The sequence below is a fragment of the Petromyzon marinus genome, chromosome 79, assembly GCF_048934315.1.
Source record: "Petromyzon marinus isolate PM22_M1 ecotype Great Lakes invasive population chromosome 79, UKy_Petmar_22M1.pri1.0, whole genome shotgun sequence".
In the NCBI taxonomy this organism is placed as follows: Eukaryota; Metazoa; Chordata; class Hyperoartia; order Petromyzontiformes; family Petromyzontidae; genus Petromyzon; species Petromyzon marinus.
This window is the reverse complement of record NC_133745.1, coordinates 6,171,301-6,243,389: the sequence shown is the minus strand read 5'-3', so window position 1 is coordinate 6,243,389 and position 72,089 is coordinate 6,171,301.

Sequence of the window (72,089 nt, the reverse complement as noted above, 5' to 3'; positions counted from 1 at the left end):
TACTGATTGTTTCCAGGGATGCTAATGGTATCACATTTTTTTTAGTGTTGGAGTTACCAGATATGAAGGAAATTGTCCTTGGAGAAGATCACTGATGCTGCCGCTGGTGCAATGCAACAAGTCTTTGGATCAACTATTGAATTTGCTGTCGAGTATTCTCTTCTTCGTACAGATCTCGGATTGCGAAACCCAATTCTTGGATTGTTAAGTTAACCATGGCGGAGTGCAGGTTAACGAGAACCACGGTGTCTCTCTGACTTTCTCATGTTACCTCTCTGCCACCTTGTACCAAGTCATTGATAACCTGACTGACTCTTTTAGTCACGAGTGTATCATATCTCTCATGGCCAGGTATCTTAGAGTTACCGATGACCCTTCCATGCAACATCATCACATCATCGTCCCGGCTCATCGTCGTGATGGCTTTGGCCTAATGAACATGGCTCACTGGTTCGTATCGGTAATTTATTTTATCACTCCCTTTCCATGTGAGATTGTGTGGCGTGAAGTTATGCTGTGCGTAACCAGGATCAACATACACCACGAGTTTCCGTACTCGACTGTTGGGGTCATTTGTATTCTCCGCAGCCCTGTGCACATCTGCTGCCTCTGGGAGTCGATTTGACTCTGGGCCACGATTCCCTTCTGCGCTACGATTCGATTCCGTGCCACCATTCGATTCTGGGTCACGATTCGATTCCGTGCTTTTGAGTATGCTGTGTTTCAACACAATTCCCGATCCGTCACGGATATTCTTCTCCTCCACTTCAACACTCTGATCTCCATCCCTCCTTAGTGTGCCCGAGCACAATTTAACATCCAAAGGCTGATGTCTGCATTCATCTGCCTCTTCCACAGTACACTCACGCACTTCCGCGACACAAGGGATGGCATTTATATTTACCAGACAATCAGGTTTTCCTTCCCCTCCCTGCGGTTGGTTATCATCTCCTGTAGGATCACACTTTAATGCAGTTATGTTTCCCTGCTCGATAGGTGTGTCAATTACGGGAGCAACACTTGCGCTCTCCACCACATTATCAGAACTGGTGCCCGACGCATTTATTGTTTCCCAATCATTGGGACCCTCCTGGTTTACCTTGTCAACCGCAGCCTGCTTAATTTTTTAACGGGTCCATAATTTCCCTGCAGCTCCACGGACACCACTCTCACTGAAAGCTCCCTCTCAACCAATGTGATTGATTCATCACGTGCCCGTGTCATTTTTTGTGTCTCAGCCAAGCTCACGCCTGTCTCCCTATTCCTCATGCCTCTGCTCTCTCCTGGTAAAACTGGTGGGGGAATCGATCGGAAGTGGGCCGATTGTGTTTGATCCCTCGTGTGTCGTGGCATTGGGACCCGGCATGATTCTGCTCTTGGTCTACACACACCGCGATTCTCGCAAATATGCGTCCCTGCACACTGCGATCGCTCCCAGCCTGCGGGCCATTGCCTCGCTGGTGGTGCTGTGTTTCTGCTCACGTGATTTTTATTTCCCTCTGAAACGCTGGTTACATCATCCCTCTCTCTGGGTGTCGTAGAACTATTGTCTTTAGCTCTGTACAGCCAAGCTCTGTGCGCCTTATCCTCTATATGGTGTAAGGAGGCTGTTTCTGGATTCAATACCATTCCCACAATTTCTGTAATCTCTGGACTCAAAGACCCGAAAAACATAACTTTGAACCTTTTGTCACCTTCGTGATACTGATCCACATCACCCGCGTAGTACGCTCTTTTAAACCGTAGGAGGTAATCTCGCGGATCCTCGTCTGCGCACTGGGTCATAGATTTTGCAGCATTAAATCCCTCAGACCATGTTAAATATTCTCCAAACTTCCGGCTCACTGCCAGGCTCAGCTTTTTGAAATCGTTCCGAACCTTGTATGAAAGCGACTTTACCCATGGTATAGACTGCTCATGCAAGCTTCGTCTCAGTAAACTGGCTTTCTCATTCGTTTTCCTCAAACCCCTGATCACTGCTTCTGCTTCTACCGTTGCGATGTGAGCGTGTATGTCTCTGTTCCTATCGTGTGGATCAAAGTAGGGAATTCTGACGAGAGCCTTGTCCATCAATTTCAGAGTTTTACTACTGAATGAGTATTCGGACAGTTGATCATCGTCAGAGGCGTCTGTTCCTGAGGAGTGCTCACTCGAGCTGTCACCATCACGGTGGCGCTGCTTAACATAACTTTTGTAGTGCCTTTTGCACCTGTAACGTGAGTCAACTTTGCTCGGTGACTCCTGCTTATCCCATGGCTCATGCTTGTGTGATGTGCGTCTTTCTGGAAAGTAATCTCTGCCATAGGTTCCACGTCGGTCGTGCTTGCGTGGAATGTGTCTACCAAATGAGCTGTCTCTGTCATGTCGCTCGTCTTGCCCCAGCTCCGCCCTTTTTTGCTCGATCAGTACAGAATATCCTGCTGACTTAGTGTTAATATTTTTTTCCTCTCTACCCTCGAAGTTGTCAGTCCTATGTTTTCCTATTTTCATCCGTATCTCTCCCTCCCCTCTCTCGAGTCGCGAGGGGGAATCTCTGTCAAAACCACTTTGATTGGTAGCCACACCTCCTGTGTGACCTGTCTCTGGTTTACGTCCGCGTGGCTCGGAGTGTGGTAAACTGTTACTCCCGTATGTGTTATGTGTATCAACATCTGGGGGTTTCGCTGGTGCATTCAGCGCCGACTCTTTTTCTCTCACGAGGGCGTGCAGACGCTCAACCTCCTCTATTAGGGACAGTTTCTCCTTCCTTTCCCTGTCAATTTTTCCCCAGTCCATAATCTTTCTCTGTATGTCTGTGTGAGGAGATACGAGTCTAACCTTGCTATTTCTGCAATTTTTACGTCACGTTTGGCTTTGCTACATTTCATCACATCCTTAAGTAGTTTCCTCCTATGTGCCTTAACATCTTCTATATGTCTCCCCTCCCATACGTCTCTCTGCTCTGTCTGCTGTCTAGCAGTCCGTCCAGTACGTTTTAACACAAATTCACGATATTGTTTTTCCATAGATTCTATCTCCTCCTCGGAGGTCCATTCTGTATCAGTGTTATGCGTTGGGATGTCACCCTCAGAACGTTGCGGGTCATGTGCCATCTCTATTACGTAGTGTAGTTAATAGACCTAAGAGTGTATCTTAACTCTAGTCTCTTATGTGTGGCGTGAGTTACTCTGGAATTCCACTTCAGAGTACATATAAAAACATTCGTATCACAGGATGTGTTGGTTCAACTCGAGCAAATAATCTTACCCCCACTGTCTTTGTTATCCACTGCTACTCTGGTATTTTCCTTCAGAGTGCGTTTTTTTGTTTGTTTACACCGTTTACAGTCACAGGGCAATGTTAGTTCACAATACCTTGATTAATACAACAGTGATTCGTTCCTTAATTTAAGCATAAACTGTCTGCGAGAGATCCCGGATACGAGCCCCCAATTTGTTGTATATGTGGGTGTGTGAAAATTGATGAAAAATAATTAAAATTAAATGAAATTCGAAATTTGCATAATTAATCCGAAATTATGCTAATTTGTGTACTTATGCGTGTAACTATGCTAATTAGAGAGGTAATCGTATTAATTTATACGAGTGGGTGTGGTTGTGTTAATGATAGCCTTTATGATAATCAGGCCCCGTCTCGTTGACGAGGTGGGGTTATCAATCAGGATAACGCAATCAATCGTGTGCCGTTACACTAGTGTCAATTCGGCCTCGTTGTCTAACTTCGTATTATTGATCAGCATAATACAATGATTCTCGCTTTAACACTCCCCGAGTGTTCATATTTTAGGTCCCATGTTCACATCGTTCGCATTAGTTTAATGAGTGTGGATTGGTGTGTTTATAGTTTAGGTTCCCGAGTTCATATCTCGTCGCAGGATACAGATCTTATGCAAAAACTTCAGGAAAGAATCACACGACCACTTCTGTATTAATCAATTTATTTTCTAATTAAACCTTAACTATAATATGTATGTGACTCTCAATCTCGGAACTTCAACACGGTATCCACACGGTATCAAGACAGTATCATCAACGACTGTACGATTTCACTTTGATAACACATGGACCCCGCATAAAGCGATTGCTGTTAGTGAGAGAGAGAGTCAGAACATGCAAATGCTATGTTACACAAAAGCTTATACATTATAATATGAACGATCATTATGCTTGAAATGGTCAGCACATTATCACAGGCGACTGATTAACATGCAACGGTATTCATATAAAAAGACAATCAAACAGTTATTATTTCCAAAGGCATAAATGTAACAACAGATCCACCGGACAGACTATAAGATTACCGAAATGGCTTAGTGTGAGGGTATGCGGCGGAACGTGTTATCTCACGGGAGATTAATTAATTAATTCGTGAATAAGAATGTATGATCAGAAAATCGGTTTAGCACGATTCCTCCCCGGGACCGTAGCTCCGTGGCGAAGGTGCCAAGGGTTAATTCGTATTGATAGATCGGTTGGTAACTTATGCGATTAGAAGTACAGTCCAAAACAAAATATTAAAGAGGGAAATTATGAATATACTTATAAATGACGGACTGTTATCACACGATCGATGCTTCCACAGCCAGATGGTTCACGGACTTGAGTGTTCGCTTCTGGTTAAGGACCTGTGTATGTTTGAGTGATATGAATTGTTTTGAATAGTCAGTGTTTGGAATTAATTATTTGCGTTGCCATATGCTGAAGTTGGCATCGCTTGTAGGAGAAGTAGCCTCGCTCCCTTTAGAGCGGTGAGGTGTGTGGGAGTGCATCATACGAATCGCCGCCCTCCTCCACGCAGCAGCCAGCCTCTGTCCACGGGGGAGAGTTGCTTGATCGCTCTCAGTTCTGCTCAGTGGACACCTCTCTCCACTGCTGGATGAGCTGCGCGATCACGCTCGTGCTGGTTCGCTGACAGCAGTTTCTCTCCGCTGTTGGATGAGCTGCATCGGCACGCTCCCTCTCTCTGGGTGGAGAACTCGAACGTGCTCGTTGCTGGTTTGCTGAAAGCAGGTTTTTCTCCACTGCTGGATGACTCAAGTCGCACGTGCTCTTGCTCTGGTTTGCAGAAGCTCTTGCTTGGTGCGTCGGTCGCTCTGCAGCTGGACTCAATGTAGAATAATCTTTCAGCAATACTCTGTCTTTCAGCTCTTGGAAATCACACTAGGTGACGCCTCACTACCTTGCGAGTCTTGCCAACGTCAGTGGGTAGCGACGGGGCCACTTTGGCTTCTGCTCGCCGCCCCCTGCTCTGCAGCTCGCCGGCTGGCGACCTGTTGCTCTCGTTCCCGATTGGAACTGCTCCTGAGCCGGCCCACTGGTCGAACTCCCCGCGTTCCGACCTCCTCCGATTCGAACTCCCCGAGTTCCGACCCCCCTGGTAGAACTCCCCGAGTTCCGACCCCTCCGAGTCGAACTGTCTCCCGAGAGTCGACCCCCCCCGGTCGAACTCTGGTGAGCCGACCCCCCCCGGGTCGAACTCTTCCGAGTTGCTCCTCCGAGTCGAACTGTCTCCCGAGAGTCGACCCCCCGGTCGAACTCTGGTGAGCCGACCCCCCCCCCAAGTCGAACTGAGGTTTCAATGCTCAGGATCCTCTTTTTATGCCCAAAAATCCCTTCACTCGGATCCTGCCCACAAGGCGAGGTTTCTTTCGATTTTTGCTGTGTAAGGATTTGTCCGTATGTATCTGCGTCCGTGTGTGTGTGTCCGTACATGTGTCAGTGTGTGTCCTTGTGTAGATCACCCACGGTATATTCCGTTGTCATACTCCTACCATAAAACCCACAAGTAAAACAATCAAATGTTATAAATTGTCTCGAAGGCGCCTCTCTGTCTGGGTGCACAACCTGGAGGGAGGGGTGATATTCCCTCCGACTTTCACCGACGCACAAAGAAATGGTAAAAAAGTTTTAAGTTAACATTTCATTTCATCAGAGTTCCATAGTTATGATTCTGTATTAATCCAAGGTCTGAGTCAGCTTCTCGTTGTGGTGTTTGACTCGTGTTTCCCCAAGCGTATACACACTCCTACCCCGCGCTGCAGGGATACAAAGACGGCCGGGATTTCCCTTTCTCTCCGACCCTGGGTTTAACATCGCCCTTTGCTTACGTTGCAGTTTTGCTGTGCGCTTGCATTTATTTTCCTCTCTACTCTTACTTTAACCCTGCTTATTATTTGCGTATGGGTGGAGGCTAGAGCATTTATGTTGACTTAGGAAAACCTGATTGTTATAGGCTTCGGGTCAAGTCGTATAGACATTATTAAAATATGGAAATACATTTCATATTAAATTAATAGACGGGTGATGGTTACATTGACGTAGCTTGTGGCAGGGTTCAATTGAAGTGGGTGTGAAGATCAATAACTTTAGCCTACCCTGTCGTTAAATTCCGACTTTAAGTTGCTTTAATAGTAATGCAGCACCAATTAGCTTTTTTTACTTAACTAGATCTAGGCTAACGCAACCTCCCAGTGACCCTGGCTTTGTGTTTACGTCAGCCCTTTGCAATCCACTGCGCTCTGCTCTCTATCTGCTCCCTCTGACCCTGGGAGGGCTCTGAACGTCAAAATCGTGTTAGTGGGTCAAGGTAAATATGACCCCCACATGCCATGCTGAGGCCTGGTTTGGTGTTTTTATTCATTATTAAAATTAAAAGAAACAATAGAAATATGTATCTATATGTATTGTAAAATTACTTGTTAATATTAAGATGGAAAAGGGGCCTAGATACAACACCTCCCCCAGGGGCCGTGGCAGGTGGAATGCTACCACACGCCTCTTCCACAGTAGCAGAGCACTCTGCGAGGCTTGCAGTGTGTCCTTATTCTGTCTTTTTAATTCTGGGCCAAAGAGGTCCCATAAACGTAAACGTGTTGTATTTAAAATATAACACAAACATAACAACAATGATGAATGGCTTAGTGGGTAAAGTAAGACGCACCCCAAAACGGGTGAGCTTAATAAATCCGATCTCTCCTATTACCGGATTATAGGATGCAAACCAAACTTTGTTGTATCAGTGTGGTGAGTCTGTGGGTCTTTGTGTGGTGACGATCTCTCTGGGTCTCTGTGTGATGATGGCCGTGTCGGGTGGTGGCGGGTTTAACAACACAACATTATGAGATTCACGAGATCTAACCCAAACAAGACCTGTACTACGGAGTCAACAACAACGACATGAGGGCTCTCCGACGCGCGTCGCGGTTGGGGTGAGGGTGAGGTCGCGCCGTCTCCTCCGTACGGATTGTTTCTTCTTTTCCCAACTGCGACGTTTTCGCTCTCTCCTCTCTTTTTGTCTCCACCGTCGCCAATCGTCGGAGCTCGGCATCCGCGGCCGCTCTCCTAGGTGGGCGACCCCAGCCCGAATTCTCGCCTGAAGCCCTCCCAGCCTCCCTGCTCAACGAGCCAGGCCCCGCACGCGTTCACCAGCAGGGCGGCCACCGCGTCCGTCACGGCCACCGTCTTCTCCGCGTCGCTCAGACGTAAGCAGTCCACCAGCCTCTTTGCGAGGGAGGAGCGAGCAGAGCACCACCAGGACCACCACGCGGCCCCAGCTCGCGGAGCCATCGCGGAGGACCTCCCAGGCCACGTCCACGAGCAGCCGGAGGAGCCCTCGGTGCACCACCCGCTCCTCCGTGTGGCTCACCAAGTCCAGAACGGAGTCTCTGAACCGCACGAGGAACAGGTCTGCCAGGCAGTTGACCACCTCCTGCACCAGCTGTGCTGGCTGAACCTCCTGCAGCTGCTGAACCTTCTGCACCTTCTGCAGCTGCTCCTGCAACTGCAGCCACTCCGTCTGTGTCGCTAGGTGAGCCATGAAACCGGCGATCAGATTCGCTGTCAAGAAGGTCAGCAGCTGCAGCACCTCCTTCTCTTCCTCCCCCTCATTTCCCTCCTCCTCCTCCCCCTGTCTCCCTCCACCTCCCTGTGTCTCCCTCCTCCCCCGGTCTCCTTCCTGCTCCCCGTGTTTCCCTCCTTCCCCCGTCTCCCTCCTCCCTGTGTCTCCCTCCTCCTTTTCCTTTTTTGCTGATGAAGTTTTTCTATTTCCACGAGGTGGTAACACCATATCCCTTATTCTGTAATTGTAATTCTGGGCCAAAGAGGTCCCACAAATGTAAACATTTTGTATTTAAAATATAACACAAACATAACAACAATGAATAGCTTAGTGGGTAAAGTAAGACGCACCCCAAAACGGGTGAGTTAAATCAATCCGATCTATCCTACTACCGGATTATAGGACGCAAACCATACTTTGTTGTAACAAGAACATAAAAAAACTGAGTCTCTTAATCAGGTGAATACGGTAAAGGGGCTGAGTCTGTGGTTGACAGTGTGGTGAGTCTGTGGGTCTCTGTGTGGTGACGATGTCTATGGGTCTCTGTGTGGTGATGGCCGTGTCGGGTGGTGGCGAGGTATAACAACACAACATTTATATATTCACGCGATCTAACCCAAACAAAACCTGTACTACGGAGTCAACAACAACGACATGAGGGCTCTCCGACACGCGTCACGGTTGGGGTGAGGTTGCGGTCTGTTGTATATGTAGGTTATGAAAATTTGATGAAAATAATAAAAATTAAATCAAATTTGAAATTTGCATAATTATCCGAAAAAATGTTAATTTGCTGTAATTTATGCGCATAAACTATGCGAATGCGAGAGATAATCGTATTAATTTATGCTAGTGTATGTGTGATTATGCTACTGCGAGCCGTTATGATAATTAGGCCCCGCCTCGTTGACGAGGGTCGGTTTTCAATCGGGATAATGCAATTAATCATATGCAGTTATGCAGGTACTTGGGCATGTCAGATTAAACTCGGCTGTGTTGTTTAACTTTGTACTATCGATCAGTATAATACAATTATTCCCGCTTTAACATTTACTGAGTATGTGGTAGTGTGTTCAGCCAGGTCTCCAAGTTCAGATCTCAGCACAGAATACAGTTCTTATGCATAAATGTCACGAAAGAACACAACACTTCTGTGTTAATCAATTTTAATGACGATAGTGATAATGACGATAATGATGACGATGGTGATAATGATGATAATGATGACAATAATAACAATGGTGATGATGCGTACTTCAACAGCTCCAGCACGAGACAGTTGTGTCCGCGGAAGTGGAACGAGTGCAGGACGCGGATGACGCCGTGCAGCTCAGCACTGCCCTCCCCCTGCAGCTCCGTGATCACCTTCAACTCCATCCTCTGCATCTCCATTTTGGTAGGGCTGTGTGCACACAGCAAGTCTGTGGGTCTCTGTGGGTCTCTAGTTCATAGTAGTTTTACGACGGTTAATTTTTTAGTGAGATAGTTTCAGTTTATAGTTAGAGATAGTTTTGCAGAGGTTATTATCATTGTTGTTTACTATTATACTGATTATTTTGTAACCATGTTGTATTTACTTGCATTTATTACCTATTATTGTATTCATTTATAATTATGACCATGGCCGCTGTGTTAAGACCACCAGCACCCACCCACACCACCACCACCACCAACCCCATCACCCCTGCCCCAACCTACTGGATGGGCAGTGCCAGCATCTTGACAGCCACCAGGAATCCCATATTGTGGTCCACGCACCGCAGCACCACTCCCTGCCCTCCCTCGCCAATCTTCTCTCGCACCTCGAAGCGGCATTGGAGCTGCTCCTGGGGTATCTAAGAAGCAGCAGCAGCAGCGCCGCAACGGCCAGTCAGAGTCACAATCACGATGGGAATGTTTTACGCTTAGTGGTAGCAGCAGTGGTAGTACTGAGTAGTAGTTAGTAGCAGTAGTGTCTGTGTGCGCCTGTGTGCCTGTTTGTGTGCGCATCTGCGTGTGTGTGTGTCTGTCTGTGCGAGTTTCACAGGGATATTTCTGCTTGCAAGCTTTTACTTTAACATAGCCATTTCTGTGACCAGACACAAGCTAATCACTCAGCAATTTCAATGCTAAATTATCCTGTTTGATTTGTACTAGGTGCCTCTGTGGATGTGTAGGCTTTGACTTTAACATAGCCATTTCTGTGACCAGTCACAAGCTAATCACTCAGCTCTTTCAATGCTAAATTTTATGCTAATTCGTTTGTCAAGGCGCTCTGTTTCTTCTCACACAGCTTAAAGGTCGCGGTCTGAGCTTGGCTGTGTTCACTCCAGCGCTTTCCTCCAGACAGTCTCGTCCCTTCACCTGATGAAGGCCGCTTGTGTTGTGGCCGAAACGTCGTGAGAATTTTATTGTGTTATTTTATTTGATCAATGTATTATTTTATTCTCATTCTACGCTACTTTACCGAAAGAACCAAAGAAGATGAATCCTTGCAGCCAAGATAGCTTTAAATCGAAATTTAACAGAATGGTATTGAACCTTTTTCTTTACAGGGTGGCCCTGGGGCTTGCCACGTGGCAGGTGTCGTCCATTGTCCATACCAGACCCCTCCAGCTCTCTCACCCTGGGTCAGCTGCCCCTTCCATGTCCTGGAAACCATGGCAAGGTCATCCTATGAGGACTGCCTGGATGAAAACCAGCATGGAAGGGGCCCAGGGTGGGACCGGCTATGCTTTTGGGCTAGTCCCGTTTGTGTGTGGTGTGCGGTGTCTTCGTAGCAATCGTTCTCCACTGTAGTCCTGGCATCTGCTGCTCAGCTTCATTCCACAGCTGTGGTTCCAGTGGCGCGGTCTCTCCGGGGACCCATGTGGTGTGTGTGTGGGTGTGACATGTATCACGGGGTGGGTGGATAGTATCGTGATAGTGGTCATGGTAGGCACCGATCCACGACCTCCATCACCCCTACTGAGTGGTGGACATGCCACCACAAAGCAGCATGCGGCGGAGGAGTGAGGTGACCGCTCTCGCCTCACGAGCGAGGCCCTCTCGCTTCGTCTTCATTCCCTGCATCACCACCTCCATCTCCTCCTTTGTCTCATCCTCCTCCACCTCCTCTTAATCCTCCACCACCATCTTCTCCCCCTCTTCTGTTTTCTCCATTCTCTCTTCATGCTCCTCAACCTCCGAGGTGGCGTCGGGGGCATCGGTGGTGGCAGCGGAGGTGCTGGAGGTGATGGCCGTGGTGGCGGTGGCAATGGTGGTGATGGTGGCAGCGGAGGTGGCGGTGGCGGCAGCGGTAATGGCGGTGGCGCCAGCGGTGGTGGGGCGGAGGTGGCAGCGTTGGTGGTGGTGATGGTAGTAGTCCTGGCGAGGCACCGCTCTTCCTCCATGAGGCGCTTCTCCTCCTCGACGCTCTTCACGTTGGCGAGACACTTCTCCTCCACCAGACGCTTCTCTTCCGTGAAGCACTTCACTTTAACGAGGCGCTTCTTGAGGAAATAGTCTCTGAAGCAGGTCTCCTCTGTGCGGCGCTTCACCCTGGCAAGGCGCTGCACCTCAAAGAGGTGCTCCTCTACCATGTGGCGTTTCTCTGTCGCATGGTCCTTCTCCTCCTGGAGATGCTTCACCCCGCTGAGATCCTTCAACTCCCCAATTATCCTCTGTTCAAGCAAAGATAATCACATGAATATACAGACATGCAAGCAGAAATTCATTTAAGTTTTTCAGATTCATTTATTTGGTATAACCCTGTGAGCTATGTTGCTCTTGACTCGGGTGCAACCGCAACAAACAAAAACATGATCAAGGAATATCTTAAAGCGACTACACGCAACAGAAAAATCCAGGAAAAGACAGCAAAGTCTTCCAGAAAAGCACCGTATATCAACACTGTGTGCAAAAATCCCGGTGGGATGCAAGTCGAATAATAACAATCATAAGACAATTTAGATTAAAGTTATCAGGCTAACTCTGTACTATAAAAAACAAACATGGCTAAACCAAAACGTTTTCAAAATCACCAAAATAAAGCTATAAAAACAATGTAACAGTGATCATAGGAACTGTGATTCAAATTTAACAATTAACGATATATACATAACATGTACGACCAAACTTTGCAGCCATAGCTGGCTGTATGAGTCACTCCATAACAGCAGGATTATGAGTCGCAGTATGTAAAAAAATATTCAATACACCTTTAAAGATCAGCACACTATTCAAGTGTACATCTATGGTACAATTTATTGAAAATAAGTTTTGGGAACAGAAACTTATTTCTTTTCAACAACAGACAAATATTAACAAGCACTGTTTATTACATTAACTTTGTTTAACTTTTTTGGTCCCAGTTGAGACATTCAGAACTATGACAAAACAAATAATTGTGCTCTGATCTAATGTGCAATCTGTGGCATATGAATTTGTTAAGGTGATGTTGTCCGGTCCTGTACATATCAAGTACAGTGAGGGAAAAAAATATTTGATCCCCTGCTGATTTTGTACATTTGCCCACTGACAAAGAAATGAACAGAATATAATTTTAATGGTAGGTTTATTTGAACAGTGAGAGGCAGAATAACAACAAAAACATCCAGAAAAACATGTCAAAAATGTTATAATTTGATTTCCATTATCCTCCTAGCGAGGCCACGCTAGGAGGATAAAAGGGGACCCCGGGCAAAGGTTTGGGGCTGTTGCTTGGAGTGGAATCTCGTCGGACTGCTGGAGTCATCGTCACCATCTGCATTTTCTCGGCGGTGTCAGACAGGCAGTCTGTTAGCTCTCTTGACTGAAAGTGTAGTGACCCCTTGTACCCTGTGAAGGCTATAATAAATAGAGTACCTCCTGCTCCTCGTGTCTCTGCGTGTATCGCTAGACGTGGATCATAACGACAGTAGATGTACACTCACTCTGAGTTTTTACTCAATGACGTTAAACTTCACATCTACCCTACCTCCATGCTACATGCCGACAACCCACTGCTTTGGTAACCAAACTGCAACGTATTTTATTAGTAAACCTGCATTTTCTAATTTTACCCAAATCTTAACCTCGGTTGGATGTTGCCATCCTGCCGTGGAAACAACGAATCATTCGTGTCTCGAGCAGAAGATTGCAAGCCTTGTGTTAGAGAATGGCCCACTGAAGCTGTAATCACGGAGCTACTTCTGAGTACATTTCAAGTGCCCTCTCATCCACGTAATAAAGAGCAGGATCCTCCCTCCTGTAACGTTGGTCGTAACAATGTTCTTACTTCTTTGTGCTGTCAAGGACAACCGGGCTCACCTTGGTCTGTCTCACTGTCACACTCACCTCTATTCGTACACTCACTCATCTGGGTCTGTCTCACTGTCATACTCACCTCATCCACACGCACTGACGTAGGTCTGTCTCACTGTCACACTCACATCACTAGTCACACTCACCCACCTGGGTCTGTCTCACTGTTACACTCACCTCTCTACCACACTCACCTGGGTTTGTCTTACTTTAACACCACATTCCACAGACACTTACATTGGTCTGTCTCAATGTCACACTCACCTCTACCCACACACACTCACCAGAGTCTGTTTCACTCTCTCACTCATTTGTCTTCCTACACTCACTCACTTGGGTCTGTCTTACTGTCACACTCACCACTCTACCCACACTAACCTGGGTCTCACTGTCTCACCTCTCTTCAAAAACACTGAATTCCTGCTGAACAACACGCGGTTCAACTCACAAGCACTTGGGAGAGCTACAGGGCTCACATGCCATGTCCTTCACAGTCCTGTAATTCGTTTTATTATTATTGCCATAATTGAGTTTGGCAAAAGCCTGTGCGAGACTTTGAACAATGTACACACAGGACCGTCCATAAGGGTGCTAGGCCAGGGGAAAATCCCAGCATGTGGGCCTCCGACGCGTTCAAATTCCACCGCAAGTATTACATCTGACACTCCCGTGACATTGAAGCGCAGGGCCCCCCCAATGCCCGCGGACCTGGGCGGTCGCTCCGATTCTCCGTATCCAAGGGGCGATTCTATGTGCACAATGCAGACCTTCTTGTAAAAACATGGTTTTACGAGGGCCTCCTCACGCAAATTAAGTAGAGAACCACATTACTGCCATGTGATGGTTTATGTTTCGCAGTCATTGACGACCAGGCTGAGATCATGAACTCGCTAGACTTGACAACCCACTTTGATCACAGGCGGGTGCCTGGATTCAGACCCAGTTACTCCGTGGTCCCACTTCAGTGCTCTGACCTCTCGGTCACTGGGCCGCCTCTAAACACCCCCCATGTTAAATACATAAGTAGCAACCTGTATCGTGAGCAGCAGCATTCTTTGAATACTCTGCCAAAACAATTTGAATTGTGGAGTGTTGACCCAATTTCGCAATTGCTTTATCATACCTCTGGTTGCAGGAATAATTTCTACAAGACCGAGTTCTAGAGAGCCCCTTTACACGATGTTTTGTTCTACTCTTCCACACTGAGCAGATATTTTAGAAGATGGAGTACCCACACTTTAACACACCACATGCACCTTGCTGCTCGATTGTGGCTTACCCATTTCTACTGATTGGTGGACAGAGGCAGGGGGGGTTAAGAAACTCAAACGTTTGTTTCAACTGCTGTTACAGAAGGGGAACAGATGGGCAGTGGAGCAGGGAGGTAGAGGGGCAGTGGAGTAGAAGGGCAGTGGAGCATTGGAGTAGTTGAGCAGTAGGGCAATTGAGCAGATGGGCAGTGGGACAGCGGAGCAGAAGAGCAGTGGGCCAAATGGGTAGTAGGGCAGTGGAGTAGTGGAGCAAAGGGACAGTTGGGCAGAGGGGCAATGGATCAATTGAGCAGTGGGACAGTGGGACAGTGGGGCAGTGGAGCAGTGGATCAGTGGGGCAGTGGAGTAGAGTGGCAGTGTTGTGAAGGAGGCGAATCACCTGAATATCTTTTCCCACCGACATTTGTATGTGCTCTAAAGAAGGACCATCTCTCAAAACGGCGATCATTCTATATTTGTCCTTGTACCTCCACACACAGCTGGAAAACCGCACACCTGAGCCAAGGCACATTTAACCAACTCAGGCAGCACTTGCAAGCAATTCAAATATATTTTTGTCATCATGGGTTTATTTCAAAGAGTTTATAGTACCAATAAGAACAATGGTATTTAACCGTATTATTTGCAGGGTGGCCCTGGGGCTTGCCATGTGGCAGGTGTCGTCCATTGTCCGATCCAGACCCCTCCAGCTCTCTCACCCTGGCTTTTCTGCCCCTTCCATGTCCTGGAAACCATAGCAAGGTCATCCCATGAGGACTGCCTGGATAAAAACCAGCATGGAAGGGGCCCAGAGTGGGGCCGGCTATGCTTTTGGGCTAGTCCCGTGTGTGTGTGGTGTGCGTGGTGTCTTGGTAGCAATCGTTCTCCACTTCAACAGCTGTGGTCCCAGTGGCAACGTTTCTCTGGGGAACCGTGTGGTAAGTGTGTTTCATGTATCACGGGGTGGGTGGGTGTGGCATGTATCACAGGGTGGGTGGGTAGTATGGTGATAGTGGTCATGGTTGGCACCAATCCACGACCACCACCATCACCCCTACTGAGTGGTTGACATGCTACCACAAAGCAGCACGCGGCGGAGGAGTGAGGTGATCGCTCTTGCAACGCGAGCGAGGCCCCCTCGCTTCCTCTTCTTTCCCTGCATCACCACCTCCACCACCTGCACCTCTTCCATCTCCTGCTCCTTTGTCTCGTCCTCCATTTCATCTTCATCCTCCACCACCATCGTATCCCCCTTCTCTGTTTTCTCAATTCTCTCCTCATCCTCCTCAACCTCCTCGTCCTCGGAGGTGGCAGAAGTGGTGGCAGTGGTGTCGGTGGTGGTGGTGTTGGCTGAGGTGGCAGTGCTGGTGGTGTCAGTGGCGGTGGTGGTGGTGGTGGCGGTAGTGGTGGTGTTGGTTGCGTTGGTAGCGGCAGAGGTGGTGGTTGCCATGGTGGTGGCAGTGGTGGTGGCGTTAGCGGCAGGGCGGTCGGTGGTGATGATGGCGGTGGACGTGGTGGAGTTGGTGGAGGTGGTTGCGGTAGCGTCAAAGGTGTCGGTGGTGGCGGTGGCAGCAGTGGTGGTGGCGCTGGCAGTGGAGTAAGTTGTGGTGGTGGCAGAGGTGGTGGTTGCCGCGGTGGTGGCGGTGACGGTGACGGTGGCGGTGGTGGCAGTCATGTCAGTGGTGGCAGTGATGGCGGGGGTGGCAGCGGTGGTGGTGGTTGCAGCGTTGCTGGCAGTGGTGGTGATGGCAGCGGTCCTGACGGGGCACTGCTCCTCCTCAAGGTACTTCTCCTCATCCTCCTCCAGACGCTTCTCCTCAAGATGCTTCATCTCACGAAGTCGCTTCTCCTCCGCGAAGCACTGCACTATAACGAGTCGCTTCTTGAGGAGATGGTCTCTGAAGCAATGCTCCTCTGTGCGGCACTTTTCCCTGGCCAGGCGCTGCACCTCAAAGAGGCGCTCCTCTACCAGGAGGCGTTTCAGCGTCCCAAGGTCCTTCTCCTGAAGACGCTTCACCCCGCTGAAGTCTTTTAACTCCCCAATTATCCTCTGTTCAAGCAAAGATCACCACATTAATATTCAGACATGCACATGCAAACAAAAATTAATACCCACATGCATGCAAACATAAACGTGCACATAAACCCAACACAAATGCATACTCACACATCTTTGTACAGATGCAGACATCCACGTTCACTCATTCAAACTCGCTTTTTACACTCGCATGAATATACACAGTCAAGAAAATTTCAAATCAAGATTGAATATATAAAATCACCTGATAACATAACACCTTATCCATCAATACTTTTATCACATTGTACGTGTAGCCCTAACCCTTAATAATCCCAACCCCTACATAATCAAAATACATGTTACATCCTCATATATCCTCACACACCCCATACATGCACTTAAGTCTGTGATCGACTGGGAATATTTCATAGCAATTGTTGGCAACAATCATCACTGGCAATAGTTTCCACAGAATGTTACATTATAAAGATCTCGTAGCCCATAATCTCGACAAATTTCACGCAGTGCCCATAGTGGGCAACTGGAATGGCTACTTCCAATCAACTGAACTAGCAGACGTAATTAATGTGACTGATTTATATCATTTCGTCCTCAATGGTAATAAATGACCAATGCATGAGTGGGATGGTGGAGAGATTGGCTGATGGTGTCTGGAGCTGGTTTTGATATACAGAGAGGTGAAGCAGAGGAATGTTCCAGAGAGATGGTGTCTTGTGATGTTATAGATTCATGATAAGGCTATATGATGGTCTATTTAATTGGTGGTGGTGTGGTGAGAAAGGTAATGTGGAGAGATGGTGTGCCAGTTTTGTAGATAATGTGTATTTGACCCCCACAGACCCCATACACACCTTTGGGGAGCGATGCTTGTAACCTTGGCCTGGGAAAGGGTCCACTTTATCCATAATGTCACCCCAGGTGGTCGACTGGCGCGACGATTCCCGGCCTGCGAAGAGCAGACAGGTAATTCAAAGGACGAGTAATGAATTAGAGAACGAAGAACATGGAGTTTCACAGAACGAATTTTAAGATCCCTGTAATTAGCTCTTTCCACACAACAGGAGCTGCTATTGAGAAATATTAATCACATGGCAGTAAAACTTTACAAGTCATGTTTTTGTGGGCATGCTGAGACCATTAATTCCATAAGCTTGAGACCCCAGTTTAAACAAAAATGGCTGAAATTCAGATATAAACCCATCGTTTCTGGAACACTCGATCATTACGTCTTCCCATCACAACCAAGCCATGTCTTCTCAAAGTAATTGATAAAGGAGCCTCCTTCTCTGTATATAAGCCACGTGATGCAGGTATCTGGGACTTACCCTCATAGTCATCCACAATCTCAGCCCACTTGATATGGCTATCCATGTTGTTGGGAAAGAGTAGATTCTGCGTGAAGTTGGATGGCCTGTGGAGTTTGGAACAACGCTAAGATTTAGCAACAATTTGAATCACTCATCCTCTAAAATATTACATATTTGGCCACTCACTGTACCAATCCCATCACTTCCATGCCTGTTGCTTTCAAGCCAACGCCCGCACTTGTTTGCCACTCATACGTGCTTCTGATCACTCACTCATCGATCCACACAAACATGTTTATTCCACCAGCCTATTACATTAAACATAATCGCCAAACTTAATGATATTTAATCCACACATGCATGTTAATGTACAGCCCATTTGCATTAATCGAATTCTTGATAAACACCCCCCCCCACCCCCTATGCCTTGTAGGTCATGAGGGTCATATGACCTTACTTAAATAATGTGTTATAAACCGAGCATGATGTCGTGGGTCACGTGATGTCAGAGACACCACCCATGTGGCTGTGACATCACAGATTAGAGACAACTATGGCAGCAGCTGGGGTCTGAACAAGAAGGCAGACTCCTCCCCAATGTTGAATAACATTCAATACATAAAATGTAGGGCACAATTGTGCCAGCAATCAAAAAACAATAATTGTAGACATGTTATTCATACTCTGAGATTTAAACAAGTTAGTTATTAATTTTAAAATGCTGACTCGCTTATGTCTAAACAGTGACAGTAAAAGCAACATATCAGGGCATGCCAAGTAACCTATCTAGCAGTCCTAATTTGATTGCAGAAAATAAAAATACCAACATATCAACAATAATGAGGCTTTAATTTGCGGTCAAAATGTAAAATAAAGATAAACAACACTCATAGTCAACAGGGACGCTCACCTCGTTGAGGATTCGCTCTCCAACGTCGTCTGCAGCTGGTCCCTCGTGCGCATTTCTCTCGACTGGCGGTGGAGGCGTGGCTATGACGTACCAGAAATGACGTCACTTCCGCGAGGCTCCGCCCCCACGCGCACAGCTGCCGCACCACGTGGTGCAGTGCGGGTGGTGGCCGTGGGTGGTGATGATGATGGGTGATGATGATGGGTGGTGGTGGTTGATGATGGTGGGTGGTGATGATGGTTATAGATGACGATGGGTGGTGATTATGATGGGTGCTGATGGCTGTTGATGATGATGGTTGATGGGTGATGATGTGTGTTGATGATGGTCGGTGGTGGTGGTGTTGATAGGTGGTTGATGATGATCGGTGGTGATGATTGTGATAGATGGTGATAATGATGGTTGGTGATGATGGTGGGTGTTCATGCTGATAATTGGTGTTAATGATGTAAGGTGGTGATCACGATGGGTGGTGATTATGATGGGTGATGATGCTGATTTGTGGTGAGGATAATGATGGGTGATGGTGATGTTGGGTGGTTGGTGGCAATGATGATGATCGTGGTCCGTGATAATGGGTGGTGGTGATGATTAGTCATGGTGATGATCATGGTTTATGGGTGGTGGTTATGATAGGTAAAAGTGATGATGGGTGGTGCTGATGATTGGTCATGGTGATAATGATGGTTGATTGGTGGTGGTTTTGATAGTTGGAAGTTATGAAGGGTGGTAGTGATGAAGGGTGGTGATCATGATGGGTGGTGATGATGGGTGATGATGATGATTGGTGGTGATTGGTGGTGATTGGAGATTGGTGGTGATTGGAGATTGGTGGTGATTGGAGATTGGTGGTGATTAGTGGTGATTGGTGATTGTTGTGATTGGTGGTGATTGGTGATGATTGGTGATTGGTGGTGATTTGTGATTGGTGGTGATTGGTGATTGGTGGTGAAAGGTGATTGGAGATTGGTGGTTATGGATGGTGTTTGGTGGTGATTGATGGTGATTGGTGATTCATGGTGATTGGTGGTGATTGATGGTGATTGGTGATTCATGATGAGTGGTGGTGATTGGTGATTGTTTTTGATTGGTGATTCGTGGTGAATGTTTGTTATTGGTGTTTGGAGATTGGTGTTGTTTGGTGGTGATTGGTGATTAACAGTGATTGGTGGTGATTGGTGTTTGGCGGTTGGTGGTTATTGGTTGTGATTGGTGATTAACGGTGATTGGTAATTTGTGGTATTTAGCGATTAGTGGTGATTGGTGGTTCTTGGGTGGCGGTTGTGGTTGCTTTGGGGTGGTGGTGGGTGGTGGTGGTTGGAGGGTGGTGGTGGGTGGGTGGTTGTGGGTGAGTGGTTGTGGGTGGTGGTGGTGGTTGGTGGTGGTGGTGGTTGGTGATATTGGGTGATTGATCATGATGGGTGGTGGTGATGATGGGTCTGTGGTGGTGGTGATGATAGGTGATGGGTGGTTGTGATGAAGGATGCTGGTCATGATGGGTGGTGATGTGTGACGATGATGTTGGGTGGCGATGATGATGGATGATGATGATGGATGATGATTATGTGATGATGAGGGGAGGTGGTGGTTGTGGTTGGTGGTGGTTGTAGTTGCTGGTGGTTGTGGTTGGATGAGTTGGTCGTTGGTTGTGGATGGTGGTGGTTGGTGGTGATTGGTTGTGGGTGGTGGGTGGTGGTGGGTGGGGGTGGGTGGTGGTGGGGATGGGTGGTGGTGGGTGGTGGTGGGTGGTGGTGGTTGGTGGGTGGGGATGGGTGGTGGTGGGTGGTGGTGGTTGGTGGGTGGTGGTGGTGGTAGTGTTTGGTGGGTGGTGGTGGTTGGTGGTAGGTGGTAGTTGGTGGGTGTTTGTGGGTAGTGGTGGTTATGGTGGTTGGTGGGTGGTGGTTTGTGGGTGGTGGTTTGTGGGTGGTGTTGGTGGATGGTAGTGGTTGGTGGGTGGTGGTGGTGGGTGGTGGTGGTTGGTGGTAGGTGGTAGTTGGTGGGTGTTTGTGGGTAGTGGTGGTTATGGTGGTTGGTGGGTGGTGGTTTGTGGGTGGTGGTTTGTGGGTGGTGGTTGGTGGATGGTAGTGGTTGGTGGGTGGTGGTGGTGGTTGGTGGGTGAGGGAGGTGGTTGGAGGGTGGTGGTGGTGGTTTGTGGGTGGTGGTTGGTGGATGGTAGTGGTTGGTGGGTGGTTGTGGTGGTTGGTGGGTGGTGGAGGTGGTAGTGGGTGGTGGTGGGTGGTTGGTGGATGTGGGTGGTTGGTGGTTTGGTGGTGGTGGGCGGTGGGTGGTTGGTGGAGATCGGTGGTGGGTGATGGTGGGTGATGGTGGGTGGTGGGTGGTGATGCGTGGTGGTGGGTGGTGCTGGGTGGTGCGTGGTGCTAGGTGGTGGTGGATGGTGGTGGGTAGTGGTGGGTGGTCGTGGGTGGTGGTTAGTGGTGGTGGGTGGTGGGTGGCGGGTGGTGGTGGAGGTGCGTGGTTGGTAGTGGGTTGTCGTGGCTCGTGGTTGGTGGTGGGTGGTGGTGGGTGGTGGCTAGTGGTTGGTGGGTAGTGGGTGGTGGTGGTGGTTGGTGGTGAGTGGTGGATGGTGGAGGTGAGTGGTGGTGGGTGGTGTTGGGTGGTGGTGGGTGGTTGGTGATGATGATTTATAATTGGTGCTGTTGATGATAATGATGATTGGTGCTGGTGATGATGATTGCTGCTGGTGATGATGATGATTGGTGCTGGTCATAACGCTGATTCGTGCTGGTGCTGGTGATAATGATGATGATTGGTGCTGGTGATGACGACTGATGATTGGTGATGACAATGATGATTATTGGTGATGCTGGTGATGATTATTGGTGCTGGTGATGATGATTGGTAATGAAGATGATGATTGTTGCTGGTGATGATGATTGGTGCTGGTGATGAGCATGATGATGAGTGCTGGTGCTGGTTATGATGATGATGATGATTCGTGCTGGTGAAGATGATCATGATTGGTGCTGGTGATGATGATTATTTGTGCTGGTCATGATGATGATGGTTCGTGCTGGTCATGGTGATGATGATGATTGGTCCTGGTGCTGGGGATGATGATGATGATTGGTGTTGGCCATGATGATGATTATTGGTGCTGGTTATGATGATAATGGTTCGTGCTGGTGCTGGTGATGATTATTGGTGCTGGTGATAATGAAAGGTTGGGTTCATAATTGCCCGGTAGAATGAGTATATAATGGCCAGGTAGGGTGGGGTCACTCACCAACTCATCCACTCATCTTGTGTGTGGTGATCCACCAACCCCCGCCTAGATTTCAGGCGCCTTCCCAAAACCGCAATTCAATCACTCACGCACCCACTCCTTTACTCACCCACCCCCTCATTCACTCACCCACGCACTCATTCACTCGCCCATGCACTCATCAACGTACACACCCACTCATTCACTCACCCATACACTCATCAACTTACAGACCCACTCATTCACTCGCCCACGAACTCATTCACTCACTCACCCACTCATTAACTCACCCACCCACTCATTCACTCACCCACCCACTCACTCATTCACTCACCCATACACTCATCAACTTATCCACCTACTATTTCACTCACCCACTACTCATCCACTCACTCACCAACTCGTTCACTCACCCATTAATCATTAACTCACCCACCCACTCATTCACCCCCCCCCCCCCCACTCATTCGCTCACCCACCCACCCACACATTCACTCACCCAACTATTCATTCACTCACTTACCCACTCATTCACTAACTCAACCACTCACCCACCCACTCATTCACTCACCCACCCACTCACTTATTCACCAACCCATCCACTCATTCACACAACTGCCCTTCTGTTCACTAACCCACCCTATCCACTCATTCACTCACCCACCCATTCACTCACCCACCCTTTCACTCACACACCCATCTACTCATTCACCATCACATCTACTCATTAACTCAACCACCCACCCATTCACTCACCCAACCACTCATCCACTCACTCATTCACCCACCCACTCATTCCTCGACATCAGGAGGAAACAAGGAGGTGGAAAGGTGCTGATGCAGGCCGTTTTAAAAGTCTTTGACGACCGCTTTTGTTGCAATCGAAACGTCGTAGTTTTTTGTTATTTTTTGCTACTTTCTCTGAACTTATCTACGTGGTGACTTTACCGAAAGACCCAAGAATACAAATACAACTTATTGGGTAGTCAGAATTCATCAGCACCAACCTGTATGTTGAACCTCTTTCGCACCGTACGTAGCCAACCGTGCAAATCTGTAGGTCTCTCTGGGTGTCTATAATGAGTGACCCATTGTTACTTAAAACCATTTTGGCAATGAAGTGATACGTGATATAATTGAATAGATTTTAAGCACTACAATTTTGAAAAAAAAAATATTGAATAAATTAAAAATAAAGAATAAAAGTAAGTACATGGTAATAAAAGCAACAGTTAAAATGTGTTGGATTTAGTAATAGCATGCCAAATTATGAGTTATTTAGCCTGAAAAATAGTGCAAATACAAATAGATTTTACAAGGAAAAGTGATTTATATTTACTAAATGTCTGAGCAATGGTAATTTAGATTTACTAAATATTTGGAGGAATCTGATTAATATTTATTAATGATCTGGCTGAAATTGATTTACATGTACTAATTGCCTGGGTGAAATTGATATAAGCTTACTAAATATCTGGTTCAATGATTTGGATTTACTAAATAAAATACTTATATTGAATGTCTGTTGCCATAACATTTATATTTCTAATCCACCCAATAGCATGCCTTCATGGTGCCACAATTCACTTACGTTAAGTCAACCGAGCACCATCAAAAAGATAAGAACTATGAAAAGGAACAGCAGATTGACATGTATTTGTGCAATTTTGTCTCAACATGTTTATCCAACATATTACAAGTACAAAAGAAAGAGGGGCTATGAAAAAACAAAGACAGAAACCATGTATCTGTACAATAGGGATACAATACCTGAAGTCAATTAATAATTTGTGGGCATTACAGGCACAGATTCCTTTTTTGGATGTGATTCAAGGTTTTAGTCTTGTTAGTGCATTTAAATTACGACAATTAAAAAAAAATATGTAAAGATACTTTCATAATATTTCTTTCTTATGTGCGCAAATTGAAATCCTAAGGGCCAATATGTTTATAAAACAGCTAAAAGAGATTAAAACATCACGTGAATTGAACCACAATCCAGGTGGACCTATCTTTTTTAACATGCACAATTACAAGCATGGCTTCCTAACAAGTAAACTAGCACAGCCTTCAGATGTTCCATGCATCTTACATCTATTCCTTTCGAAACGTCGTGATAATTTGTATTGTTTTATATATATTTATTATTTTATTATTTCCCTTCAACGTGACTTTACCGAAAGAGCTAAGAATATGAATTACTGCAGTCACGAAAGCTTTAAATGAAAATTTTACCGCCTCTACGGGGAGGGTTTCCACGTCACTTTAAGATCCTTCAACAAACTCCGGGATAAGAAGGCTCAGCTGATCGAGTCTCTCACCTTTCTGAAGAGATGCCGCGACTCTGGGGTAATTCCAATCGCATTTACACTGACCTCTGCTGCTGTAACTTCTTCTAATGCGAAACGAATTCTTTTCAAAACTAGCTTAGCTCTTATCTCAGAGAAAATCAGACTTATACGCACCGAACTAGATCAGTTAGACAAGACACTCTACAAATCACACTTATCATTGACGGCAACAATGTCCAGGTGACCGTCCCTCCCGCCTCTACATGGTGTGTGCGTGCATTCGTGCGAGGGGGGCGCCGCGTCGGCGCCGTCACTCCCAAGTGGCGGCGTCACGGCGGTGGGCACGGCCCCGACGGAGAGGCTCCGCTGCGGCAGCACCACAACTGTGTAGAGGCTAAACAGCGGACGTCTGCGAGAGCACCGGCCTCGGGAGAGTGGCGGGAAATCCGAGGCACCGGTGGCGGCGTCACGGCGGTGGGTATGGCCCCGACGGAGTGGCTCAGCTGTGGCAGCACCACACAGCCCCCCGAGGTGTCAGTCCTCGTCCCGGGTTGACTGGAGCACCTCGCCTGGGTTGCCCCTACAAGGTAGCGCCGCGGGGTCCGCGGAACTCGTCCGGCTCTCGTGGCTGGCCTTGGCGGTGGTGGCTCTACCTCTCGGGGTTCCGGCGGCGGTCTCCTCCTCCACTCCAGTGGTTCTCACCGGTCCTGGGTACGTGCGAGCTGGAAGACAAACTCGGTAGCGGTAGGGTGCAGGGGCCATCGTACCCGTCTCTCCTGGCTCGGGTCGGGACCCCCTGGGGCCCGGGGCTCCGTGGGGCCCATACACTGTGCAAGGCCCCCGGGTATGGGGGGGGGGGTGTGGGGACCCCGGGGTATCGGGGTCCTCGAACGGCGGGGTTCTCCCTCACTGGGGCCGCCCTCCATGGTTTTATTCGCCGGACATTGACCACCATCTCCCGGCCTCTCTCCCCCCCTTGAATCAGTACCGTCCAGGGGGAGATCTGTCGCCCCACGGTCCAGGGTCCCCGCCAGTAGGTGGTTAGCTTCCCCATCTGTCCGGCCCCGACGCGAGGGGTGTGCAGCCACACCTTGGAGCCCGCCGAGTAGAAGGGGGCTCCATCCGGGGTCGGGCGCCCTGCTCCTGCCGCTGGTGTGCGGCCTCGCCTTGCAGGTAGGCCCGGACCCTAGCTCCGCATAGGGTCGAACTCACTACCCTGGTCAGTAATGACTCGTTCGGGGATCCCGTGCTTAAGTACGTAGTGTTCCACGAATGTTCGGGCCACTATGAGGGTTGTCTTATCGGGGATGGCCACCGCTATGGGATAGCGTGTGAAGTACAACACCGCTACAAGAATATATCGGTTGCCCCGGTGGGATCGCGGGAATGGCCCCTGCAGGTCGATCCCAACCAGCTGATTCGTCCGACTGACGCGGAACGGTCTCAGGGGGACCTGGTATCGCGCTGGTTTGGGCCCGCATTACTGACACGCGCGGCAGCCCTGCACCCAGGCGGCCACGTCTTGTGCTAACTTGGGCCAGAGATATTGGCGATGCAGGGTCTCCCCGTCGTGGCCCCCGAGCAGGTGGTCATGCACTAGTCTTAGCAGCTGGGGTCGCACCTGGGCGGGAACACAGATGCACCCAGGCTGGCCGGCTTCGGTGAGCTCCCGTACCACCCCGTTCTGCATGCACAACCGGGCGTACAAACCACGCCAGGGTCCTGGTAGGGTGTCCCTCTTCTCCCGTAGGGCCGCTTCCACCGCCGCCAGATCTGGATCCTCGCAGCTGGGTCCGTCTCAGCTACTCGTCGTCCAGGCCTGGGAAGGCGCAGCCGATGTTCTCCTGGATCCGATTGGGTGGGGTTAAGCGACCCGTTGGGCCCCGGGGCGTGGGCTCCGCGTCCGCCGGGTGGTCCCCCGGTTCCCTGGTTCCCCCTGCCGGGGTTTCTGTGGCACATATTGCACTCTCCCCCGCGAGGGGGGGTTTTAGTTTCGGCGCGCCCTCGGTGGTCCGCTGTTTGCTGGCAGCGTCCCCCCGTGAAGCACGGGCAGACTTCCTCCGCCCTTGTCTCGGCGCACACCGCGGGTCGCCTCGACAAGGCGTCCGCGTTTGCATGTGTACGCCCAGCTCTGTACTCGATTTGCAATTTGTACTCATGCAACTCCGCTAACCATCGGGCCATCTGCCCCCGTGGTTCCTTGAACGTAAGGAGGAAATGCAGGGCATGATGGTCGGTGCGCACCCGACATTTCCTGCCATACATATACGGTCGGAACTGTTTACACGCGAAGATCACGGCATACAGTTCTTGACGGGTCACGCAATAATTCAGCTCGGCCCCACTCAGGGTCCGACTGGCATATGCGATGACCCGCTCCGTCCCACCCTGCACCTGCGACAGCACCGCGCTCAGCCCACTGCTGCAGGCATCGGTGTCTAAAATAAAATTAGTGGTGAAATTGGGGAAAGCTAGAGTGGGGGTGTGGGCGAGGTGGTCTTTGAGGGTGGTGAAGGCCGTCTGGCAGGCCTCCGTCCACTGATAGGGGTTCTTAGGGGAGGTGAGTTGGGTGAGGGGGCATGCAATCTCGCTGAATCCCTTTACAGATCGACGATAATAGGTGGCGAGCCCCAAGAATGATCTCCGTCAGGTTCCTTGGCCGTGGCCATTCCACTACGGCGCGTACCTTCTCCGGATCGGTGCACACCCCGCCTCGCTGACTCGGTATCCGAGGTATGCCACCTCGCACTGCGCAATGTAGCACTTACGCGGCTTGAGCTTGAGATGGGCTGCTCGCAATCGCTGGAACACCTCTCGCAGCCTGGACCAGTGTTCCGACAGATCTACTGAACACTGTCACCTCGTCCAGGTAAATCAGGCACTGTTCCCACTGCAAGCCCCACATCACCAACTCCATCAATCGCTGGAACGTTGCGGGCGCGTTAGTGAGTCCGAACGGAAGCACTCGAAACTCGAACAGTCCAATTGGGGTGGTGAATGCGGTTTTTGGCCGATCCTCCTCTGCCATCTCCACCTGCCAGTACCCGGACCCCAGATCGAGGGTGGAAAAATACTGTGCTATTGCGAGGCTGTCAGAGGTGTCGTCGATGCACGGTATGGGGAAGGCGTCGCCGAGGGTGACTGCGTTCAACTTTCGGTAATCAACACAGAATCGGGTCGACCCATCCTTTTTCGTCACTAGCACTACCGGGGAAGACCAGGGGCTCGCCGAGGGCTGGATTATGTTATCACGTAGCATATCCGCGACTGCCTCTTTGATCTGGGTCCGATCAGGCGCGCCCACTCGGTATGCGGGGAGTTTGATGGGTCGGGCTGCACCTGTGTTAATTTGGTGCTTAACAAGGTCTGTCCGGCCCATATCTGAATCGTGCTCACTAAACACGTTGGCGTGCTCCTGCAACAATCCGCACAGTTGATCGGCCTCCCCCTTAGGTAAATCTGCCCAAGGCACATGTAACGCATCATGCAAGGGAACGATCTCGGCTCGGGGGGTCGGGCCGACTCGCCAGGCCAGATCCTGGTTGTCCTCGGGGCAGCCAGGGTCTTCCGCCCAGAGTGCAAACACCGAGTCGTTAGAATGGCGCGCGTGCAGGGGGTGTATGGTGGCTACCGTGGTGCGTCGTCGTAGAATTTCCGGGGTACTGTGTGGGTTAAACACCCGCATAAACAGTCGGCCCTCATCTGCGTTTACCAGTGTGGCTGACCCCACAACTCCGTACCGGTCCGCCAGCTCCGGGTGAGGAGTTAGCATTACCTCGCCCGATGGTCGGTGTGTGGGGTCGGCGGAGGGTGTTGCTACGGGCACCAGCATCTCGGCAAGCGGGCCGATGGTGACGGCCGACACCAGGGTGGCGGCCATGGGTGTGAAGTGAGGGCGATTCCGTTCTTGTCCCAGGAGCGGGATCCTCTCCCCGCTGTCCTCCACGGTGGCGCATCGCTGGCCTGGCTAGTCGTTGAGCCCCAGTTTCTCCAGGAGGTCCGTACCCGCAATACACTCATGGCACAACACACTCGAGACATAGAATTCCTGTGTACACACCTGGTGTCCGAGACGGACCTCGAGGGAGATCATTCCCAGCAACCCCATCCCGGCTCTGCTCGCTGTGTGCCTGCAGGCGGCTCACGTCAACCCCGAGCACGCTGCAGTGTGTGGCGCTCACGAGTGAAGCCACTGCCCCCGTGTCGAGTAGGATCCAGGTGCGCTGCCCGTTCACCTGTCCTACCAGTGATGTGGCCCCCGTGATCGCCGCCACCAGCTCCCATAGCCAGTCACCTGTCCTCACCGCGTCCTTGGGTGTTGTGGTCGGAATCTGTGCGGGGGTCACTCGCTCACCATTATTACTATCGTTGTTTTGTTTTGGGACCTCGTCGATTGCACCCTTAGGTGGTCCACTCTCTAGGGGGCGTTGGCGTTTAACCCTGGCGCCTGTCTAGTGCGGGCGATTTGAGGACAGTCTCTCACGAGGTGCCCGCGGCGGTCGCACAGGTAACACACTCGGGGAAGGGCGGTGGCCCCGTAGGAGCTTCCCCGCACGCTCCCTCTTTCCCCTCCCGTACGCCGCTGCCCAGACTCTGCCTTTAGTCGGGCCACCCTCCCGGCTAGCCCCCCTACCGTGGAGCGCATTTCCCCCATTTCCGACTGAATGGTCTCCACTGTGGACTGTAGTTTGGTGATATGGCCACCAACTTGGGTCACCTGGCCGACTATATCACCCATGCCGGTCTGTAGCCCTGCTACCCATCCCGGGGTTGTCTCGCGGGCTACCGGGGGCTCCCTTTCCCGACCCCTTACCGTCGTGGCGAGCTCCTGTTCCTCCTCTTCCTACTCTAACGACAGGCTTGCGATGGTGCGCTCTCTTCCCAGCCCCCGGAGCTGCGCGCGTTCGCTGGAAATTCCTTCACATTTACGCGCGCGCTCGACAAGGGCGTTAAAGGGGAGACGTGTATAGCTCATGTCTGGCTGCCACCACGACGTGCGAGTCAAGTATCGCTGGATCTTCTCAGCGGCAAGCTCCTCAATCATCTCTGTCGTGTATCCCAGGTGTGCGATCTTTGTTAGCTCGCGCACATCCTCGGCATAATCACGCAGGTCCTCGCCGGGTTGGCGGTAGCGTGCCTCTAAGGCTGCTTTTGCCTACTCCTCATCACGCGTACCGAAACGCAGATCAAGTCGGCGCATCAGTTCCTCTAGCTGTGTCTGCGCGCTTGTGGGTAGGGTTTCCACAAAATTGGCTGCCCGCCCATCCAGGTTCATAATAAGTTGGCGTAACGCCTGCGCGTCCGTCCACCCATTAATCTCTTTAGCCCCTATGACGTTGCGGGCGAATGCCTTCCACCAAGGAGCCCCCCGGCTGGTAAATATATGCCATATTTTTGCGTGGGGTAACGCGGGGGTTCGTACCACTTCTGACGCCAAACTGTGGGGGCTGCCGTCCCCCGCCATCACTGAATTGTCGGGGCCGTTGCCCCCTGACTCCCCCATTACATTTGTACTACTACCACCTGGCAGTTCTGTAGGGTTCGGGTTAGCGACCTCCAACTCCTCGCCCCCCGGGGCCCCTGACTTTGTTACCGACCGCGTTGGCATGGCTCAATTAGTGGGCTTGTACGCTTTACTCTTGCGGCGCGCTACGCGGGTTCAGTGGCGGCGTGCTGCGGTGAGCGCGCTCGCGAAGCAAGACTCTGTCCCGTACGTAAAAAAATGGGTACGGCGCACTGATGCGTGACTCACGTACGTAAACAAATGGGTACGGTGCGCCGACGCGTGATTTCAGTACGTAAACAAATGGGTACGGTATGCTGACACATGACTCCCTCACACACACGCTCTACGCGCCTAGGCAATAACAAACCCAACACCGCTACCTGCCCAGCCCCATACACCAATCACACGCGAGGGAGTTGGGTTCGGGGGTGAGAGGGCAGGGGTGTCTGCCGTGCGCGCGCCGCTTATTGGAGGGAGTCACTCCGCTCTGATTTAAAAGGGCCGTTTAAACAGCCGCGCGTGTACGCGCACACCAGGCGCTTAGCTCTCTGCTTCGCTAGAAACAACCGCGCATGCACGCGACCGCAAGACACTCCCGTAAATAGTCGCCCAGGTATGCGAACGCTAAGCACTCCCGTAAACAGTCGCACAGGTACGCAAGCGCTAAGCACTCCCGTAAACAATCGCCCAGGTACGTGAACGCTAAGCGCTCCCGTAAACAGCCGCACGGGCACGCGAATGCTAAGCACTCCCGTAAACAGTCGCCCAGGTACGCGAACGATAAGCACTCCCGTAAACAGTCGCCCAGGCACGCGAACGCTAAGCACTCCCGTAAACAGTCGCCCAGGTACGCGAACGCTAAGCACTCCGGTAAACAGTCGCCCAGGTACGCAAACGCTAAGCACTCCCGTAAACAGTCGCCCAGGTACGCAAACGCTAAGCACTCCGGTAAACAGCCGCACGGGCACGCGAACGCTAAGCACTCCCGTAAACAGTCGCCCAGGTACGCAAACGCTAAGCACTCTGGTAAACAGCCGCACGGGCACGCGAATGCTAAGCACTCCGCCTTCCTCTTCACACTCACAAAGACCACACGACACAGTTTATCCCCCTACTAGCTATTTTATTCACCGCGAGTAACCCGCTAAACTACTCGTGATTGTGTGGGTCAGCAGACTTTAGCTTATCCCTCGGGGATCCTGGGCTGAACTTATCCTGCCTGCCTCTCCGCTTTCTTCCCTCTGATCAATTAGCCCGCACTCACCTTAGTCCCAATCTGATGCTGCAGAAGCTGTGGAACGGTGATGTTCCCGCACCCCGTGCCCCCCTGTCCAATCAGAGGTCTGGATTTTCCCGCCCTCGGATCACCGCTCTGGTGACGTCACCGCAGTGGTTTATTGGACGTCCGCTTTCCGTTCTTCCCGCTATCCGCCCACTGACTCGTGTTTGTGTGTGTGTGGTTCCACTCGCGGTGGCTAAACAGCCCCTGCCATGACCATGCCATTACAATCCCAGGTCACAGCACCGCGGTGCTCTTCAGCCTCGGGGGTAGGTCGCCCAATTTCCCGGCTGCAGGAAACCATGAAGCTTGATCTCATTAGGGGCTTCTGGATAAAAACCTGTTGGCCAGGTGACCTTCCATCCCGGCTCTACGTGGGGTGTGTGTGCATTCGTGTGATGGGCGCGCCACGTCGGCGCCGTCACTCCCCGGTGGCTGCGTCACGGCGGTGGGCACGGCCCCGATGGAGCGGCTCCGCTGCCGCGGCACCACAACCTCTGGGTCACTGAGCCGCTTCCAAACACCCCCCATGTCAAATACATAAGCAGGAACCTGTATCGTGAGCAGCAGCATTATTTGAATACTCTGCCAAAACAATTTGAATTGTGGAGTGGTGGCACAATTCCGCAATAGCTTTATCATATCTCTGGTGATAGGAAGAATTTCTACAAGACCGAGTTCTAGAGAACCCCTTTACGCGATGTTTTGGTCTACTCTTCCACACTGGGCGGATGTTTCAGTAGAGGAAGGAGTACCCACAATTTAACGCACCGCATCCACGGCCCCTCTCCTAAGTGGGCGTCCCCAGCCCGAATGCTCGCAGGAAGCCCTCCCAGCCTCCCTGCTCGACGAACCAGGCCCCGCACACGTTCACCAACAAGGCGGCCACCACGTCCGTCACGGCCGACTTCTCCGCGTCGCTCAGACGTACGCAGTCCACCAGCCTCTTCGCGAGGGAGGAGCGAGCAGAGCACCACCAGGACCACCACGCGGCCCCAGCTCGCAGAGCCATCGCGGATGACTTCCCAGGCCACGTCCATGAGCAGCCGGCGGTGCCCTCGGTGCTCCACCCACTCCGTGTGAGGAACAGGTCCCCCAGGCAGTTGACCACCTCCTGCACCAGCTGTGCTGGCTAAACCTTCTGCAGCTGCTGGACCTGCAGCTGCTCCTGCACCTGCAGCTACTCCGTCTGTGTCACCAGGTGAGCCATGTAGCCGACGATCAGATCCGCTGTCAAGACGGTCAGCAGCTGCAGCACCTCCTTTTCCTCCCCCTCATCTTCTTCCTCCTCCTGCCCGTGTCTCATTCCTCCTCCCCGTGTCCCACTCCCTCCCCCTGTCTCCCTCCACCTCCCTGTGTCTCCCTCCTACTGTAATGTTTTGCTTTTGCAAAACACGTACTAATTTGTCAGTTACTCCCGAGATATATGGTATTTTAATTGTTTTAACAATCTTATCGATTTCAGCATTGTTGCTTTGCCATCGTGATTTGGCATTCAATGCTCTGTTAATGTGAGCATTATTGTAGCCATTCTGTCGTAGTGCTTCTTTAACGTGTTTAATCTCTCTCACGAGACTTTCACCATCTGACACTGCTTTAGCCTGATATATCAGCGTCTTGATAAGAGAGGATGTCTGAGCTGGGTGATGATGTGATTCTGCATTCAAATAGCATCAGTGTGTGCGTTCGCTTTCTGTAAACGCTGTGTGCTATTTTACCATTTAGGCCATGTCCAAGCAAAATATCTAGGAACGGGAATGTGTTATTCACCTCCATTTCCATGGTGAACTGGATGGCCGGGTTTTGTGCATTGAGATGATTTAGAAAATCATTAAGTGTATCTTTACCATGTGGCCAGGCAACCAAAGTGTCATCCACATATCTAAACCAAAAACATGGTTTCAATGTGCTCGAGACAAGTGCTCTTGTTTCAGAGTTTTCCATGTGCATATTTGCTATAGCCGGAGATAAAGGAGAGCCCATTGCTGCTCCTTCCTTTTGTTTAAATAAATCACCTCCAAAAGAAGTAAGTGTTATTTAAACAATGATGAGCCAGTTTCAGAATATATTTTGGTAAACCTGTATTCTTTACTAGTGTATCAAGTAATTTAAGTGACTCGTTCACTGGAATCTTAGTGAATAGAGAAATCACATCAAAACTCACCAGAATATCATTAGGGTAAAGTTGAATATCTTTATTCACATTCACAAGATGTTCTGAATTTCTTATGTATGAAGATGTCCTCCCGATGTAGGGATGTAATTGTTTAGTTATATATTTTGCTAATTTATATGTGGCAGAGCGAATTGTACTGACTATGGGTCGTAATGGGATGCCGATTTCATGAATCTTTGGTAGCCCATACAGTCTAGATGGTTTTGAGGCCCTTGGAATTATTCGGTATTGCTCATTCTTAGGGATTAATGAATTTGCAATTATTGCAGTAGTCTGACGTTCTAAAGTATTAATAGGATCTCGTTTAATTTTAATGTGGGTACTTTTCTCTAGTAAACCTTTAATTTTATTATCATAATTGGCTCGTGGCATCACCACAGTAGTGCGGCCTTCATCAGCTGCCAGGATTTTAAAATCTTTATTTAAATGAATCTCTCTTAAGGCTTTTGCTTCGTTCGAGCTAATATTTATTTTTGGTACTTTGCTATTTTCAATTATTTTGGCAACCTCGTGTCTAGTCATCTCTGCCTCATTATGTGGAAGGAGTCTAACTGCTGATTCTACCTCAGCAATTATCTCATCCACTGGAATTGTGCGTGGGGTAACGGCAAAGTTAAGGCCTTTAGAAAGGACAGAGATCATGTCACTGGTTAAAACAGTGTTAGTCAAGTTCATTACGGGTTTGTTTTTAAATTGTTCGTTTTTAGTGGGTATTTGTTTATTATGAAGTCTAGATAATGTATTCATTTGGCTAGTTTTGGTTAGATTAAACACATTATCAGCCGATTGTTGTGTTATGGTCTCGATTATATTCCAATAATGCATTGATCTACTTGCTGATATCTAAGTGCAACTGCCTTAGAGATTCTGAAATGTAAGATAATTCACTCCTGTTGTGCTGTATTCTCTCTATTAATAATCATTTGCTAGCTTTGTGTAGTATTTGGTTAGCTTTAGCAGACTTTGTGATGTGTTATTTTAACTGCGTTTGGTATTAACTTCGAATCTCTGCACCTTTTGAGGAACGTCAGTGAAGATATCAATTCCATCCGCTTGATGCGGAGCTTCTCCAACTTTCTGGTTTTAAGAAAAGTATCCTCCCCATAGAGGTTAGTCAGTTTAACACGTAGGCTTTCGCGACCAATATTATTCATAATAAACGTGTTTGGGTTAGATCGCGTTATTAATAAATGTGTCGTAACCCTCCACCACCCGACACGGCCAATCAGTAAAAAAGTGTCATGTTGACAAAAGACAAAATAGTTCACTACTTTAGCCCACTGGTGTGTTGAAGAGTGAATCCACAACATTTACAATTTTTTAGTATGACGTTTCGCTGGTAATTACATCCAGCATCATCGAGCAATTCGCCAGAATGGTGAAGCCCTCACTCACTCGCGGTCTTAAATAGAGCAGCAGGGTGACATCATTTAACTCATTCAGGTGCAGTGATTTGAGGCGGAGTGGGGGGTATTTTAATTATATAATAGATTAGTAATCAGTCAAATGTTATGATCAGTAATAAGTTGTAGATTAGTAATTAGGTGTAATGTGTATTATTGTAATTATATACTACGTTAGTAATCAGTTAATTAGTATGTTTCCCCACAACGAGGGTATACAGCTGCTCTGACATGGGACGACCCTGTCGTACACCTCTTCTGAAGCTGACAGGGGCAGTGAGCGTACCGTTGACTTTGATTAGACACTGGACTTCAGTGTAGAGCAGGCGGTTCAGTCCCAGGAAGCTGGTCCCAAAACCAAACGCCCTCGGTGGTCCCATTAGGTACCCGTGGTCAAACGCCTTCTCTTGGTCGAGGGAGAGAAGCGCGAGTGGGAGCCCCCTTTCTCTCGAAGAGGGTGCTGAGGTCTCTGACGAGGAAGACGCCATCATGAATTGTTCTCACTGGGACCGTGTGGGCCTGGTCACTGCCCACCACCTGAGCCAATACAGTCTTCATCTTGGAGAATAGCGCTTTGGCCAGAATTCTTCTCTCCTTATAAACGTCTATGCCTGCCCAAGATGAAATCTGGAGAGACCTACCGCGCAGTCAGGGCCGCAGTCGCGACAGCAGCTCCCTGCGTCCCGGGAGCCGGTGCGGGTTGCCGGACCGCGTCACCGGCGCCGTTCGGAGCGCCGCGGGCGCTGTGTCGGGCGGAGTGGCGCAGCGCGTGCCCGTGGTGCCGTCGCCGGGCATTGCGCGCAAGCAGCATCACGTGTCGTGCAGTCAGGGCGGCATGGGTCGGTGGGTGGGTGTGTGGGTCGGTTTGGGTGGGTGGGTCGGTTTGGGTGGGTGGGTCGGTTTGGGTCAGTGGGTGGATGGGTGGGTCGGTGTGGGTGGGTGGGTCGGTTTGGGTCGGTGGGTGGGTTGGTCGGTCGGTGTGTGGGTCGGTGGGTGGGTGGGTCGGTCGATGGGTGGGTGGCCACTCACATTGATTGACAAACATAGAAGCTGCAACCAATATCGGTGACTCTCATGTGGCCGGCCTGAGAGAGCATCACGTTGTCCTGGACGCACACGGGGAGGCAAGGGGAGGTCACGCTCAGAGGCTGCCCTGTGAGCGGTCAGCCAGCAGTGGATCGACCCACGAACAACGACAATTACAAAGGTCCCCTCGTGTAGCCGCTAGCAGGCTGTAGGGCCAAGTGCTGTTAGAAGTAGCTAGTAGCAGCACTGCCTATGCAAGCTGACAATGTGGCACACACAGAGGGAGTGGGTGGCCAGTACCACGGCCGGCCGCCTTTGTCTCCCCCATTGGGCGATGTTTACTACACACCACCGCTACAACAGGAGCGAGCGCGAGTGCGTCGTGGGGAGCGTGCGCGCCCCCAGAGTGCCCTCCGCTATCACCGGCTTTGATGACCGCGTGGACGATGCCGCGGGACTTGGTCTGGGCCAGGAAGCGGACGATTCCACTGGTGTATGACCTCAACGCGGCGTCGTTGATGCGCCAGATCACCGCTCGCTTGCTCAAGTCGTAGAGGCAATCCCGGCGGCGGCAGCAGCAGCAACGACGACGATAGCGATGATGACGGTAATGAAGATGATGATGACGATGATGATAATGACGATAATGATGACAATGACGATGGTGATAATCACGATGACGATGGTGATGATGACGATAGTGATAATGACGATAATGATGACGATAATAACAATGGTGATGATGCGTACTTCAACAGCTGCAGCACGAGGCAGTTGTGTCCGCGGAAGTGGAACGAGTGCAGGACGCGGATGACGCCGTGCAGCTCAGCACTGCCCTCCCCTGCAGCTCCGTGATCACCTTCAGCTCCATCCTCTGCATCTCCATCTTGGTAGGGCTGCGTGCACACAGCAAGTCTGTGGGTCTCTGGGTCTCTGTGGGTCTCTGTGGGTTTCTACGTGTGTCTATGGATCTCTATGGGTGTTTGGGGGTCATAGTAGTTTTACGGAGGTTATTATTATTTTTTACTATTTTACTCATTATTTTGTAACCATGTATTTACTTCCATTATCTATTATTTTCTTCATTTATAATTATTACGACTGCGGCCGCTTTGTTAAGACCACCACCACCCACACCATTTCCAACCACACCAAAACACCACCACCCACCCACACCACCATCCCCATCACCCCCGCAACAACCCACTTGATGGGCAGTGCCAGCATCTTCACAGCCACCAGGAATCCCATCTTGTGGTCCACACACCGCAGCACTACTCCCTGCCCTTCCTCGCCAAATTATTCTCTCGCACCTCGAAGTGGTATTGGAGCTGCTCCTGGGGAATATAAAATGGAGCAGATGAGGCAGCAGCGCCGCCACAAGCCAGTCAGTCACAATCACGATGTGAATGTTTAATGCTTAGTGGTAGGAGCAGCAGTGGTAGTAGTGGTTAGTAGTAGCAGTAGTGTGTGTGTGTCTGTATGTATGTGCGAGTCTCACAGGGATATAGTTGTGGGTCTCTGTGGGTGTCTCTGTGTCTGTGCGTCTCACTGGGATGTAGCTGTGGGTCTCTATTGGTGCCTCTTTGAGTCTCAATGGGTATCTGTAGATCTCTATGGGTGTCTGTGAGTCTCACAGGGATGTAGTTGTGGGTCGTTATGGGTGTATCTATGGGTGTCTCAATGGGTGTCTCAATGAGTGTGTCTATGAGTGTCTGTCTTTGTGAGCCTCACAGGAATATATTTGTGTTCTTGGTTGTCGTAGCCATCGTTGTTGATGCAACCGCGGGATTTGCCCTCGTCCATAGAGACAAAACAAACTTGACAGACGTCGGCCAGCTCCTCCTGTCGCTCGGTCAGGCGAGGCAGGAAGAGTGCCAGGATCACTGCACACCTGACAACAACTATGGGTTTTTTTTCTTTACCGACAGAACCAGAGTGTTTCTTACACACCAATAAGCCCAGTAAATTGGCACAGTAGGGGGCACAGGTGGTGCATCAGCCACTCGTCTCAGTCGGTCGACCCGTGGCACCTGTTGGGTCTGCCCCGTGACCTCCTGCCAGCGGGAGTTCGACACTTCACTTGGCTTAAAAGTGCACATAGCCTGGCACAAGCGTCGTTATGATGTCACCGCCACTTAGTGGCGAATGGCGGTTGTTGTGTGTGTGTGTATATTCAATCAGGCCAAGAATGTGTGCACCACAGAGTGAATCTCACTGCGGTACAGTGGACAGGCCATGCCGCGCCGCTGCAACTCGAAGATGCAGCGGCGGCACGTGGCAAGGTGGCCGCCGTCGCCGTGAACCAACGTGCAGCTACGCGGCTCACACTGGCACACCACGCACCCACCCACAACACCACCACTACCCACACCACAACCACCACCCACAACACCACCACCACCCACAACACCACGCACCCACCCACAAGACCACCACCATCAGCCACACCAACACCACCCACACCACCAACACCACCAACCACACTTCCAGCACCACCACCCATGCCACCACCACCTATACCAACACCCGCACCAAAACCACCCACACCACCAGCACCACCCACAACAACACCACCACCCACAACACCACCACCACCCACACCACCACCCACACCAACGCCACCCGCACCACCAACACCACCAACCACACTACCAGCAGCACTACCCAGGCCACAACCACCCATGCCACCACTACCTACATCGCCACCACCCACACCACCACCACCAACCACACCACCACCACCACCCACACCACGCACCCACCCACAACACCACCACCCACACCATCACCACCACCCACACCACCACCGCTACCGGCTGGAGTGTAAGAAGGAGAGGCAGTGGTGGAGGTGGTGTTGACGCTGGCACCTGCTCGCCTGTTGTCGGCTGTCACTACGGAGAATATCTTCATGAGCAGCGCTAATACTGAGTGTCTGAGATCTCTGAGTGAGAATCCCTCCACACCAAACAACTCCCCCAGGGGGTCCCCCGCCACACCTCACCAGGTACTGCCTCTCTTCATCGTAAAGTCGCCTCCGCTTGATGTACTGTTCCACGTAGTGGAACACCTGCTCCACAGTGAATGTGTCGCCCTCGGCACCGACCGACTGCAGCAGTGGAAGCATCCGAGGCACCGGCTTCAGGAGTGTTCCTCCGAGCTTGTCAGAGACATGGACAATTCCATGCACTGTATGTGTTCTGTATTTGTACGTGGATAGTAACGACAGTGGATGTACATTCACTCCGAGTCTTTACTGGGTCGTTAAACAGCATGGGGTACACAATGACGTGAAACTTCACATCTACCCTACCTCCGTGCTCCATGCCGAAAAGCCACTGCAGTGGTAATAAAACTGCAACGTATTTTATTCATCAACCTGCATTTTCTTATTTTTCCCAAATTTTAACCCGGGTTGGGCTGTCGCCATCCTGCCCTGGAACCAATTATTCATTCGTGTCTCTAGCAGACCATTGCAAGCCTTGTGTTAGAGAATGGCTCACTGAAGCTGATATCACAGAGCTACTTCTGAGTACCCTTCAAGTGCCCTCTGGTCCACAGTAAAGAGCAGCACCCTCCCACCTGTCCTTTAAGTAGGAGTAACGTTGGTCATAACAATGTTCTTTTCGTTGAAATTTATCCAAATTAAGTGCAGAACCACATTGCAGCAATGTGATGGTTTATTTTGTGCTGTCAATGACGACAAGGCTGAGATCATTTACTCGCTAGACTTGAGAACCCGTTTTAATCACTTGCGGGTGCCTGTATTCAAACCCAAGTACTCCGTGGTGCCAGTTCCGTGCTATGACCTCTTGGCCACTGGGCCGCCTCTAAACACCCCCCATGTCAAATACATAAGCAGCAACCTGTACCGTGAGCAGCAGCATTCTTTGAATACTCTGCCAAAATAATTTTTATCGTGGAGTGCTGACACAATTCCTCTCCTCAGTGGGCGTCCCCAGCCCAAATGCTCGCAGGAAGCGTCCCCAGCCTCCCTGCTCGACGAGCCAGTTCCCGCACGCGTTCACCAGCAGGGCGGCCACCGCGTCCGTCACGGCCGACGTCTCCTCCGCGTTGCTCAGACGTACGCATTCCACCAGCCTCTTCGCGAGGGAGGAGCGAGCAGACCACCACCAGGACCACCACGCGGCCCCAGCTCGCGGAGCCATCGCGGAGGACCTCCCAGGCCACGTCCACGAGCAGCCGGCGGGGCCCTCGGTGCTCCACCCGCTCCTCCGTGTAGCTCACCAAGTCCAGAACGGAGTCTCTGAACCGCGCGAGGGACAGGTCTCCCAGGCAGTTGACCACCTCCTGCACCAGCTGCGTTGGCTGAACCTCCTGCAGCTGCTGAACCTTCTGCACCTTCTGCAGCTGCTCCTGCACCTGCAGCCACTCCGTCTGTGTCGCTAGGTGAGCCATGAAGCCGGCGACCAGATTCGCTGGCAAGACGGTCAGCAGCTGCAGCGCCTCCTTCTCTTCCTCCCCCTCGTCTTCCTCCTCCACCTCATCATCTTCCTCCTCCCCCTCCTTAGACTCCTTCTCCTCTGTCTCCCTCTAACTCCCTGTGTGACCCTCCTCCCCCGGTCTCCTTCCTCGTCCCCGTGCGTCCCTCCTCCTTCCCCCGTCTCCCTCTTCCCTGTGTCTCCCTCTTTTTTCTTTTTGCTGATGAAGTTTTTTTTTTATTTCCACAAGGTGTAAACGCCGTATCCCTTATTTTGTAATTGTAATTCTGGGCCAAAGAGGTCCCACAAACGTAAACGTTTTGTATTTAAAATATAACACAACAACAATGAATGGCTTAGTGGGTAAAGTAAGACGCACGCCAAAACGGGTGAGTTAAATAAATCCAATCTCTCCTACCGGATTATAGGACGCAAACCAAACTTTGTTGTAACAAGAACATAAAAAAACTGATTCTCTTAATCAGGTGAATACGGTAAAGGGGCTGAGTCTGTGGTTGCCGGTGTGGTGAGTCTGTGGGTCTCTGTGTGGTGACGATGTCTATGGGTCTCTGTGGTGATGGCAATGTCGGGTGGTGGCGGGTTTAACCACACAACATTTATATATTCACGCGATCTAACCCAAACAAAACCTGTACTACGGAGTCAACAACAACGACGTGAGGGCTCTCCGACGCGCGTCTCGGTTGGGGTGAGGGTGCTTTCTGTTGTATATGTAGGTTATGAAAATTTGATGTAAATAATAAAAATTAAATGAAATTTGCATAATAATCCGACATTATGCTAATTGATGTAAGTGCATAGACTATGCTAATTCGAGAGATAATCGTATTAATTTATGCTAGTGTATGTGTGATTATGCTACTGCGAGCCGTTATGATAATTAGGCCCCGCCTCGTTGACGAGGGTCGTTTATCAATCGGGATAATGCAATTAATCGTATGCAGTTATGCAGGTACTGTGAGCATGTCACATTAAACTCGGCTGTGTTGTTTAACTTCGTATTATCGATGGGTATAATACAATTATTCTCGCTTTACCATTTACTGAGTATGTGTTAGTGTGTTCAGCCAGGTCTCCAAGTTCAGATCTCAGCACAGAATACAGTTCTTATGCATAAATTTCAGGAAAGAACACACAACACTTCCGTGTTAATCAATTTTAATGACGATAGTGATAATGACGATAATGATGACGATGGTGATAATGATGACGATGGTGATAATGATGACGATAATAACAATGGTGATGATGCGTACTTCAACAGCTCCAGCACGAGACAGTTGTGTCCGCGGAAGTGGAACGAGTGCAGGACGCGGATGACGCCGTGCAGCTCAGCACTGCCCTCCCCCTGCAGCTCCGTGATCACCTTCAGCTCCATCCTCTGCATCTCCATCTTGGTAGGGCTGCGTGCACACAGCAATTCTTTGGGTCAGTTTAACACGTAGACTTTCGCGACCAATATCATTCATAATAAAGGTTTTTGGGTTAGATCGCGTTTATTTATAAATGTGTCGCAACCCTCCACCACCCGACACGGCCAATCAGCAAAAAAGTGTCACGTTGACAAAAGACAAACAATTCACTACTTCAGCCCACCGGTGTGTTGAAGAGTCAATCCACATTTACAGTTTGAGTACGACGTTTCGCTGGTAAATACATCCAGCATCATCAATTGCTTGATGATGGTAAATACATCCAGCATCATCAATTGCTTGATGATGCTGGATGTATTTATCAGCGAAACGTCGTACTCAAACTGTAAATGTGGATTGACTCTTCAACACACCGGTGGGCTGAAGTAGTGAATTGTTTGTCTTTTGTCAACGTGACACTTTTTTGCTGATTGGCCGTGTCGGGTGGTGGAGGGTTGCGACACATTTATAAATAAACGCGATCTAACCCAAACACCTTTATTATGAATTATTTGGGTCTCTGTGGGTCTCTATGAGTGTCTAAGGGTGTCTATGGATCTCTATGGTTGTCTCTAGTTTATAGTAGTCTTAAGAGGGTTATTATTTTAGTGAGATAGTTTCAGTTTATATTTAGAGAGTTTTACGGAGGTTATTATCATTGCTGTTTACTATTATACTCATTATTTTGTAACCATGTTGTATTTACTACCATTTATGATCTATTATTATTTTATTCATGTATAATTATTACGACTGCTCCCACTGTGTTAAGACCACCACCACCCACACCATTTCCAACCACGCCACATCACCACTACCCACCCACCCCCCCACCAACCCCATCACCCCTGCCCCAACCCACTTTCCGTGCAGTACCAGCATCTTGACAGCCACCAGGAATCCCATCTTGTGGTCCACGCACTGCAGCACCACACCCTGCCCTCTCTAGCCAATCTTCTCTTGCACCTCGAAGCCCTATTGGTGCTGATCCTGGGGTATCTAAAAAGCAGCCGAAGCAGCAGCAGCGCCGCCACAGCCAGTCAGAGTCACAATCACGATGGGAATATTTAACGCTTAGTGGTAGGAGCAGCAGTGGTCGTAGTGGTTAGTAGTTAGTAGTAGCAGTAGTGCCTGTGTGTCTGTGTGCCTTTGTGTGTGTGCCTGTGTTTGTGTGTCTGTCTGTGCGAGTCTCACAGGGACATAGTTGTGGGTCTCTGTGGGTATCTCTGTGTCTGTGCATCTCACTGATATATAGCTGTGGGTCTCGATTGGTGCCTCTGTGAGTCTCTATGAGTGTCTCTGTGGATCTCTATGGGTGTCTGAATGGGCTCTGTGGGTGTCTCTGTGAGCCTCACAGGGATGTAGTTGTGGGTCGTTATGGGTGTTATCTATGGGTCTCTATAGGTGTCTCAATGGGTGTATCTATGGATGTCTGGGTCTCTGTGAGCCTCACAGGGATGTATTTGTTTTCTTGGTCGTCGTAGCCATCGTTGCAGATGCCACCGCGGGATTTGCCCTCGTCCATAGAGAAAAACCAAACTTGACAGACGTCGGCCAGCTCCTCCTCCTGGCGCTCGGTCAGGCGAGGCTCGAAGAGAGCCAGGATCGCTGCAGACGTGACAACAACAACTTAAATCATTAACTATGTTTTTTTTCTTTACCGAAACAACCAAAGAGTGTTTTTACACACACCAAAAAGCCCAGCAAGTTGGCGGTTGTTGTGTGTCTGTGTGTGTGTCTGTGTGTGTGTTCTGTAGCGGTTAGCGCGCTGCGCTATGAACCTGGCGACCCGGGTTTGATTCCCGCTCACGGCCAACACCAGTGACGATTTTCTGAACCGGTCCCGGGCTTCCCCTAGGTCGACTCAGCCTCAAATGAGTACCTGGTGCGGTGTGTAAACATTGCCACTGGGGAGACAAAGGCGGTCGGGCGTGGTGCTGGCCACCCACCCCCTCGTGTACCGTTCCGGCCTTCATAGGTGCTCGCTAACAGCACTTGCCCCTACAGTCTGTTAAGGCTATATGGGGGATCTTTATCTTTGTGTTCTGTCAGACCAGGAATGTGTGCACCACAGAGTGAATCTCCCTGCGGCACAGGGGACAGGCCATGCCGCGCCGCTGCAACTCGAAGACGCAGTGGCGGCATGTGGCAAGGTTTTCGCTGTCGCCGTGAACCAACGTGCAGCTACGTGGCTCACACCGGCACACCACGCACCCACCCACAACACCACCACCACCCACAACACCACCCACAACACCACCAGCACCACCACCCATGCCACCACTACCTACACCACCACCAACCACACCACCCACACCATCACCATCCACCACCGCTACCGGCTGGAGTGTAAGAAGGAGAGGCAGTGGTGGAGGTGGTGTTGACGCTGGCACCGGCTCGCCTGTTGTCGGCCGTCACTACGGAGAATAACTTAATGAGCAGCGCTGCCACCGAGTGTCTGAGATCTCTGAGTGAGAATCCCTCCAGACAAAACACCTCCTCCAGGGGGTCCCTGCCACACCTCACCAGGTACTGCCTCTCTTCATCGTAAAGTCGCCTCCGCTTGATGTACTGTTCCACGTAGTGGAACACCTGTACCACCGTGAATGTGTCGCCCTAGGCACCGACCGAATGCAGCAGAGGAATCATCCGAGGCACCGGCTTCAGGAGAATGTTCCTGCGAGCTTGTCAGAGACATGGACAATTCCATGCACTGTATGTGTTCTGTATTTGTACGTGGATAGTAACGAGAGTGGATGTGCATTCACTCCGAGTCTTTACTGTGTCGTTAAACAGCATGGGGTACACAATGACGTGAAACTTTACATCTACCCTACCTCTGTGCTCCATGCCGAAAAGCCACTGCAGTGGTAATAAAACTGCAACGCATTTTATTCATCAACCTGCATTTTCTTATTTTTCCCAAATTTTAACCTGGGTTGGGCTGTCGCCATCCTGCCCTGGAACCAATTATTAATTCGTGTCTCTAGCAGACCATTGCAGGCCTTGTGTTAGAGAATGGCTCACTGAAGCTGATATCACAGAGCTACTTCTAATTACCCTTCAAACGCCCTCTGGTCCACAGTAAAGAGCAGCACCCTCCCACCTGTCCTTTAAGTAGGAGTAACGTTGGTCATAACAACGTTCTTTTCGATGAAATTTATCCAAATTAAGTGCAGAACCACATTGCAGCCATGTAATGGTTTATTTTGTGCTGTCAATGACGACTGGGCTGAGATCATTAGCTCGCTAGAATTGAGAACCTGCTTTGATCACAGGCGGTGTGGATTCAAACCCAAGTACTCCGTGGTGCCTGGTCAGTGCTATGACCTCTGGGTCACTTAGCCGCCTCCAAACACCCCCCATGTCAAATACATAAGCAGCAACCTGTATCGTGGGCAGCAGCATTCTTTGAATACTCTGTCAAAAAATGTTTATTGTGGAGTGGTGGCACAATTCCGCAATTGCTTTCTCATACCTCTGGTGACAGGAAGAATTTCTACAAGACGGAGTTCTAGAGAACCCCTTTACTCGATGTTTTGGTCTACTCTTCCACACTGGGCAGATGAAGAGGAAGTAGTACCTACACTTTAACACACCGCATCCGCAGCCCCTCTCCTAAGTGGGCGTCCCCAGCCCGAATGCTCGCAGGAAGCCCTCCTAGCCTCCCTGCTCGACGAGCCAGGCCCCGCACGCGTTCACCAGCAGGGCGTCCACCGCGTCCATCACGGCCGCCGTCTTCTCCGCGTCGCGCAGACGTATGCAGTCGACCAGCCTCTTTGCGAGGGAGGAGCGAGCAGAGCACCACCAGGACCACCACGCGGCTCCGGCTCGCAGAGCCGTCGTGGAGGACTTCCCAGGCCACGTCCACGAGCAGCCGGCGGGGCCCTCGGTGCTCCACCCGCTCCTCCGCGTGGCTCACCAGAACGGAGTTTCTGAACCGCGCGAGGAACAGGTCTCCCAGGCAGTTGACCACCTCCTGCGCCAGCTGTGCTGGCTGAACCTTCTGCAGCTGCTGGAGCTGCAGCTGCTCCTGCACCTGCAGCTACTCCTGCACCTACATCTACTCCGTCTGTGTCGCCATGTGAGCCATGTAGCCGGCGATCAGATTCGCTATCAAGACGCTCAACAGCTGCAGCGCCTCCTTCTTTTCCTCACCTTCCTCCTCCCCCTCGTTTTCCTCCTCCCCCGCCTCCTCCTCCTCCCCCTCCTCCTCCACTTTCAAAACAAAGAGTGAGGACATAATATCAATAACCCGGGAATTTTATAGTGACCTCTTCTTTCCTGATAAAACGTCTATGCCTGCCCAGAATTTCCTAAAGAGCTCGGTGAAAGTACTGTCCTCCAGCAGGGCGTTGTTGAAGTGCCAGTAGGCCTCACCACTTGGTGTTGCACGCAGCCTGAGGTCCAGCAGGATCAGGCTGTGGTCTGTTAGTGATGCAGCCCCTGATGTCAGCAGTCAGAATGCTCGAGACAAGACTTCTGGAGATGTAGAAACGGTCGATCCTGGACTGTGTAGCTGGTTCATTGCCCCGTGTCCGCGTGAAGGTGAAGCTTCGCCGCCTAGGGTGGTGAAGCCGCCACACGTCCACCAGATCGGAGGCGTCCAGAAGGGCTTGGAGCTCTCCCCGGAGATTGGCGTTGCAGTGCCCCTTCCCTGTGTGGTCGAGAGCATCCAGCGTGCAGTTGTAGTCACCTCCCGTGACCACAAACTCGTCCCCTGGAATGCCACCGAGGTGGTTCCGCAGAAGTTGCAGGAACCCGGGTCTCTCACTGTCAGTGGTGGGAGCGTACACGTTGACGAGGTGGATGGCGGTGACGCCGACCTGCACCGTGAGGTCCAGGATCCTCCCCTTGATCACCTCCACCTGGCTGACGGTGTCGGGGGAAAAGTTTGGTGACAGCACGGTTGCTACTCCTGAGGAGGTGTTGCTGAAGTGGCTGATGAAGGGCTTCGCTCTCCACTCCGTCCTCCAGGCAACGTCATTGTCCATGGCGAGATGGGTCTCCTGCACGAACAGCACGGAGACCTTATGCTGCTTTGCAAGGTATCCTACGTAGTATATTCTCAGCGCCCCTCTGCACCCATTCATGTTCAGGGAGGCGTTGCGCAACGTCATTGTGAGTGAGTCGCCCGCCTGTTCCAATGAGTCACCTTGCTGAGGAGGCTCCTTACCCTGGACGTCTCCAGGTCTCTCGATTGTTTTCCTTCCTGCTGGAGCTCTGTGAGGATGCGTCAGAGGGAGACCTCTATGGCGTCTGGCTCGCCATCTTGTCAAGGCCTCCCTCACCTTGTTTGGTTTCCTGGGGGTCTCTTTGAAGAATCTCCACAGGTCTTCCTGGCAGAAGATGGGTGCCCGCGAAGATGACCTCTTTGAGACCTGGTTGGTTTCGCTACCCACACGGAGGTCATCATCCGAGTCCCCCTTCTTGCTTCCATGCCCTGCATGTGGGGGCCAAGAGTCGGGGGCCCATGGTTGGCTCCATGTGGCCTCCCCCAGGGGCCATGGCAGGTGGAATGCTACCGCACGCCTCTTCCACATTAGCAGGGCACTCTGCGAGGCTTGCAGGGTGTCCTTATTCTGTCTTTTTAATTCTGGGCCAAAGAGGTCCCATAAACGTAAACGTGTTGTATTTAAAATATAACACAAACAACAGCAATGAATGGCTTAGTGGGTAAAGTAAGACGGACCCCAAAACCGGTGAGTTAAATAAATCTGATCTTTCCTATTACCGGATGATAGGACGCAAACCAAACTTTGTTGTAACAAGAACATAGAAAAAACTGAGTCTCTTAATCAGGTGAATACGGTAAAGGGGCTGAGTCTGTGGGTGTCAGTGTGGTGAGTCTGTGGGTCTCTGTGTGGTGAGTCTGTGGGTCTCTGTGTGGTGATGGCCATGTCGGGTGGTGGCGGGTTTAACGACACAAAATTAATATATTCACGCGATCTAACCCAAACAAAGCCTGTACTACGGATTCAACAACAATGACATGAGGGTTCTCCGACGCGCGTCTCGGTTGGGGTGAGGGTGCGGTCGCGCCGTCTCCTCCGTACGGATTGTTTCTTCCTTTCCCAACTGCGATGTTCTCGCTCTCTCCTCTCTTTTTGTCTCCACCGTCGCCAACCGTCGGAGCTCGGCATCCGCGGCCCCTCTCCTAGGTGGGCGTCCCCAGCCCGAATTCTCGCAGGAAGCCCTCCCAGCCTCCCTGCTCGACGAACCAGGCCCAGCACGCGTTCACCAGCAGGGCGGCCACCACGTCCGTCACTGCCGCCGTCTTCTCCGCGTCACTCAGACGTACGCAGTCCACCAGCCTCTTCGCGAGGGAGGAGCGAGCAGAGCACCACCAGGACCACCACGCGGCCCCAGCTCGCGAAGACGTCACGGAGGACCTCCCAGGCCACGTCCACGAGCAGCCGGCGGGGCCCTCGGTGCTCCACGCGCTCCTCCGCGTGGCTCACCAGAACAGAGTCTCTGAACCGCTCGAGGAACAGGTCCCCAGGCAGTTGACCACCTCCTGCACCAGCTGTGCTGGCTGAACCTTCTGCAGCTGCTGGACCTGCAGCTGCTCCTGCACCTGCAGCTACTCTGTCTGTTTCGCTAGGTGAGCCATGAAGCCCGCGATCAGATTCGCTGTCAAGACAGTCAACAGCTGCAGCGCCTCCTTTTTCTTCCTCCCCCTCACCTTCTTCTTCCTCCTCCTCCACTCATAAAACAAAGAGTGAGGACATAATATCAATAACCTGGGAATTTTATAGTGACCTCTTCTCTCCTGATAAAACGTCTATGCCTGCCCAGAATTTCCTAAAGAGGTCGGTGAACGTACTGTCCTCCAGCAGGGCGTTGTTGAAGTGCCAGTAGGCCGCAGCACTTGGTGTTCCACGCAGCCTAAGGTCCAGCAGGATCAGGCTGTGGTCTGTTAGTGGTGCAGCCCTGATGTCAGCAGGCAGAATGCTCGAGACAAGACTTCTGGAGATATAGAAGCGGTCGATCCTGGACTGGGTAGCTGGTTCATTGCCCCTTGTCCTCGTGTAGGTGAAGCTTCGCCGCCTCGGGTGGTGAAGCTGCCACACGTCCACCAGATCGGAGGGGTCCAGAAGGGCTTGGAGCTCTCCCCAGAGCTTGGCGTTGCAGTGACCCTTCCCTGTACGGTCGAGAGCATCCAGCGTGCAGTTGTAGTCACCTCCCATGGCCACAAACTCGTCCTCTGGAATGCCACCGAGGTGGTTCCGCAGAAGTTGCAGGAACCCGGGTCTCTCACTGTCAGTGGTGGGAGCGTACACGTTGACGAGGTGGATGGCGGTGTTGCCGACCTGCGCCCGGACGTCCAGGACCCTCCCCTTGATCACCTCCACCTGGCTGACGGTGTCAGGAGTGAAGTTTGGTGACAGCACTGTTGCTACTCCTGAGGAGGTGTTGCTGAAGTGGCTGAAAAAAGGCTCCCATTTTCCACTCCGTCCTCCAGGAAACCTCATCGTCCATGGCGAGATGGGTCTCCTGCACGAACAGCACAGAGACATTATGCTGCTTTGCAAGGGACGCTGCGTAGTATCTTCTCAGCGCCTCTCGGCACCCATTCATGTTCAGGGAGGCGATGCGCAGTGTCATTGTGAGCGAGTGGCCCGCCTGTTCCAATCAGTCACCTTGCTGAGAAGGCTCCTTACCCTGGACCTCTCCAGGTCTCTCGATTGTTGTCCTTCCTGCTGGAGCTCCCCTAGGATGCGTCTGAGGGAGACTTCTATGGCGTCTGGCTCGCCATCCTGACAAGGCCTCCATCACCTTGTTTGGTTTCCTGTGGGTCTCTTCGAAGAATCTCCACAGGTCTTCCTGGCAGAAGATGGTGCCGGCGAAGATGACCTCTTTGAGACCTGGCTGGTTTCGCTACCCACACGGAGGTCATAATCCGAGTCCCCCTTCTTGCTTCCATGCCCTGCATGTGGGGGCCAAGAGTCGGGTGCCCATGGTTGGCTCCATGTGGCCTCTGTTGTATATGTGGGTGTGTGAAAATTGATGAAAAATAATTAAAATTAAATGAAATTCGAAATTTGCATAATTAATCCGAAATTATGCTAATTTGTGTACTTATGCGTGTAACTATGCTAATTAGAGAGGTAATCGTATTAATTTATACGAGTGGGTGTGGCTGTGTTAATGATAGCCTTCATGATAATCAGGCCCCGCCTTCTTGACGAGGTTGGGTTATCAATCAGGATAACGCAATCAATCGTGTGCCGTTACGCTAGTGTCAATTCGGCCTCGTTGTCTAACTTCGTATTATTGATCAGCATAATACAATGATTCTCGCTTTAACACTCCCCGAGTGTTCATATTTTAGGTCCCATGTTCACATCGTTCGTTTTAGTTTAATGAGTGTGGATTGGTGTGTTTATAGTTTAGGTTCCCGAGTTCATATATCGTCGCAGGATACAGATCTTATGCAAAAACTTCAGGAAAGAATCACACGACCACTTCTGTATTAATCAATTTATTTTCTAATTAAACCTTAACTATAATATGTATGTGACTCTCAATCTCGGAACTTCAAAACGGTATCCACAAGGTATCAAGACAGTATCATCATCGACTGTACGATTTCACTTTGATAACACATGGACCCCGCATAAAGCGATTGCTGTTAGTGAGAGAGAGAGTCAGAATATGCAAATGCTATGTTACACAAAAGCTTATACATTATAATATGAACGATCATTATGCTTGAAATGGTCAGCACATTATGACAGGCGACTGATTAACATGCAACGGTATTCATATAAAAAAGACAATCAAACAGTTATTATTTCCAAAGGCATGAATGTAACAACAGATCCACCGGACAGACTATAAGATTATCGAAATGGCTTAGTGTGAGGGTATGCGGCGGAATGTGTTATCTCACGGGAGATTAATTAATTAATTCGTGAATAAGAATGTATGATCAGAAAATCGGTTTAGCACGATTCCTCCCCGGGAGCGTAGCTCCGTGGCGAAGGTGCCAAGGGTTAATTCGTATTGATGGATCGGTTGGTAACTTATGCGATTAGAAGTACAGTCCAAAACAAAATATTAAAGAGGGAAATTATGAATATACTTATAAATGACGGACTGTTATCACACGATCGATGCTTCCACAGCCAGATGGTTCACGGACTTGAGTGTTCGCTTCTGGTTAAGGACCTGTGTATGTTTGAGTGATATGAATTGTTTTGAATAGTCAGTGTTTGGAATTAATTATTTGCGTTGCCATATGCTGAAGTTGGCATCGCTTGTAGGAGAAGTAGCCTCGCTCCCTTTAGAGCGGTGAGGTGTGTGGGAGTGCATCATACGAATCGCCGCCCTCCTCCACGCAGCAGCCAGCCTCTGTCCACGGGGGAGAGTTGCTTGATCGCTCTCAGTTCTGCTCAGTGGACACCTCTCTCCACTGCTGGATGAGCTGCGCGATCACGCTCGTGCTGGTTCGCTGACAGCAGTTTCTCTCCGCTGTTGGATGAGCTGCATCGGCACGCTCCCTCTCTCTGGGTGGAGAACTCGAACGTGCTCGTTGCTGGTTTGCTGAAAGCAGGTTTTTCTCCACTGCTGGATGACTCAAGTCGCACGTGCTCTTGCTCTGGTTTGCAGAAGCTCTTGCTTGGTGCGTCGGTCGCTCTGCAGCTGGACTCAATGTAGAATAATCTTTCAGCAATACTCTGTCTTTCAGCTCTTGGAAATCACACTAGGTGACGCCTCACTACCTTGCGAGTCTTGCCAACGTCAGTGGGTAGCGACGGGGCCACTTTGGCTTCTGCTCGCCGCCTCCTGCTCTGCAGCTCGCCGGCTGGCGACCTGTTGCTCTCGTTCCCGATTGGAACTGCTCCTGAGCCGGCCCACTGGTCGAACTCCCCGCGTTCCGACCTCCTCCGATTCGAACTCCCCGAGTTCCGATCCCCCTGGTAGAACTCCCCGAGTTCCGACCCCTCCGAGTCGAACTGTCTCCCGAGAGTCGACCCCCCCCGGTCGAACTCTGGTGAGCCGACCCCCCCCGGGTCGAACTCTTCCGAGTTGCTCCTCCGAGGCGAACTGTCTCCCGAGAGTCGACCCCCCGGTCGAACTCTGGTGAGCCGACCCCCCCCCCCCACCCCCCCCCCCAGTCGAACTGAGGTTTCAATGCTCAGGATCCTCTTTTTATGCCCAAAAATCCTGCCCACAAGGCGAGGTTTCTTTCGATTTTTGCTGTGTCAGGGTTTGTCCGTATGTATCTGCGTCCGTGTGTGTGTCCGTACATGTGTCAGTGTGTGTCCTTGTGTGGATCACCCACGGTATATTCCGTTGTCATACTCCTACCATAAAACCCACAATTAAAACAATCAAATGTTATAAATTGTCTCGAAGGCGCCTCTCTGTCTGGGTGCACAACCTGAGGGAGGGGCGATATTCCCTCCGACTTTCACCGACGCACAAAGAAATGGTTAAAAAGTGTTAAGTTAACATTTCATTTCATCAGAGTTCCATAGTTATGATTCTGTATTAATCCAAGGTCTGAGTCAGCTTCTCGTTGTGGTGTTTGACTCGTGTTTCCCCAAGCGTATACACACTCCTACCCCGCGCTGCAGGGATACAAAGACGGTCGGGATTTGTCTTTCTCTCCGACCCTGGGTTTAACATCACCCTTTGCTTACGTTGCAGTTTTGCTGTGCGCTTGCATTTCTTTTCCTCTCTACTCTTACTTTAACCCTGCATATTATTTGCGTATGGGTGGAGGCTAGAGCATTTATGTTGACTTAGGAAAACCTGATTGTTATAGGCTTCGGGTCAAGTCGTATAGACATTATTAAAATATGGAAATACATTTCATATTAAATTAATAGACGGGTGATGGTTACATTGACGTAGCTTGTGGCAGGGTTCAATTGAAGTGGGTGTGAAGATCAATAACTTTAGCCTACCCTGTCGTTAAATTCCGACTTTAAGTTACTTTAATAGTAATGCAGAACCAATTAGCTTTTTTTGACTTAACTAGATCTAGGCTAACGCAACCTCCCAGTGACCCTGGCTTTGTGTTTACGTCAGCCCTTTGCAATCCACTGCGCTCTGCTCTCTATCTGCTCCCTCTGACCCTGGGAGGGCTCTGAACGTCAAAATCGTGTTAGTGGGTCAAGGTAAATATGACCCCACATGCCATGCTGAGGCCTGGTTTGGTGTTTTTATTCATTATTAAAATTAAAAGAAACAATAGAAATATGTATCTATATGTATTGAAAAATTACTTGTTAATATTAAGATGGAAAAGGTGCCTAGATACAACATTCCGCCCTTTTAAAAATGATCGGTGGTCAATTGGCCACGGGTCATTTTTAAAACAAAGAATCTATGCACTTTTCCATCATGAATCATCAATATTACTCAAGTAATTTTTCCTTACAACGCGCGCACGTCACAACTTATGATTACATTTGAAATAAGAAAAGAAATACTAAAAGGAAGGTAAAACAAGGGGAAATTGTTTAACTGGCTACATGTTATAGGAGATGTCGTTATTCCATGTACCCACGTTCAATACTGTCCGCAATCGAAATACATTTTCGGGTTTGACCAGTGGGAAATTCAACAAAAATCCCACCTGTCCGGTCTGGGAGTCCCCATGTATGGGTGTGGCTGTACCCATTTTAAAGTCAATTTGTACCTGTGTTGTACTGATTGTTTCCAGGGATGCTAATGGTATCACATTTTTTTTTAGTGTTGGGGTTACCAGATATGAAGGAAATTGTCCTTGGAGAAGATCACTGATGCTGCCGCTGGTGCAATGCAACAAGTCTTTGGATCAACTATTGAATTTGCTGTCGAGTATTCTCTTCTTCGTACAGATCTCGGATTGCGAAACCCAATTCTTGGATTGTTAAGTTAACCATGGCGGAGTGCAGGTTAACGAGAACCACGGTGTCTCTCTGACTTTCTCATGTTACCTCTCTGCCACCTTGTACCAAGTCATTGATAACCTGACTGACTCTTTTAGTCACGAGTGTATCATATCTCTCATGGCCAGGTATCTTAGAGTTACCGATGACCCTTCCATGCAACATCATCACATCATCGTCCCGGCTCATCGTCGTGATGGCTTTGGCCTAATGAACATGGCTCACTGGTTCGTATCGGTAATTTATTTTATCACTCCCTTTCCATGTGAGATTGTGTGGCGTGAAGTTATGCTGTGCGTAACCAGGATCAACATACACCACGAGTTTCCGTACTCGACTGTTGGGGTCATTTGTATTCTCCGCAGCCCTGTGCACATCTGCTGCCTCTGGGAGTCGATTTGACTCTGGGCCACGATTCCCTTCTGCGCTACGATTCGATTCCGTGCCACGATTCGATTCTGGGTCACGATTCGATTCCGTGCTTTTGAGTATGCTGTGTTTCAACACAATTCCCGATCCGTCACGGATATTCTTCTCCTCCACTTCAACACTCTGATCTCCATCCCTCCTTAGTGTGCCCGAGCACAATTTAACATCCAAAGGCTGATGTCTGCATTCATCTGCCTCTTCCACAGTACACTCACGCACTTCCGCGACACAAGGGATGGCATTTATATTTACCAGACAATCAGGTTTTCCTTCCCCTCCCTGCGGTTGGTTATCATCTCCTGTAGGATCACACTTTAATGCAGTTATGTTTCCCTGCTCGATAGGTGTGTCAATTACGGGAGCAACACTTGCGCTCTCCACCACATTATCAGAACTGGTGCCCGACGCATTTATTGTTTCCCAATCATTGGGACCCTCCTGGTTTACCTTGTCAACCGCAGCCTGCTTAATTTTTTTAACGGGTCCATAATTTCCCTGCAGCTCCACGGACACCACTCTCACTGAAAGCTCCCTCTCAACCAATGTGATTGATTCATCACGTGCCCGTGTCATTTTTTGTGTCTCAGCCAAGCTCACGCCTGTCTCCCTATTCCTCATGCCTCTGCTCTCTCCTGGTAAAACTGGTGGGGGAATCGATCGGAAGTGGGCCGATTGTGTTTGATCCCTCGTGTGTCGTGGCATTGGGACCCGGCATGATTCTGCTCTTGGTCTACACACACCGCGATTCTCGCAAATATGCGTCCCTGCACACTGCGATCGCTCCCAGCCTGCGGGCCATTGCCTCGCTGGTGGTGCTGTGTTTCTGCTCACGTGATTTTTATTTCCCTCTGAAACGCTGGTTACATCATCCCTCTCTCTGGGTGTCGTAGAACTATTGTCTTTAGCTCTGTACAGCCAAGCTCTGTGCGCCTTATCCTCTATATGGTGTAAGGAGGCTGTTTCTGGATTCAATACCATTCCCACAATTTCTGTAATCTCTGGACTCAAAGACCCGAAAAACATAACTTTGAACCTTTTGTCACCTTCGTGATACTGATCCACATCACCCGCGTAGTACGCTCTTTTAAACCGTAGGAGGTAATCTCGCGGATCCTCGTCTGCGCACTGGGTCATAGATTTTGCAGCATTAAATCCCTCAGACCATGTTAAATATTCTCCAAACTTCCGGCTCACTGCCAGGCTCAGCTTTTTGAAATCGTTCCGAACCTTGTATGAAAGCGACTTTACCCATGGTATAGACTGCTCGTGCAAGCTTCGTCTCAGTAAACTGGCTTTCTCATTCGTTTTCCTCAAACCCCTGATCACTGCTTCTGCTTCTGCTTCTACCGTTGCGATGTGAGCGTGTATGTCTCTGTTCCTATCGTGTGGATCAAAGTAGGGAATTCTGACGAGAGCCTTGTCCATCAATTTCAGAGTTTTACTACTGAATGAGTATTCGGACAGTTGATCATCGTCAGAGGCGTCTGTTCCTGAGGAGTGCTCACTCGAGCTGTCACCATCACGGTGGCGCTGCTTAACATAACTTTTGTAGTGCCTTTTGCACCTGTAACGTGAGTCAACTTTGCTCGGTGACTCCTGCTTATCCCATGGCTCATGCTTGTGTGATGTGCGTCTTTCTGGAAAGTAATCTCTGCCATAGGTTCCACGTCGGTCGTGCTTGCGTGGAATGTGTCTACCAAATGAGCTGTCTCTGTCATGTCGCTCGTCTTGCCCCAGCTCCGCCCTTTTTTGCTCGATCAGTACAGAATATCCTGCTGACTTAGTGTTAATATTTTTTTCCTCTCTACCCTCGAAGTTGTCAGTCCTATGTTTTCCTATTTTCATCCGTATCTCTCCCTCCCCTCTCTCGAGTCGCGAGGGGGAATCTCTGTCAAAACCACTTTGATTGGTAGCCACACCTCCTGTGTGACCTGTCTCTGGTTTACGTCCGCGTGGCTCGGAGTGTGGTAAACTGTTACTCCCGTATGTGTTATGTGTATCAACATCTGGGGGTTTCGCTGGTGCATTCAGCGCCGACTCTTTTTCTCTCACGAGGGCGTGCAGACGCTCAACATCCTCTATTAGGGACAGTTTCTCCTTCCTTTCCCTGTCAAATTTTTCCCCAGTCCATAATCTTTCTCTGTATGTCTGTGTGAGGAGATACGAGCCTAACCTTGCTATTTCTGCAATTTTTACGTCACGTTTGTCTTTGCTACATTTCATCACATCCTTAAGTAGTTTCCTCCTATGTGCCTTAACATCTTCTATATGTCTCCCCTCCCATACGTCTCTCTGCTCTGTCTGCTGTCTAGCAGTCCGTCCAGTACGTTTTAACACAAATTCACGATATTGTTTTTCCATAGATTCTATCTCCTCCTCGGAGGTCCATTCTGTATCAGTGTTATGCGTTGGGATGTCACCCTCAGAACGTTGCGGGTCATGTGCCATCTCTATTACGTAGTGTAGTTAATAGACCTAAGAGTGTATCTTAACTCTAGTCTCTTATGTGTGGCGTGAGTTACTCTGGAATTCCACTTCAGAGTACATATAAAAACATTCGTATCACAGGATGTGTTGGTTCAACTCGAGCAAATAATCTTACCCCCACTGTCTTTGTTATCCACTGCTACTCTGGTATTTTCCTTCAGAGTGCGTTTTTTTGTTTGTTTACACCGTTTACAGTCACAGGGCAATGTTAGTTCACAATACCTTGATTAATACAACAGTGATTCGTTACTTAATTTAAGCATAAACTGTCTGCGAGAGATCCCGGATACGAGCCCCCAATTTGTTGTATATGTGGGTGTGTGAAAATTGATGAAAAATAATTAAAATTAAATGAAATTCGAAATTTGCATAATTAATCCGAAATTATGCTAATTTGTGTACTTATGCGTGTAACTATGCTAATTAGAGAGGTAATCGTATTAATTTATACGAGTGGGTGTGGTTGTGTTAATGATAGCCTTTATGATAATCAGGCCCCGTCTCGTTGACGAGGTGGGGTTATCAATCAGGATAACGCAATCAATCGTGTGCCGTTACGCTAGTGTCAATTCGGCCTCGTTGTCTAACTTCGTATTATTGATCAGCATAATACAATGATTCTCGCTTTAACACTCCCCGAGTGTTCATATTTTAGGTCCCATGTTCACATCGTTCGCATTAGTTTAATGAGTGTGGATTGGTGTGTTTATAGTTTAGGTTCCCGAGTTCATATCTCGTCGCAGGATACAGATCTTATGCAAAAACTTCAGGAAAGAATCACACGACCACTTCTGTATTAATCAATTTATTTTCTAATTAAACCTTAACTATAATATGTATGTGACTCTCAATCTCGGAACTTCAACACGGTATCCACACGGTATCAAGACAGTATCATCAACGACTGTACGATTTCACTTTGATAACACATGGACCCCGCATAAAGCGATTGCTGTTAGTGAGAGAGAGAGTCAGAACATGCAAATGCTATGTTACACAAAAGCTTATACATTATAATATGAACGATCATTATGCTTGAAATGGTCAGCACATTATCACAGGCGACTGATTAACATGCAACGGTATTCATATAAAAAGACAATCAAACAGTTATTATTTCCAAAGGCATAAATGTAACAACAGATCCACCGGACAGACTATAAGATTACCGAAATGGCTTAGTGTGAGGGTATGCGGCGGAACGTGTTATCTCACGGGAGATTAATTAATTAATTAATTCGTGAATAAGAATGTATGATCAGAAAATCGGTTTAGCACGATTCCTCCCCGGGACCGTAGCTCCGTGGCGAAGGTGCCAAGGGTTAATTCGTATTGATAGATCGGTTGGTAACTTATGCGATTAGAAGTACAGTCCAAAACAAAATATTAAAGAGGGAAATTATGAATATACTTATAAATGACGGACTGTTATCACACGATCGATGCTTCCACAGCCAGATGGTTCACGGACTTGAGTGTTCGCTTCTGGTTAAGGACCTGTGTATGTTTGAGTGATATGAATTGTTTTGAATAGTCAGTGTTTGGAATTAATTATTTGCGTTGCCATATGCTGAAGTTGGCATCGCTTGTAGGAGAAGTAGCCTCGCTCCCTTTAGAGCGGTGAGGTGTGTGGGAGTGCATCATACGAATCGCCGCCCTCCTCCACGCAGCAGCCAGCCTCTGTCCACGGGGGAGAGTTGCTTGATCGCTCTCAGTTCTGCTCAGTGGACACCTCTCTCCACTGCTGGATGAGCTGCGCGATCACGCTCGTGCTGGTTCGCTGACAGCAGTTTCTCTCCGCTGTTGGATGAGCTGCATCGGCACGCTCCCTCTCTCTGGGTGGAGAACTCGAACGTGCTCGTTGCTGGTTTGCTGAAAGCAGGTTTTTCTCCACTGCTCGATGACTCAAGTCGCACGTGCTCTTGCTCTGGTTTGCAGAAGCTCTTGCTTGGTGCGTCGGTCGCTCTGCAGCTGGACTCAATGTAGAATAATCTTTCAGCAATACTCTGTCTTTCAGCTCTTGGAAATCACACTAGGTGACGCCTCACTACCTTGCGAGTCTTGCCAACGTCAGTGGGTAGCGACGGGGCCACTTTGGCTTCTGCTCGCCGCCTCCTGCTCTGCAGCTCGCCGGCTGGCGACCTGTTGCTCTCGTTCCCGATTGGAACTGCTCCTGAGCCGGCCCACTGGTCGAACTCCCCGCGTTCCGACCTCCTCCGATTCGAACTCCCCGAGTTCCGATCCCCCTGGTAGAACTCCCCGAGTTCCGACCCCTCCGAGTCGAACTGTCTCCCGAGAGTCGACCCCCCCCGGTCGAACTCTGCGTGACTCACGTACGTAAACAAATGGGTACGGTGCGCCGACGCGTGATTTCAGTACGTAAACAAATGGGTACGGTATGCTGACACATGACTCCCTCACACACACGCTCTACGCGCCTAGGCAATAACAAACCCAACACCGCTACCTGCCCAGCCCCATACACCAATCACACGCGAGGGAGTTGGGTTCGGGGGTGAGAGGGCAGGGGTGTCTGCCGTGCGCGCGCCGCTTATTGGAGGGAGTCACTCCGCTCTGATTTAAAAGGGCCGTTTAAACAGCCGCGCGTGTACGCGCACACCAGGCGCTTAGCTCTCTGCTTCGCTAGAAACAACCGCGCATGCACGCGACCGCAAGACACTCCCGTAAATAGTCGCCCAGGTATGCGAACGCTAAGCACTCCCGTAAACAGTCGCACAGGTACGCAAGCGCTAAGCACTCCCGTAAACAATCGCCCAGGTACGTGAACGCTAAGCGCTCCCGTAAACAGCCGCACGGGCACGCGAATGCTAAGCACTCCCGTAAACAGTCGCCCAGGTACGCGAACGATAAGCACTCCCGTAAACAGTCGCCCAGGCACGCGAACGCTAAGCACTCCCGTAAACAGTCGCCCAGGTACGCGAACGCTAAGCACTCCGGTAAACAGTCGCCCAGGTACGCAAACGCTAAGCACTCCCGTAAACAGTCGCCCAGGTATGCAAACGCTAAGCACTCCGGTAAACAGCCGCACGGGCACGCGAACGCTAAGCACTCCCGTAAACAGTCGCCCAGGTACGCAAACGGTAAGCACTCCGGTAAACAGCCGCACGGGCACGCGAATGCTAAGCACTCCGCCTTCCTCTTCACACTCACAAAGACCACACGACACAGTTTATCCCCCTACTAGCTATTTTATTCACCGCGAGTAACCCGCTAAACTACTCGTGATTGTGTGGGTCAGCAGACTTTAGCTTATCCCTCGGTGATCCTGGGCTGAACTTATCCTGCCTGCCTCTCCGCTTTCTTCCCTCTGATCAATTAGCCCGCACTCACCTTAGTCCCAATCTGATGCTGCAGAAGCTGTGGAACGGTGATGTTCCCGCACCCCGTGCCCCCCTGTCCAATCAGAGGTCTGGATTTTCCCGCCCTCGGATCACCGCTCTGGTGACGTCACCGCAGTGGTTTATTGGACGTCCGCTTTCCGTTCTTCCCGCTATCCGCCCACTGACTCGTGTTTGTGTGTGTGTGGTTCCACTCGCGGTGGCTAAACAGCCCCTGCCATGACCATGCCATTACAATCCCAGGTCACAGCACCGCGGTGCTCTTCAGCCTCGGGGGTAGGTCGCCCAATTTCCCGGCTGCAGGAAACCATGAAGCTTGATCTCATTAGGGGCTTCTGGATAAAAACCTGTTGGCCAGGTGACCTTCCCTCCCGGCTCTACGTGGGGTGTGTGTGCATTCGTGTGATGGGCGCGCCACGTCGGCGCCGTCACTCCCCGGTGGCTGCGTCACGGCGGTGGGCACGGCCCCGATGGAGCGGCTCCGCTGCCGCGGCACCACAACCTCTGGGTCACTGAGCCGCTTCCAAACACCCCCCATGTCAAATACATAAGCAGGAACCTGTATCGTGAGCAGCAGCATTATTTGAATACTCTGCCAAAACAATTTGAATTGTGGAGTGGTGGCACAATTCCGCAATAGCTTTATCATATCTCTGGTGATAGGAAGAATTTCTACAAGACCGAGTTCTAGAGAACCCCTTTACGCGATGTTTTGGTCTACTCTTCCACACTGGGCGGATGTTTCAGTAGAGGAAGGAGTACCCACAATTTAACGCACCGCATCCACGGCCCCTCTCCTAAGTGGGCGTCCCCAGCCCGAATGCTCGCAGGAAGCCCTCCCAGCCTCCCTGCTCGACGAACCAGGCCCCGCACACGTTCACCAACAAGGCGGCCACCACGTCCTTCACGGCCGACTTCTCCGCGTCGCTCAGACGTACGCAGTCCACCAGCCTCTTCGCGAGGGAGGAGCGAGCAGAGCACCACCAGGACCACCACGCGGCCCCAGCTCGCAGAGCCATCGCGGATGACTTCCCAGGCCACGTCCATGAGCAGCCGGCGGTGCCCTCGGTGCTCCACCCACTCCGTGTGAGGAACAGGTCCCCCAGGCAGTTGACCACCTCCTGCACCAGCTGTGCTGGCTAAACCTTCTGCAGCTGCTGGACCTGCAGCTGCTCCTGCACCTGCAGCTACTCCGTCTGTGTCACCAGGTGAGCCATGTAGCCGACGATCAGATCCGCTGTCAAGACGGTCAGCAGCTGCAGCACCTCCTTTTCCTCCCCCTCATCTTCTTCCTCCTCCTGCCCGTGTCTCATTCCTCCTCCCCGTGTCCCACTCCCTCCCCCTGTCTCCCTCCACCTCCCTGTGTCTCCCTCCTACTGTAATGTTTTGCTTTTGCAAAACACGTACTAATTTGTCAGTTACTCCCGAGATATATGCTATTTTAATTGTTTTAACAATCTTATCGATTTCAGCATTGTTGCTTTGCCATCGTGATTTGGCATTCAATGCTCTGTTAATTTGAGCATTATTGTAGCCATTCTGTCGTAGTGCTTCTTTAACGTGTTTAATCTCTCTCACGAGACTTTCACCATCTGACACTGCTTTAGCCTGATATATCAGCGTCTTGATAAGAGAGGATGTCTGAGCTGGGTGATGATGTGATTCTGCATTCAAATAGCATCAGTGTGTGCGTTCGCTTTCTGTAAACGCTGTGTGCTATTTTACCATTTAGGCCATGTCCAAGCAAAATATCTAGGAACGGGAATGTGTTATTCACCTCCATTTCCATGGTGAACTGGATGGCCGGGTTTTGTGCATTGAGATGATTTAGAAAATCATTAAGTGTATCTTTACCATGTGGCCAGGCAACCAAAGTGTCATCCACATATCTAAACCAAAAACATGGTTTCAATGTGCTCGAGACAAGTGCTCTTGTTTCAGAGTTTTCCATGTGCATATTTGCTATAGCCGGAGATAAAGGAGAGCCCATTGCTGCTCCTTCCTTTTGTTTAAATAAATCACCTCCAAAAGAAGTAAGTGTTATTTAAACAATGATGAGCCAGTTTCAGAATATATTTTGGTAAACCTGTATTCTTTACTAGTGTATCAAGTAATTTAAGTGACTCGTTCACTGGAACCTTAGTGAATAGAGAAATCACATCAAAACTCACCAGAATATCATTAGGGTAAAGTTTAATATCTTTATTCACATTCACAAGATGTTCTGAATTTCTTATGTATGAAGATGTCCTCCCGATGTAGGGATGTAATTGTTTAGTTATATATTTTGCTAATTTATATGTGGCAGAGCGAATTGTACTGACTATGGGTCATAATGGGATGCCGATTTCATGAATCTTTGGTAGCCCATACAGTCTAGATGGTTTTGAGGCCCTTGGAATTATTCGGTATTGCTCATTCTTAGGGATTAATGAATTTGCAATTATTGCAGTAGTCTGACGTTCTAAAGTATTAATAGGATCTCGTTTAATTTTAATGTGGGTACTTTTCTCTAGTAAACCTTTAATTTTATTATCATAATTGGCTCGTGGCATCACCACAGTAGTGCGGCCTTCATCAGCTGCCAGGATTTTAAAATCTTTATTTAAATGAATCTCTCTTAAGGCTTTTGCTTCGTTCGAGCTAATATTTATTTTTGGTACTTTGCTATTTTCAATTATTTTGGCAACCTCGTGTCTAGTCATCTCTGCCTCATTATGTGGAAGGAGTCTAACTGCTGATTCTACCTCAGCAATTATCTCATCCACTGGAATTGTGCGTGGGGTAACGGCAAAGTTAAGGCCTTTAGAAAGGACAGAGATCATGTCACTGGTTAAAACAGTGTTAGTCAAGTTCATTACGGGTTTGTTTTTAAATTGTTCGTTTTTAGTGGGTATTTGTTTATTATGAAGTCTAGATAATTTATTCATTTGGCTAGTTTTGGTTAGATTAAACACATTATCAGCCGATTGTTGTGTTATGGTCTCGATTATATTCCAATAATGCATTGATCTACTTGCTTATATCTAAGTGCAACTGCCTTAGAGATTCTGAAATGTAAGATAATTCACTCCTGTTGTGCTGTATTCTCTCTATTAATAATCATTTGCTAGCTTTGTGTAGTATTTGGTTAGCTTTAGCAGACTTTGTGATGTGTTATTTTAACTGCGTTTGGTATTAACTTCGAATCTCTGCACCTTTTGAGGAACGTCAGTGAAGATATCAATTCCATCCGCTTGATGCGGAGCTTCTCCAACTTTCTGGTTTTAAGAAAAGTATCCTCCCCATAGAGGTTAGTCAGTTTAACACGTAGGCTTTCGCGACCAATATTATTCATAATAAACGTGTTTGGGTTAGATCGCGTTATTAATAAATGTGTCGTAACCCTCCACCACCCGACACGGCCAATCAGTAAAAAAGTGTCATGTTGACAAAAGACAAAATAGTTCACTACTTTAGCCCACTGGTGTGTTGAAGAGTGAATCCACAACATTTACAATTTTTTAGTATGACGTTTCGCTGGTAATTACATCCAGCATCATCGGGCAATTCGCCAGAATGGTGAAGCCCTCACTCACTCGCGGTCTTAAATAGAGCAGCAGGGTGACATCATTTAACTCATTCAGGTGCAGTGATTTGAGGCGGAGTGGGGGGTATTTTAATTATATAATAGATTAGTAATCAGTCAAATGTTATGATCAGTAATAAGTTGTAGATTAGTAATTAGGTGTAATGTGTATTATTGTAATTATATACTACGTTAGTAATCAGTTAATTAGTATGTTTCCCCACAACGAGGGTATACAGCTGCTCTGACATGGGACGACCCTGTCGTACACCTCTTCTGAAGCTGACAGGGGCAGTGAGCGTACCGTTGACTTTGATTAGACACTGGACTTCAGTGTAGAGCAGGCGGTTCAGTCCCAGGAAGCTGGTCCCAAAACCAAACGCCCTCGGTGGTCCCATTAGGTACCCGTGGTCAAACGCCTTCTCTTGGTCGAGGGAGAGAAGCGCGAGTGGGAGCCCCCTTTCTCTCGAAGAGGGTGCTGAGGTCTCTGACGAGGAAGACGCCATCATGAATTGTTCTCACTGGGACCGTGTGGGCCTGGTCACTGCCCACCACCTGAGCCAATACAGTCTTCATCTTGGAGAATAGCGCTTTGGCCAGAATTCTTCTCTCCTTATAAACGTCTATGCCTGCCCAAGATGAAATCTGGAGAGACCTACCGCGCAGTCAGGGCCACAGTCGCGACAGCAGCTCCCTGCGTCCCGGGAGCCGGTGCGGGTTGCCGGACCGCGTCACCGGCGCCGTTCGGAGCGCCGCGGGCGCTGTGTCGGGCGGAGTGGCGCAGCGCGTGCCCGTGGTGCCGTCGCCGGGCATTGCGCGCAAGCAGCATCACGTGTCGTGCAGTCAGGGCGGCATGGGTCGGTGGGTGGGTGTGTGGGTCGGTTTGGGTGGGTGGGTCGGTTTGGGTGGGTGGGTCGGTTTGGGTCAGTGGGTGGATGGGTGGGTCGGTGTGGGTGGGTGGGTCGGTTTGGGTCGGTGGGTGGGTTGGTCGGTCGGTGTGTGGGTCGGTGGGTGGGTGGGTCGGTCGATGGGTGGGTGGCCACTCACATTGATTGACAAACATAGAAGCTGCAACCAATATCGGTGACTCTCATGTGGCCGGCCTGAGAGAGCATCACGTTGTCCTGGACGTACACGGGGAGGCAAGGGGAGGTCACGCTCAGAGGCTGCCCTGTGAGCGGTCAGCCAGCAGTGGATCGACCCACGAACAACGACAATTACAAAGGTCCCCTCGTGTAGCCGCTAGCAGGCTGTAGGGCCAAGTGCTGTTAGAAGTAGCTAGTAGCAGCACTGCCTATGCAAGCTGACAATGTGGCACACACAGAGGGAGTGGGTGGCCAGTACCACGGCCGGCCGCCTTTGTCTCCCCCATTGGGCGATGTTTACTACACACCACCGCTACAACAGGAGCGAGCGCGAGTGCGTCGTGGGGAGCGTGCGCGCCCCCAGAGTGCCCTCCGCTATCACCGGCTTTGATGACCGCGTGGACGATGCCGCGGGACTTGGTCTGGGCCAGGAAGCGGACGATTCCACTGGTGTATGACCTCAACGCGGCGTCGTTGATGCGCCAGATCACCGCTCGCTTGCTCAAGTCGTAGAGGCAATCCCGGCGGCGGCAGCAGCAGCAACGACGACGATAGCGATGATGACGGTAATGAAGATGATGATGACGATGATGATAATGACGATAATGATGACAATGACGATGGTGATAATCACGATGACGATGGTGATGATGACGATAGTGATAATGACGATAATGATGACGATAATAACAATGGTGATGATGCGTACTTCAACAGCTGCAGCACGAGGCAGTTGTGTCCGCGGAAGTGGAACGAGTGCAGGACGCGGATGACGCCGTGCAGCTCAGCACTGCCCTCCCCTGCAGCTCCGTGATCACCTTCAGCTCCATCCTCTGCATCTCCATCTTGGTAGGGCTGCGTGCACACAGCAAGTCTGTGGGTCTCTGGGTCTCTGTGGGTCTCTGTGGGTTTCTACGTGTGTCTATGGATCTCTATGGGTGTTTGGGGGTCATAGTAGTTTTACGGAGGTTATTATTATTTTTTACTATTTTACTCATTATTTTGTAACCATGTATTTACTTCCATTATCTATTATTTTCTTCATTTATAATTATTACGACTGCGGCCGCTTTGTTAAGACCACCACCACCCACACCATTTCCAACCACACCAAAACACCACCACCCACCCACACCACCATCCCCATCACCCCCGCAACAACCCACTTGATGGGCAGTGCCAGCATCTTCACAGCCACCAGGAATCCCATCTTGTGGTCCACACACCGCAGCACTACTCCCTGCCCTTCCTCGCCAAATTATTCTCTCGCACCTCGAAGTGGTATTGGAGCTGCTCCTGGGGAATATAAAATGGAGCAGATGAGGCAGCAGCGCCGCCACAAGCCAGTCAGTCACAATCACGATGTGAATGTTTAACGCTTAGTGGTAGGAGCAGCAGTGGTAGTAGTGGTTAGTAGTAGCAGTAGTGTGTGTGTGTCTGTATGTATGTGCGAGTCTCACAGGGATATAGTTGTGGGTCTCTGTGGGTGTCTCTGTGTCTGTGCGTCTCACTGGGATGTAGCTGTGGGTCTCTATTGGTGCCTCTTTGAGTCTCAATGGGTATCTGTAGATCTCTATGGGTGTCTGTGAGTCTCACAGGGATGTAGTTGTGGGTCGTTATGGGTGTATCTATGGGTGTCTCAATGGGTGTCTCAATGAGTGTGTCTATGAGTGTCTGTCTTTGTGAGCCTCACAGGAATATATTTGTGTTCTTGGTTGTCGTAGCCATCGTTGTTGATGCAACCGCGGGATTTGCCCTCGTCCATAGAGACAAAACAAACTTGACAGACGTCGGCCAGCTCCTCCTGTCGCTCGGTCAGGCGAGGCAGGAAGAGTGCCAGGATCACTGCACACCTGACAACAACTATGGGTTTTTTTTCTTTACCGACAGAACCAGAGTGTTTCTTACACACCAATAAGCCCAGTAAATTGGCACAGTAGGGGGCACAGGTGGTGCATCAGCCACTCGTCTCAGTCGGTCGACCCGTGGCACCTGTTGGGTTTGCCCCGTGACCTCCTGCCAGCGGGAGTTCGACACTTCACTTGGCTTAAAAGTGCACATAGCCTGGCACAAGCGTCGTTATGATGTCACCGCCACTTAGTGGCGAATGGCGGTTGTTGTGTGTGTGTGTATATTCAATCAGGCCAAGAATGTGTGCACCACAGAGTGAATCTCACTGCGGTACAGTGGACAGGCCATGCCGCGCCGCTGCAACTCGAAGATGCAGCGGCGGCACGTGGCAAGGTGGCCGCCGTCGCCGTGAACCAACGTGCAGCTACGCGGCTCACACTGGCACACCACGCACCCACCCACAACACCACCACTACCCACACCACAACCACCACCCACAACACCACCACCACCCACAACACCACGCACCCACCCACAAGACCACCACCATCAGCCACACCAACACCACCCACACCACCAACACCACCAACCACACTTCCAGCACCACCACCCATGCCACCACCACCTATACCAACACCCGCACCAAAACCACCCACACCACCAGCACCACCCACAACAACACCACCACCCACAACACCACCACCACCCACACCACCACCCACACCAACGCCACCCGCACCACCAACACCACCAACCACACTACCAGCAGCACTACCCAGGCCACAACCACCCATGCCACCACTACCTACATCACCACCACCCACACCACCACCACCAACCACACCACCACCACCACCCACACCACGCACCCACCCACAACACCACCACCCACACCATCACCACCACCCACACCACCACCGCTACCGGCTGGAGTGTAAGAAGGAGAGGCAGTGGTGGAGGTGGTGTTGACGCTGGCACCTGCTCGCCTGTTGTCGGCTGTCACTACGGAGAATATCTTCATGAGCAGCGCTAATACTGAGTGTCTGAGATCTCTGAGTGAGAATCCCTCCACACCAAACACCTCCCCCAGGGGGTCCCCCGCCACACCTCACCAGGTACTGCCTCTCTTCATCGTAAAGTCGCCTCCGCTTGATGTACTGTTCCACGTAGTGGAACACCTGCTCCACAGTGAATGTGTCGCCCTCGGCACCGACCGACTGCAGCAGTGGAAGCATCCGAGGCACCGGCTTCAGGAGTGTTCCTCCGAGCTTGTCAGAGACATGGACAATTCCATGCACTGTATGTGTTCTGTATTTGTACGTGGATAGTAACGACAGTGGATGTACATTCACTCCGAGTCTTTACTGGGTCGTTAAACAGCATGGGGTACACAATGACGTGAAACTTCACATCTACCCTACCTCCGTGCTCCATGCCGAAAAGCCACTGCAGTGGTAATAAAACTGCAACGTATTTTATTCATCAACCTGCATTTTCTTATTTTTCCCAAATTTTAACCCGGGTTGGGCTGTCGCCATCCTGCCCTGGAACCAATTATTCATTCGTGTCTCTAGCAGACCATTGCAAGCCTTGTGTTAGAGAATGGCTCACTGAAGCTGATATCACAGAGCTACTTCTGAGTACCCTTCAAGTGACCTCTGGTCCACAGTAAAGAGCAGCACCCTCCCACCTGTCCTTTAAGTAGGAGTAACGTTGGTCATAACAATGTTCTTTTCGTTGAAATTTATCCAAATTAAGTGCAGAACCACATTGCAGCAATGTGATGGTTTATTTTGTGCTGTCAATGACGACAAGGCTGAGATCATTTACTCGCTAGACTTGAGAACCCGTTTTAATCACTTGCGGGTGCCTGTATTCAAACCCAAGTACTCCGTGGTGCCAGTTCCGTGCTATGACCTCTTGGCCACTGGGCCGCCTCTAAACACCCCCCATGTCAAATACATAAGCAGCAACCTGTACCGTGAGCAGCAGCATTCTTTGAATACTCTGCCAAAATAATTTTTATCGTGGAGTGCTGACACAATTCCTCTCCTCAGTGGGCGTCCCCAGCCCAAATGCTCGCAGGAAGCGTCCCCAGCCTCCCTGCTCGACGAGCCAGTTCCCGCACGCGTTCACCAGCAGGGCGGCCACCGCGTCCGTCACGGCCGACGTCTCCTCCGCGTTGCTCAGACGTACGCATTCCACCAGCCTCTTCGCGAGGGAGGAGCGAGCAGACCACCACCAGGACCACCACGCGGCCCCAGCTCGCGGAGCCATCGCGGAGGACCTCCCAGGCCACGTCCACGAGCAGCCGGCGGGGCCCTCGGTGCTCCACCCGCTCCTCCGTGTAGCTCACCAAGTCCAGAACGGAGTCTCTGAACCGCGCGAGGGACAGGTCTCCCAGGCAGTTGACCACCTCCTGCACCAGCTGCGTTGGCTGAACCTCCTGCAGCTGCTGAACCTTCTGCACCTTCTGCAGCTGCTCCTGCACCTGCAGCCACTCCGTCTGTGTCGCTAGGTGAGCCATGAAGCCGGCGACCAGATTCGCTGGCAAGACGGTCAGCAGCTGCAGCGCCTCCTTCTCTTCCTCCCCCTCGTCTTCCTCCTCCACCTCATCATCTTCCTCCTCCCCCTCCTTAGACTCCTTCTCCTCTGTCTCCCTCTAACTCCCTGTGTGACCCTCCTCCCCCGGTCTCCTTCCTCGTCCCCGTGCGTCCCTCCTCCTTCCCCCGTCTCCCTCTTCCCTGTGTCTCCCTCTTTTTTCTTTTTGCTGATGAAGTTTTTTTTTTTATTTCCACAAGGTGTAAACGCCGTATCCCTTATTTTGTAATTGTAATTCTGGGCCAAAGAGGTCCCACAAACGTAAACGTTTTGTATTTAAAATATAACACAACAACAATGAATGGCTTAGTGGGTAAAGTAAGACGCACGCCAAAACGGGTGAGTTAAATAAATCCAATCTCTCCTACCGGATTATAGGACGCAAACCAAACTTTGTTGTAACAAGAACATAAAAAAACTGATTCTCTTAATCAGGTGAATACGGTAAAGGGGCTGAGTCTGTGGTTGCCGGTGTGGTGAGTCTGTGGGTCTCTGTGTGGTGACGATGTCTATGGGTCTCTGTGGTGATGGCAATGTCGGGTGGTGGCGGGTTTAACCACACAACATTTATATATTCACGCGATCTAACCCAAACAAAACCTGTACTACGGAGTCAACAACAACGACGTGAGGGCTCTCCGACGCGCGTCTCGGTTGGGGTAAGGGTGCTTTCTGTTGTATATGTAGGTTATGAAAATTTGATGTAAATAATAAAAATTAAATGAAATTTGCATAATAATCCGACATTATGCTAATTGATGTAAGTGCATAGACTATGCTAATTCGAGAGATAATCGTATTAATTTATGCTAGTGTATGTGTGATTATGCTACTGCGAGCCGTTATGATAATTAGGCCCCGCCTCGTTGACGAGGGTCGTTTATCAATCGGGATAATGCAATTAATCGTATGCAGTTATGCAGGTACTGTGAGCATGTCACATTAAACTCGGCTGTGTTGTTTAACTTCGTATTATCGATGGGTATAATACAATTATTCTCGCTTTACCATTTACTGAGTATGTGTTAGTGTGTTCAGCCAGGTCTCCAAGTTCAGATCTCAGCACAGAATACAGTTCTTATGCATAAATTTCAGGAAAGAACACACAACACTTCCGTGTTAATCAATTTTAATGACGATAGTGATAATGACGATAATGATGACGATGGTGATAATGATGACGATGGTGATAATGATGACGATAATAACAATGGTGATGATGCGTACTTCAACAGCTCCAGCACGAGACAGTTGTGTCCGCGGAAGTGGAACGAGTGCAGGACGCGGATGACGCCGTGCAGCTCAGCACTGCCCTCCCCCTGCAGCTCCGTGATCACCTTCAGCTCCATCCTCTGCATCTCCATCTTGGTAGGGCTGCGTGCACACAGCAATTCTTTGGGTCAGTTTAACACGTAGACTTTCGCGACCAATATCATTCATAATAAAGGTTTTTGGGTTAGATCGCGTTTATTTATAAATGTGTCGCAACCCTCCACCACCCGACACGGCCAATCAGCAAAAAAGTGTCACGTTGACAAAAGACAAACAATTCACTACTTCAGCCCACCGGTGTGTTGAAGAGTCAATCCACATTTACAGTTTGAGTACGACGTTTCGCTGGTAAATACATCCAGCATCATCAATTGCTTGATGATGGTAAATACATCCAGCATCATCAATTGCTTGATGATGCTGGATGTATTTACCAGCGAAACGTCGTACTCAAACTGTAAATGTGGATTGACTCTTCAACACACCGGTTGGCTGAAGTAGTGAATTGTTTGTCTTTTGTCAACGTGACACTTTTTTGCTGATTGGCCGTGTCGGGTGGTGGAGGGTTGCGACACATTTATAAATAAACGCGATCTAACCCAAACACCTTTATTATGAATTATTTGGGTCTCTGTGGGTCTCTATGAGTGTCTAAGGGTGTCTATGGATCTCTATGGTTGTCTCTAGTTTATAGTAGTCTTAAGAGGGTTATTATTTTAGTGAGATAGTTTCAGTTTATATTTAGAGAGTTTTACGGAGGTTATTATCATTGCTGTTTACTATTATACTCATTATTTTGTAACCATGTTGTATTTACTACCATTTATGATCTATTATTATTTTATTCATGTATAATTATTACGACTGCTCCCACTGTGTTAAGACCACCACCACCCACACCATTTCCAACCACGCCACATCACCACTACCCACCCACCCCCCCACCAACCCCATCACCCCTGCCCCAACCCACTTTCCGTGCAGTACCAGCATCTTGACAGCCACCAGGAATCCCATCTTGTGGTCCACGCACTGCAGCACCACACCCTGTCCTCTCTAGCCAATCTTCTCTTGCACCTCGAAGCCCTATTGGTGCTGATCCTGGGGTATCTAAAAAGCAGCCGAAGCAGCAGCAGCGCCGCCACAGCCAGTCAGAGTCACAATCACGATGGGAATATTTAACGCTTAGTGGTAGGAGCAGCAGTGGTCGTAGTGGTTAGTAGTTAGTAGTAGCAGTAGTGCCTGTGTGTCTGTGTGCCTTTGTGTGTGTGTGCCTGTGTTTGTGTGTCTGTCTGTGCGAGTCTCACAGGGACATAGTTGTGGGTCTCTGTGGGTATCTCTGTGTCTGTGCATCTCACTGATATATAGCTGTGGGTCTCGATTGGTGCCTCTGTGAGTCTCTATGAGTGTCTCTGTGGATCTCTATGGGTGTCTGAATGGGCTCTGTGGGTGTCTCTGTGAGCCTCACAGGGATGTAGTTGTGGGTCGTTATGGGTGTTATCTATGGGTCTCTATAGGTGTCTCAATGGGTGTATCTATGGATGTCTGGGTCTCTGTGAGCCTCACAGGGATGTATTTGTTTTCTTGGTCGTCGTAGCCATCGTTGCAGATGCCACCGCGGGATTTGCCCTCGTCCATAGAGAAAAACCAAACTTGACAGACGTCGGCCAGCTCCTCCTCCTGGCGCTCGGTCAGGCGAGGCTCGAAGAGAGCCAGGATCGCTGCAGACGTGACAACAACAACTTAAATCATTAACTATGTTTTTTTTCTTTACCGAAACAACCAAAGAGTGTTTTTACACACACCAAAAAGCCCAGCAAGTTGGCGGTTGTTGTGTGTCTGTGTGTGTGTCTGTGTGTGTGTTCTGTAGCGGTTAGCGCGCTGCGCTATGAACCTGGCGACCCGGGTTTGATTCCCGCTCACGGCCAACACCAGTGACGATTTTCTGAACCGGTCCCGGGCTTCCCCTAGGTCGACTCAGCCTCAAATGAGTACCTGGTGCGGTGTGTAAACATTGCCACTGGGGAGACAAAGGCGGTCGGGCGTGGTGCTGGCCACCCACCCCCTCGTGTACCGTTCCGGCCTTCATAGGTGCTCGCTAACAGCACTTGCCCCTACAGTCTGTTAAGGCTATATGGGGGATCTTTATCTTTGTGTTCTGTCA